Below are 72,089 nucleotides of genomic sequence, written 5' to 3' on the forward strand. Positions count from 1 at the left end.
AATCCTTTGTGGAGGTGAATGCAACACTGATCTTTAGGAGCGCAATCTGTATGTGACTGTGATGAGTGGGTTCTTTCTTGTCCTCTCCTGGTGAGGGCAGGTGAGAGCTGGTGAGAGCAGGTCAGGCCCTGCAGCCAATCCCTTTACATTAAAAAACCCCATAGAAATTCACTGAAAAAATAAAGGTTCCAGGGACGTTATATTTAGGAAACAGAATTTAAAAAAACATAGAAATTCACTTTTAAAAAAACAGGTTACATAGACGTTATAGTTATGATCTGAATTTACTCACACAAAACTATAGAAATTCAGCAGTTATAGTTATGGTTAGCTTAAGTAACTATAACTTGTGCCCAAGGTATCTATGACTAAATACCCCACTTTTAACATCACTCATGACATCTTTGATAACCTCATTGAAAATTTCTATGTCACATTTGCAGTAAAATTATTGAGAAGAAAACTGAGCATGGTGGGGGCATGAGTTACCATTACTTTAGTGCACAATTCAATGCCCCGGGTAGGTGTTGGTCCCCAGAGCTGTGGGGAAAGCCGATGGGCCTCACTCACACCCTTAAAGCAATTTGTCCCAGGGAGGTGGTTGTCCCTGGGAAACGAGGGAACCGCTGGCCAACCAGTATATATCATGAAAATTGCCCCAGGGAGGTGGTGATCCCTGGGGCACGGGGCCGTGCACACCCCGCTCATTTTGACTGGAGACCTGGGGAGGTGGCGGTCCCCAGGGCTGAGGGGAAGGCTGATGGGCCTCCCCAACACCCTAAAATACATTTACACCAGGGAAGTTATGATCCCCAGGGCAAATGGGAACTGTGGTGCCCCTTTGCACATAATTTCCATATTGGCCCAGGGAGGTGGTGGTCACCAGAGCTTTTAGGGGGCCAGGAGGCCCCCTGCACTAAAAAAAGATTGTCCCTGGAATTGGCCTACCTGGGTGCTTAATAAACACTGCAACTCTGGCTGTAAAATGAAAAATAAATGCTTTTTAGCCTGGCGTGGGGGGGGTGTGGGTCCCTTTTGGACCCCACCACCAGAGCTAAGGGATCAGGGTGTTCATACCCTGGTCCCTTTCCTTTATTTTGTTTCTGGTACTCGGCTGACGCCGAGTCCCAAAATGGCTGACAACACTTCAACGGCTTTCTTGTTGAAGTGTTGCCAGCCAATCGGATCTCAGCACAAGATTAGGAGGGGTCGCGAGTCCATCATGTCCCTTGATATACACATTTGTTTTCCCCTCAATTTCTCAAAAACTACTGAAAAGATTTACACCAAAACAAAAAAGGATTTCCTTCAGGACCAGGACCTATCTTTCTGCCAAATTTGGTGCACTACCTTACAATAGTTTTAGAGCTATCGCTGTTCAAATTCCCTATGGAAAAATTAATAGGGATAACGTGTTTTGAGACCCCCCTTTTTCTCATCCCCCCCCCCCCCCCCCGGACAGATCTCCCCAAAATTTTCCAGACCACAGATGACGTGGCTGCCTAATATTTTTGGGAAGATTTGTGTAGATTTGTCAAGCTGCCCAAAGATATAGGCAAGTAAAAAAACGCTTTTTATATAGAAACTAGGTCCTAACTATAACTACCTAGGTAATATATATATAACAGGCTTATACTTATTTATGACATACTTACATTTGCATTGTAAAAGCATACATGGTAAAGGAATACTCGTAAAAATCATTAACAGGCAAGTATAAACACATATTTATATATATATATATATATATATATATATATATATATATATATATATATATACATATATCCCCCATTTAACCACAACCACTAAACCCTAAAAATACCCTTGCCACCTAACAAAAACCTTAACCTTAAAAATTCCCTTGCCACTGAAAAAACCTATACCAACAATAATCCCTAAAAATTCCCTTCTCACCCATGATCCCATACCACTCTAAAATTACCCTTGCATCCCAAAACCTATACCCACCCTAAACTCTAAAAATACCCTCACCATACCATAACTTATACTCACCCTAAAAATACCCTTGTCACCCAAAAATCCATACCCACCCTACATCCTAAAATTATCCTTCGCATCCAAAAACCCGTGCCCAACCTAAATATACCATTACCATCCCAAAGCCTATACCCACCCTAAACCCTAAAAATACCCCTGCGGTTCTAAAACCTATTCCCGTCCTAAACCCTAAAATTACTGTTACCACCCAAAACCCAAATATATATATTTATATATACATAATTGCCTAGTGGTGGTCCTAGGACCTAGTATCTATAGCAAAAGCATTTTTTTATTTGCCTATATCTTTGGCGCCGCTTGATGAATCTTCACAAAATTTTCCCCAAAAAATTGGGACCCACTTCAGCTGCTATCTAGACAGTTTCAGGATAATCCCTCCATCGGGGGCCGAGATAAAGGGGGGTCCCAAAAAGCATTTTTCCAGATGGACAGACATGACTACAGCCCGAACTGCTGGATGGAATGACACCAGGTTTGGCAGAAAGGTAGTTCTTGGTCCAGAAAGAACCCTTTTTGTCATTTGGTGTAATTCTGTTCAGCAAGTTGGGAGATATTAAATAAAAAACATATTTGTATATATAGGGATGTGAAGGCTCTGTGAACCCTCCCATTCTCGTACTAAGATCTGATTGGCTGCTAACATTCAACCAGGAAGTGTTAGCAGCCATCTTGAGACTCAACTTCAGACAAGACTCAGAAAAAAACGTGAAAAAAGAAAAGGGGGCAGGGTAGGGATACCCTGATGCCTTAGATCTGGTGTAGGAGTTCCAGAGGGACCCCACTCAGGCAAAAAAGCATTTTTTTTAATTGTTCACTGAAAATCAAGATGGATCTGTGAATCCAGTGAAAATGAAAAAATAAATACATTGTTTTTTAAAAGTTTAGGATCCGGCGATTGTTTTGAATAGAGCCCACAGGTGGGCTGGGTCCTTGGGGTAATTTTTTCCAAAAAAGGAGGTTGGCACATAGGACCCCCTCCTCTGGCTCTTTGAGCCCCAGGGACCATCACTTCCCGGGGGCAATATTGAAATATTGAAAGGGGGCAGCATGGATCCCCCCACCTTGGGCTCAAATAAGCTCTTTGGACCACCACCTCACCAGGACTTTAATTACTAAATGGAGGGGGCTGTGCAAACCCCCTCCTGGGGCTGATTGAAGCCCCGGGGACCACCACCTTACTGGAGCTTTATGAAAAAAAGAGGAGTGGGCGCCCAGATACCTCTCCACGGGCTGCAAGACCCCTGGGTACCACCACCTCCCAGGGCTTTCTTTATTTTTTACAAGGAGGAGGGCCATACGATCCCTCTCCTGGACCGCTACCACCCCAGGGACTTCCACCTCCCCAGGGCAGGTCGTTGAAATTGAAAGAAGGGAGGCCATGCAGCCCCTCTCCTGGAGCTATATAATGCCCTAGGGACCACCACTCCCCAGAGCCAGCTCCTGCTATGTCCAGGGTGCCCACCACAGGACATAGCTGTTTGCTTTTACTTAGCGGGAGCTTTGACAGCTCCCATCAAGTCAGAGCAAACACAAACTCTGCTCCCAGGAAGTGTGAGCTGTCAAACCACTCTCACTTGGTGGGAGTGGGGTTTTCATCTGTTTCCCTGCCTGCAGAGATGTGTGCAGGAAAATAGATGAAACAATTGCTCTCACACACAGAGATCTTAGTGTTTAGCTGCCCCCTGTGTGTGAGAGCAATGCCGGCTCCCACAGAAATCGGGGAGCCAGCTGGGACCACAAGGGAATTCAGGCTCAACCCTGGTCCAAAACGCTGCTGACTGGGTGCTCTGGGGGTCACCCAGGAGACATGGCTAGGCCCCCAGAGGATGGGGCCCCCATGGCCCTCGTCTATTAAAATCTGAAATCCTTTGTGGAGGTGAATGCAACACTGATCTTTAGGAGCGCAATCTGTATGTGACTGTGATGAGTGGGTTCTTTCTTGTCCTCTCCTGGTGAGGGCAGGTGAGAGCTGGTGAGAGCAGGTCAGGCCCTGCAGCCAATCCCTTTACATTAAAAAACCCCATAGAAATTCACTGAAAAAATAAAGGTTCCAGGGACGTTATATTTAGGAAACAGAATTTAAAAAAACATAGAAATTCACTTTTAAAAAAACAGGTTACATAGACGTTATAGTTATGATCTGAATTTACTCACACAAAACTATAGAAATTCAGCAGTTATAGTTATGGTTAGCTTAAGTAACTATAACTTGTGCCCAAGGTATCTATGACTAAATACCCCACTTTTAACATCACTCATGACATCTTTGATAACCTCATTGAAAATTTCTATGTCACATTTGCAGTAAAATTATTGAGAAGAAAACTGAGCATGGTGGGGGCATGAGTTACCATTACTTTAGTGCACAATTCAATGCCCCGGGTAGGTGTTGGTCCCCAGAGCTGTGGGGAAAGCCGATGGGCCTCACTCACACCCTTAAAGCAATTTGTCCCAGGGAGGTGGTTGTCCCTGGGAAACGAGGGAACCGCTGGCCAACCTGTATATATCATGAAAATTGCCCCAGGGAGGTGGTGGTCCCCAGGGCTGCAGGGGCAGCAGGCAGCCCACCTCACTCATATAAAAAAATGCCCCTGGGACTTGGCCCACCTGGGGTTCTAAAAAACACAAAGCACATGTGCCTGCACTTCATTTAAAAAAAAAAGTTTTACTGGATACACCGTGAATCGTGCCCCCTTTCTTTTTACTTTTTTTCTGGGACTCAGCTGCTGAGTCCCAAGATGGCTGCCAACACTTCCTGGTTGAAGTGTTGACAGCCAATCAGATCTCAGCACGAGATCGGGAGGGGTCGCAAAGCCTTCGTGTCCCTATAGATTCCATTTTTTTCCTCTTCATTTTTCAAAAACTACTGAACGAATTTACACCAAAACAAAAAAGGATATCCTTCTAGACCAGGACCTTCCTTTCTGCCAAATTTGGTGTGATTCCATCCAGTAGCTTCTGTGTATTGCTGTCACTAAATCCCTATGGAAAAATGAATGGGGAAAAGTGTTTTGGCACACCCCTTTTTTTCTCAGCCCCGTCAGACAGATCACCCTGAAACTTTCCAGACATCAGCTGACATGACCGGCAAATGTTTTTGAAAAGTTTTGTGAACATTTGTCAAGCTGCATTTATGTAGAAACTAGGTCCTAACTATACCTATCTAGTGGCGACCGTCACTAGGTAATAAATATATATATATATATATATATATATATGCACACACCCTTAATACTTACCTGCAAAATACGTACAAATACATATATCATTAACATGCCTTTACCATTCATGCCTTTACAATGAAATTTGTTGTAAAAGCATCCGTAGTAAAGGTATACACGTTGTAAAATATTTTGTTGTTAAAACTGTCATTGTAAAAACTGTTTCATTGAAAGCCTTCTTTGTAACGGCTTTTGTAGTTTCAATTCCATTAATATTGCTGTTTCCAGTCCTAAAGTGTCCCTTAGCGTGTCTGTTTCTGTTAATCACAAATGGACCCCAGACATGGAGTTTCAGTGTAGGATCATCCACCTCAAGAATACGAAGGGAAGTGAGTCTCGTGGGGAGGGTGCTGAATAACAGCATAGATGGCCCATGTCAGGAAATCTGGGATAGTGACATAGATAGGTATACGTGGATCGAAGGGAAGGGGCAACCCCTAATTGTACGGAAACTCGCACTGAATTTCCTATGTTTCAGAGGCAAAGGAACAATTTTGCTGAGTATGAATGAAATCTGTGGCACAATCCTGCACATTCTGGACATCCACTGGGGCACCTCAATGCTGATGGACACTTACTGGCAATACAGCAAGTTTGCATACACCCAGCTTGTCCCCGGATGGCGTGGCCTCTGCTCCCTTGTCACTATACACAACTTGACCCTGGTCATTCCTGAAGAAGATCGGTCAGAGCTGTAGCAACACTCGCTAAGAAAGAAAATAACTCTGTTGCATCAGGCTCAAGAGAAAAGAACTGCTGATTATTTGGGCTCAGCTCGGTAAACGACATCCCAGAAGAATTCAGACTGTTCTCCAATGCACAGATATCAGCGGGTAGGTCCATCCCTTCTTAACCATACAGAAGAAAGTGTACGCCCACTGAGTACAGATAACCAGGTGGGAAATGATGATGAACAGCACTGAGCTCGGCCTTAATGTGATCAAGGAAGAAATGAAAGCCATTCGCCTCATGATGATGCAGCATCCGTAGAAGTTGGACTTGACGGCAATGGAGGGTGGGGTGTGTATGAAAATCAGTTCTCCTGGCTCCCCTGGTGGCTGACCAATCTGTGCATGTCATTGTTGCCCATTTTCATAATATTATTGTTTTTGTGTGGTTTCCTGCAAGTGGGGGATTCCTCCTCAAATTTGGTAGAATGCAAGTAACTAGGGAAGTAGTAGTAAGCAAAACTGAAGAACACGTAGCTCCCAATATTGTGACTGTCATGAAGTATGGGTTAGATGATGTAGTTGAAAATTCAACAAGAGTGAGGGATTGTTAGTATTAGAATATTCAATGTGCACAATGGTATTTCCACCTATAACAACAAAATCACATCTCCATTAGAAAATTCACCTGTCATGAACTCTCCATCAACCCTAATTCCAAAGTATGCGGTCAGACAGGCTCTGAGTCCCCTTTGCTGCTAGGTCTTTTTCCCCTGTGCTAAGCCTTTTTTTGGCTATTTGGGGTAGATTGTGCTTAGGCCTCCATAACTTTTTATCCACATAAGGTATCCACACCAAATTTGTGTCCCTTTTTTCCAACATCCTGGGGATTATAAAGGTACCCCAGGTTTTGTGGATTCCCCTGGGGGAATTGAGAAATTAGCAAATATAAAGCTAAAATAGTCCTGTAGTAAAATAGAGCATGTAGATGTGAAAACACATGGCAGCTACTCTTAGTAATGTAATTAAATAACAAATATATGTAAGAAAGTAGCACATTTGTAGAGCATGCGATTGCCCGCAGACGTCTTGGCACTACAACTCTCAGAAGAATCTACCAAAACGACAAGTCCTTATTTAAGAGTTAGAGAAAAGAACAAGATCTTTAGCAGTTTCCTAAACAAAGATAAACTAGCTAGAGATCTCGGATCCCAATGCAGGGAGTTACAGAGCATGGACACACAGTAGGTGAAGGGTCTGCGATCCCATCTGGCTTTATTGATTTTGGTGACCTCCATAAGTTTGGCAGAACTTGATCAGAGAAAATGACCTGGTGTGTACCATACAAAAGCTTTGCAGAAATATCCTGGGTCAGTCCTGTGCAAAGGTTTGTGTACAAGGCAGAACCCTTTAAATTTGATCCTTTCCCTCACTGGTAGCCAATAAATGTTGCTAATGGGCTGTGATACTGGTAAGAATTTTGGAATTTTCAACAATGTCCTAGTGGATGCATTTTGGAGCAGTTTAAGTTTTTTAGCAAATGCTTCCGAGTGCCCCCGTAGGGGGAATTACAGTAATCCATTTTCATGTTAACCAGTTCCACACTTATTGTTTTTTGTAGCTGTTGGGAAATGAAACAGAAAATATTTTCTTAGATTCTAAGGAGATAAATACAGGAAGAGGTCATCTGATTTATTTGTTCAGAAACGCTTATCATCAAAGATAACTCACAGATTTGTCACTTTATGTACTGGGCTGGGCACCAGGTTGGATGGCCACTAAGTAGTGTTCCAGAAAGATGCTTCCTTACCAAAGAGTAATACCTCAGTTTTATCACAGTTTAATTTCAAACAGTTTTTCTGCATCAAACTGACTATCGGTTCCATACATTCCTTAAAATGTTTGGCTACTTCTTCAGTCTTGGAAGATCATTGTACAACAATTTGTGTATCATCTGCCTAAGAAATAACCGAGAAACCATAACTACGAATTAGGCCGAGGGGGACATAAATGTTAAACAGGGTGGGGCTCAGTGAGGAGTCCTAAGGCACCCCTTGCAGGAGACACAATTATTTGGATACACAGTTGCCAAAGGTCACTGTTTGCTCTCTACCTTTTAAAAAATAGCTCAGCAAGGCAAGTTCATCATCCCTGAAGCCAATTGCTTCTAGCCTATTGACAAGAAGTGAATGGTCCACAGTATTGAAAGCAGTGGAGACATCTAAAAGAATCAACGCTGCCTTCCCACCACTGTCCACCATCTTTCTTATTTCCCCAGTAGCTACAGTGATTGGGTCTGAACCCATATTTCAATAAGTCCAAAAGCAGATTGTGATCTAGAGAATCCATAATTTCCTCATTCGTGGTATTTTCTAGTATGTTCGCAGGAAATGACAGATGTGAAATGGACCAGTAGCTTTCACATCTTGAGGGTCCAAGGAAGGTTTCTTTAGCAGAGGAAGGGCAGAGGCTGTCTTCCATACTGCTGGGAAATGCCCTGTTGTAAAGCTTGGTTTAGCACTTCTGTAAAATGAACTGATACTGTGTTAGCAACCGTGTGAAAAATGTGCGGGGGACATGGGCCAGAGGGCACCTCTGATTTGGTTGCCATATCAAGTTTAGCAACCTTCTCTACTGAAAGTGGAGTGCATTTTGTGAAGGTGTTATGAACAACCTGAGCATCAGTGCAAGAGCCAATAGAGTTCCAGGCCTCATCAAATGTGTTATTATGATTCTGGGTAAACTCTTGAAAAATTAAGTTCACCTTTCCATAAAGAAAAGTCTGCTAGTTTGTTACAGAATGAAACATTCTGAGTAATATTATTTCTCACTAAGTTAATTATAAAGAGCTGATTTTTTTTTCAGTAAAGTATTTAGATTTGACACAACTAACTAAGGCTTTAAATCACTTGAGAAGAGCTTTATATTTGGAGTTTTCATCTGACAATACTCCCTCCTCTACCTGTGTTCCTAATATCTGCATTTTTGTTTGAGAGTTTTGATCTCTTGGAAGTATCAATGTGCAAAGGGATTATTCCTATGACTAATGATTGTTTTTTCAGGTGCCAGCCATAAAGCTGTATCTTCAATCCATGTTGTATAATTAACAGAGGCTTTATCAGCATTCTTATCTAGTGTAGTCTTGGAGCTACAAAGAATGTTATCAAAGTCATTAGGGTTAGCCTTCTTCCAAGGCCTAATTTTAAATGTGTTGGGACTGTTAGAGCTGAAGAAGTTAAAAGGGGTATTTGAAAGTTAGAAAAACTGCCTTTTGGTCTGTCCATACTATGGGCAACATTTTATCCAAACAGCTCCCCGTATGGATAATACAAGCCTCCTTCTGGTGATGATCCTCGTAAGCTCTCCATTTTTACATTTCTCTCCCCCTGCACAAGTTCTGATCCTACTTAATCAAACTAAATATTGCTCTTCCCTTGATCCCTGCTCCCCTAAAATTATTATGGAACACATAACTGACATCTTTAATCAGATATTTAGCACAGGCTACTTCCTCATCAAGTAGAAATTAGCCTCAAGTCTCACTCTTCTGGAAAAGCCCAATCTTGACACTGTGGACCCCAACAACTATCGTCCCATTTCACGCCTCCGGTTTCCTGCAAAAATCATTGAAAAGCCCACGAATGTTGAATTAACTTCCTTTATCGAGAACTATGGACAACTTGACTCCAATCAGTTTGACTTCAGAAGCCATCATAGCATGGAATTTGCCCTCATTACAACATTACAGCAAATAGGACAGACTGTGCCAGCGTAGTGTTCCCACACAGAAATGTGAGGAAAATTTTATTTTATTTTTAGATTTGAGGTTTGCAGGGGATTCTGGGTAAGAAAACACTGAAGGATCAATGCAAGCCACAACTCCCTGGACTTCCCTGGGTGTCTAGTTTTCAGAAATGTCTGGGTTTAGTAGGTTTCCCTGGGTGGACGCCGAGTCAAGGACCAAAAACGCAGGTTACTTCCCTGCAAAACCAGGTTGTTTTGTGATAAATCATTCTGGTGTCTCCGTGATACATTTTGGGCTGTTTCCTGTTGCGGACACTAGGCCTACCCAAACAAGTGAGGTACCATTTTTATCAGGTGACCTGGGGGAATGCCAGGTGGAAAGAAATGTGTGGATCCCTGCAGATTATAGAAGTTTTCATCACAGAAATGAGGAAAATGTGTTTTTTAGTGAACATTTGAGGTTTGCAAGGGATTCTGTGTAAAAATGATATGATGTGAACCATGCAAGTCAGCCCACCCTGGATACCCCTAGGTGTCTAGTTTTCAAAAGTGTACAGGGTGACTAGGTTTCCTTAGGTGTTAGCTGAGCTTGGGTCCAAAATCTGAAGTTACCAACATTGGAAAAAAGGGTCAGTTATCAGTGGAAAACTGAGCTGCGTCCATGTTGCCTTTTGGGTCGTTTCCTATTGCGGGAACTACAACTACCCACACAAGTGAGGTACTATTTTTATCTGGAGGCTTGGAGGAATGCTAGGTGGAAGGAAGTTAGTGGCTCTCCTCAGATTCCAGAACTTTCCATCACAGAAATGTGAGGAAAATATGTTTTTTGACAAATTGTGAGGTCTGCAACGGATTCCGGGTAACAGAACTGGTGACAGCCACACAAGTCACTCGATACTGGATTCTGCTGGGTGTCTAGTTTTAAAAAATGTACAGTTTTGCTAGGTTTCCCAAGGTGCTAGTTGAGTTAGGGCCCAAAATCCACAGCTAGTCACACTGCAAAAAAAAAAAAGAGTCAGTTTACATTGGAAAAGTGCGAAGTGCCCTCGTTGAGTTTTTGGCCATTTCCTTTTGTTGGCCCTAGGCCTACCCACACAAGTGAGGTACCATTTTTATAGGGAGGCTTGAGGAAATGGTGGGTGAAAGGAAGTTTGTGGCTCCCCTCAGATTCCAGAACTTTCCATCACAGAAATGTGAGGAAAAAAAGGTTTGCAAGGGATTCTAACTAATAGACTAACAGAACCTGGTGAGAGCCACACAAGTCACCCTATACTGGATTCCCCTACATGTCTAGTTCAAAAATATGTACAGTTGTGCTAGGTTTCCCGCTGAGCTAGGGCCCAAAATCCACAGCTAGGTACATTGCAAAAAAAGGGTCAGTGTTTAGTGCAAAAATGTGATGTGCCCACATTGTGCTTTGGGCCATTTCCTGGCACAGGCACAAGGCCTACCCACACAAGTGAGGTACCACTTTTATCAGGAGACTTCGAGGAACACAGAATAGTAGAACAAGTGTTATTTCCAATTGTCTTTCTCTGCATTTGCACCTTCCAAATATAACACAGGATGTAAAAAAAGTCCTTTTGAGGAATGCTCTATAATTCACATGCTAGTATGGGTATCCAAAAATTCAGAGATGTGCAAATAACCGTTGTTCCAAACTTCATATCTTGTGCCCATTTCAGAAATACATAGGTTTCCTTGATATCTATTTTTCACTCCTTATATTTTACCAAATTAATTGCTATAAACCCGGTACACAATGAAAAAACATTGCAAGGTTTATTTCAACTGTCACTTTCTATAGAAAAACCTGGAAGTATCTATGCAAATGACCCCATGCTGAATTTAGAATTTTGTGTGCTGTTCAGAAATGTATAGCTTTCCGGGATCCATCATTGGTTTTATACTCATATATACTACTAACTGGAAGGAGGTTCAAAGCACAAAAAATAGGAAGAATGGATTATGTCCTAGTAAAATGCCAAAACTGTGTTGAAAATGTGGTTTTCTGACTCAAGTATGCCTGTTTCTGAAAGCTATGAAGATGGTGATTTTAGCACCACAAACACTTCATTGATGCTATTTTCAGGGCAAAAAACAGATGCTTTCTTCAACAGCACTTTTTAAAATAAATTTTCTGCAAAAAAACAAAGTTTAGCTGTATTTTGGCTTATTTCTCGATCCCCATCAGGGGAATCCACAAACCCTGGGTACCTATAGAATCCCCAGGTTGTTGGAAAAAAGGATCTCAAATTTGGTGTGGATACCTTATGTGGACAAAAAGTCATGGAGGCCTAAGCGTGAACTACCCCAAATAGCCAAAAACAGGCTTAGCACAAGGGGAAAAAGGCCTAGCAGTGAAGGGGACTTCGTGGCATTGGCCCACGACTATCTCAGGCACAGCTTTCAGTTGTATATTCCAGCTACACCACTGCGATCTGCCACAGCCTACAATCTTATAGTTCTTAAATTTAAAAAATCTTTTTGGGGTGGAATAAGCTTTGTCATTAGCACATCTAGACTCTGGAACTCCTTCCCCCAGAACTGAAAAGAAATCAGATCTGTTAGCCTTCAGAAAATCCCTCAAAACCTGACTTTTTACCCAATAAATCTTATCCTGCATCTTTTTCTTTGTTCAGCAGGTTCCCTTTCTCTGAGATCAAGTGCCTAGACACCCCCATGTATTATAGCGTTTTCTAAATTGTATTTTCATTTAATTATTAGTAGTAGTTCATCTGAGAAAGCTTGATTCAAAACAGTGGAGTGCCCAGGAATTTAAGCGAATTACTTAGTGCGCTATTCACAAGATCCTGGCAACATTGGGACATCAGGGATTTAATAACTTGCGCTGGACAAACCTTTGTATGCCAAAAAAAGGAGAATGTTCAGGGAAATGTAATTGCTCATGTGGACTTCTTCAGGACAAGTTGAAAAAATATTTTACAAATTGGCTACTGATGCAAAAAAAGTTCCAATCCGCATCTTGTTAAGGACAAGTAACACCAAAGTGACCATTTATTGCCCCCACACTTTCCTGCCTTATTAATTCTGTATGGCATAGTTATAAATTGTTTTTGGATATTCTGACAGTTATGTGACATTGTTGCTTTAAACTATGCTTCACTTAGGACTACATGTTCATACATTAATAATTTCTGCAATTTACAGTACTTTTTGCTCGTTTTCTGCTCTTGGTGGATTTAGGGGTTCTGTGTTGTGGTTTACACAATGGACATCCCCCTTACCTTAGCAAGATCTTGTTTATGTTTTCCCTTGAGCGTTACAGCAGAATTTACACTTTTCTCTTCACCTGGGAAGTAAGAACCTCTGCACCTTTTAATTGATGTTGTAATAGGAGAAAGCTACAAAACATGTCTGTCCTACATATTCTGTCTAATTCTATTTACTCCATTAAAAAACTCAGTAAAATCAGTGCTCAGTGCTGAGAAAACATGTGGTTTTCCATCTAGAAAAGGGTGGTGGTAACCCTGCAACCATAGCTGCGTGCTGTTCTGGTTTCATTGACTGAAAACTTAAAATTAAAAAGTCAAATCCATGGATAACATTTTGCCTGCCAATCGCATTGTCTGCTTCTCAGCTACTCCTCCTTTAGCCAGCGCCACCGGTGTATTGCATTTTGATACGCAAAATGCAACACAACAGCAGTGCTGGCCACCCACCCCACTCTGCTCCATCCGGAGGCATGGAGAACAATGAAAGAGCCTGAAAAAGAGAAGAGGTGCATGGGCGGTGCCTAATCGGAGATGGGACCACTGGTACTCATTTTTGGGCACCGGAACTTATTTTTCCTCATCAGACACGGATTGAGAACAAAAGAGGGAAAAACAAAGGGGAAAGAAGGATAAAAGAAAACAAAACTGTCACAAAGAAAGAAAGCGGCAGGCTGTAAGAGTGATGTAAAGGGGTAGGGTGAGTCTGGTAGTGGATTACAGAGTTATAATGAGGTTTCAGTGCCACACAGCCTTGGTATTTGCCACACCAACATTTAATAGCACCAGCCACGGGCTGCTGAGCAGAGTTTTAGGCGCCAGCACTCATTACATTACACATTAAGCAGAGTGCATGGGAGGCAGTGGTTGCAAGAAAGGGTGTCTCTTTTTTGAGCCCAGAATTCTACAGGACCCAAGGCTGAGCCAGAGCCACACATCTGGCACACATCAGGCCCAGTTGTAGCAAACAGGAACACATGAACAGGAACTGGGGCGAAATTAGCACTGATTAGTTCGTTGGGTACGCATCGTTGCAGAGATAGTCGAACTAGCTGCAGGGGCATACTGCGTTCTCCTTTCCGTTGAACTGTCTGTATGAGATAATACTTAATCAGAGGTGCTTTAGATACTCCTTTTACAACACGATCCACAATATCAGCCTCGTTTTCTCTCGGTCACCTGACGCGGATGCTCCACATCCACAGTCGTGACTTAGACCCACTTTGGTCACACTCATACCCTCTTTGCTTGCTGTATGTGCTCCCACTGGCCCTTTCCCCAATGAACAAGCAATCCTGTGCAGAATGTCAAGATTCCCAAATGTAGGCCTCAAGTTTGTTTTGTGCCTAGTCCGATTGTTGGCATTAATCCGACCCTGAGTCTGTATTATAACCTTTGAATTCACTCATATTACAAAGGACAGTGGTACCATTTACATAATATGGCCCAGTAATTTTCAGTACTGCCAACATTGCACTAGCAAAAGCTGTAAACATAAAACAAATTCCTATTATGCAACGTTGGTGTAGGTAAATTGTCACATTGCGTCAGTTCCTGCCGTGTGCCATTTGTACATCTAAATTAATTTCTTGTGAGCGCCTGATTGCCACTTTCTTGTTCAGCTATTATTTTTGGTCCCCACGCACCACTTTAGTTGAGAACCGCAGCCTTGTACCACCAAGAAGTGGGGCTTGCATTAGGCTGTCCTCATAAGTAAACATTCCGCAAGTTGTCCGAACTCGTCCAGTCGTAGCCAAGGGCCTAGTCAGTAAGAATGGGGCGAGGGAGGTGCGGGGATCTGAGCTTCAGATTGTTCGACTATCAGACACGCACTTAGGGCCAGATGTACTACCCAAAGTTTGCAACTCGCAATTTGTGACTCGTTTGCGAGTTGCAAATTGCGAGCCGCAAAACCTTATGTACAACTGGTTGCGATTCGCAATGGGGTCGCAAATGGCCTACCTCATGAATATTCATGAGGTAGGTAGCAATTTGCAACCCCATTGGGAATGGCCGCCCTCACAAGGATGGTGGCCTGCTGGAGACAGCAGACCACCATGTCTGTGACCGCTTTTAAATAAAGCAGTTTTTTTTTTAAAAATGCATCTCGTTTTCCTTAAAGGAAATGCATTTAAAAAAAACAAATGAAAAGTTTTCTTTTCATTTTTTCAGAGCAGGCAGTGGTCCATGGGACCACCGCCTGCTCTGAAAAAATATATTCGCTGCCATTCACAAAGGGGAAGGTGTCCCAAGGGAACCCCTTCCCGTTTGCGAATCACTTAGCACCAGTTTGAAACTGGTGCTAACTTTAATTGTTTTGTGACCGCATTCACGATCACAAAACAAAGCTACATCGCGATGCGACTCGCAATTAGGAAGGGAATGCCCCTTCCTAATTGTGACTCGCATACCTATTTTGTGATTTGGTAAATAGATTACTGAATCACAAAATAGGGTCTGTACATACCAAAACGTGTTTTTTCCTGTCTAAGCGATCCGATTCTACAAATCAGGCTGTTTGCGACAGGAAACATGGTACGTACATGTGGCCCATAATGTTTAGATGCATTATTTTATGACAAGCACCAGTGCATGAGAGGGGCCTATGAGACAGCAGAAAGAGAGGGGAATGCGGACTGGTAGGAGCAGTAAGAAAGAAAATACAATATTTTGTAAAATAACCAATTTTTTGAGGATTTCCAAAACAGTATATGTGCGTTTATGTCTGTGTGTATGCAACACCTGCTGGTGAAATACGACTGACATCTCACAATCCCCGGCTGAAAGCACCTGTACCCAAGGCTCTAGTCGAGGGTAGATGCCATCTAACCACTATTTTCAGAGGGTAGACACCCTCAACCATGCTGCAAATATGACACCTTTCAGCAGAGTAAATTCACAGAAATATGCTGAACTCCTCCAGGTGTCATTTTCTGACAGCAGGACACTTTCAGCAGCACCTGCATGTGGTCTGCTTTTGTTCTGACAAGCAACGTGCAGGCTGGGAGGGGGCTCATCAGATTCCAGCTTGGACCATAACAAAAGCCAAACTTAAGGGGCCATAGGGCCTCTTTTTGTTGGAAGTAGAAGCCTCACACCTAGATGCAATGGAGGGAAAACAAAGGCTCACATCTTATCACGTCACAGGTACATAAGAGGAAAATGGTTTTGACTTTGTTCAGACCCTGTATATAAGAGATATGCACAGGAATGTCAGATGTGTTGACCGCTGCAATATTTACATAAATAATTTAAATACCACTATTTTGGTTTATTTCTTTTAAAGTGCTTTAGTACTACAATAGTGCTAAAGGGCTACAAAAGAAATAAAACAAAATAGAGGTATTTAAGTTGTTATTTGTGTACATGTTATGTAAAGCACTCTGACACCCTGCAATGGGGAGAGTAGTGTCACAACTCATTCCAATGCAGGGTGTGTCAGAGCGCTTTACATCACATGTACAGATTATACATTTACCATAAATCATATGTGTTCACATCAATATAAAAGTATGTAATACATAAAACAGTGAGGGTTACAAGGTGTAGGAGCCCAATGTCCTTATTCTAGAAGGATTACAATTGATAAACTGAAAGTAACAAAAGGATCTCTGTTTTAGAAGCAATAACCCTCTTACCCATTTACATAAAATAAAAATCTGTCGTGTGTATTACATAATGTGCTGTGCAGAAGACATGTTAACTCTCTATGCTACTTTGATTCAAAACTAGGACTATACAAAACACAGATCTCTTCAGCAAATACATTCTCCTCCAGAGTTATCTTACCATAATTATTATTCCCTTAGATTCAGCTGGCAAACAAAGGTTTCTTCACCCCATAAGATATCTTAAAATACTGACTTTACAAACAATTAATCAGAACAGATTAACTGACAAGTTTCTCCTTGCTGCCAATTTCTTTGTGGCAGGGTTTAAAAGAAATAAACATCTAACATGATGCCCACATTTTGCGCCGGGTTTGCATCAATATTTTGGCACAACCCCAGAGCAAAATCTAATTTGTTAAATATTGTAAAGCACTCAAATGTATTCATGATAGACCTGCTAAACATATGTGAGGTCTTAAGATCTAAGGTCACTTCCTCTGAGGTCATGAGTTGTGATGACTCTTCCTGTGATGCCACGTGTGATGTCATGCGCTGTGATATCACTTGCATACTGCCTAGCTTGGTTATTCTCCCCACTCCTTTAAAAAACATTTTTTTTAGGACTTGTGCCCGAAGAGGAAACATTGATTTGTGTGTGTTGAAAACCTCATAAAAAAATACAAACAACTAACCCTAACTTAAACTACTACCATAACCGATAATCACCACATAACTAGTTCTCCAAGGAAACTAACCATCCTCTGCTACCAGAAACTGTAAGCCCGCCTGGTCCTTAGTAAGTAAACTTACAAGGGGACAAGTATAGGCCGATGAACCTTTTGAATCGCAATGAGTATCCTAGCTATGCAGTGACTATTGTAATGGCAGCTAACATCAATAATCAAGAAACATTCTATGAAAAACAACTTTAAACCATGATACTCAAGAATAACACTACTCAGGAAGGAGTTAACAATTTTTATTCCCTATTGATTACAATTCTAATCATCCGATAATTTAATCTTTATTAATCAATCTTTATTAATCCGTTAATAGAAGAACATTATTCTCAAAGAAACATATGCAACAATGCAATACCATGAGCTATGAATACCAGCACTAAAAATGTAATTCAGCATTTAAGTTCGTCAGGCATATGGCTCTCCAGTCAGTGCCTCTATTGTTCAAGTCATTGGAAAGTATATTTAGCCTACAATACACATAATTGTATCAAATTGTCTTCATCATCTCCTGTCCGTCTGTAAATTGCAGAATGTTCTAGCTAAGCAACTTGAACTCTGTGCGGTTAAAGGTCTCTGTCCCCGGTTACCAGTCCTTTGCAAGGCGTATGAATTCTCCATGTTCAGAGGGAGCAAGGCCCAGTGGAACTAGGCCTCTGGTTCAGCTAACTTAACAATACAAAACAGAGGTTATACATTTTATTATGAAATATTACTACATTTTTCTCATATATTTTCATTATTTTGCATATTTTAGTCACTTTATGACATATGGTGATCACTCCCCGAGGGCACATTTTCAAATGTGCACATTATATTCTGCTTTTAATTTCTCTACGCATTTTCTCATTAGTAAACACACATATGTCATTAATAATTTCTTAATTAACATATCTGCTACAACAGTCCCTCCTCTGATGACTAAATATGTCATCACACCTTTTCTTGACAACACTTTACAATTCTGCTTCAGATGTACTTTGCCTTCTCCTTGAATTTTCTCTGTAAATTCTTCTCCGAGGTGGCTCTTCCCTCCTCTGATCATTCTTAGATTGCCTTAATTTTATTTTTTGCCATAATTTGCATGTACCCCATAATCCTAACATGGAAACAATCACAATATTCCCTGGACAATTTTCCACAATACCCCATTCCAAATTAGACTAAACCAATTACCCACAGAAGCAAATCCATTTCCAACTTTTTCCCAAACTCCTGGCTCCTTCAATTCCTTCAAATTCTTACTAGAATTAGTTAAGTTAGTAAGTTAGGGCCAGATGTAGGTAGCTAAAAAATTGCAAGTCGGAAATTGCGAGTCGTTGTGACTCGCAATTTCCAAATCGCAAAATGGTATCCAACAAGAAAAAGCGACTTCATTTTGCGACTCGCAAATGAAGTCGCACAGCTGATTGCGAGTCCGCTGTTTGCGAGGTCGCTTTTTGCGACCTCGCTAAAAACGGACACGCAAACTGCGAGTGCGTGTCGCAAATTGTGACTGTGCCGCAAATTGCATGCAGGTGCAGCTGAACAGTTTGGAAAACACTTCCTGGCTGATGACATCACAGCCAGGAAGTTAACAAATACACCTGGGAGGAGGGAGGACCACACCCTTTTCTAACTGAGCAGCCACCTGGAGGAACAGCAGCAAGAATGGAAGACTCTGGCAGGAAGAGAAAACTGAAGTTTTCAGAAAAGGAACTTGAGGTGCTGACAGACGAATGCTGCCAGCACCTTGACCAGCTATTCGGAAGGGCTGCCCTGAGTGTGCCAGAGACGGAAAAAAAGAGGATCTGGAATGACATCCAGGAGGGGGTCAACACCATAGGGGTGAGCCACAGGAGTATAGAGGAGAAAAAAAAGAGATGGTATGACCTGCGCTCCAGGACCAAGGAGAGGGTGGCAGAGCACCTTCGGTAGATGAGGGGCACAGGAGGAGGCCCATCCACCGTCCCACCACCCACACCCATGGAGGAACTTGTAGAACAGACCCTTGAGCCTGAGGCAGTGGCTGGAATGGGAGTGCTGGACACGTCAGCGCCAGGGACATCAACAAGTGAGTACCATGAAACATGCATGTACACCCATATCTCCCACACCCCCACCCACCCAGTACACAGTAGCATGCACAACCAAACTAGCTCCATTCCAGACTTGCAACCACCAGAATGGTGCATTATGGGCAATGTAGTTCAGTAGTCAGCTGATAGGCAACAGTTTATTAGGAAGCATACAACAGATGTTAGATACTGACAGTGTGTTCCCTATGTCCCACAGGTCTCCCACAAGACACCCCCACCAGCCAGTCCATCCAGGGTGCAGAGGGCAGCCAACAGGCAGCACAGGAGTCCGAAGCAGCCACTACAGGGCCCAGCACCACCCAACCACAGTCCCCTCCAGCTGCACCAATGGACATTGTGGAAATCGACACAGCACCTGGTCCCGCCCATAGTGTCATACAGCAGGACCCTGAAGCTCCACCACGTCGAAGACGCAGAGTACATGTCCCAGCAGTGTCCCAGGAGGATTTAGGTGACACATCTATGTCCGCCGCGGAGGCAGCCCTCATAACTGGTCAGCGCCTGCAAACAAGGCAGATGAGAGTAATATCAGGGGCAATGCAACGAATGGAGCGTAATTTCACCACAGGGCTGACACAGGTGAACACACAGTTCACACGTCTGAGCGAGAATGTCGTGACCTTGCACTCTACATCCGTCAACTCGTAACAGAACTAGTGTCAGAGAGAGAGAGTGCAAGGCGCCGTGAGCGTCAACTCGTCCACCGGTTGGACCGCATGGCTGCATCCATCGTCCGCCTGGCAGTCAAAACGACAGGGCTGTCACACCGTACAGTTAGTTTGCAGGTGGGCTTGGGCCACTTTGCAGGGGATGTGGCTCGGGGACTGGGTCGGATTAGCCACGCTGTGGACATGATGGAGGCCAGACAGGTGGCTAGGGGCACGGCAGAGACACCTGAGGATAGTGAGGAGGCGTCCACCGTCAGCAGCGCATCTGCCACGGACACATGAGTCTTGAGGAGTGGCAGTGCACGTCAGGGGTCTGCTGACACACCGAGCACTAGCCATGCTGGGCGTCCCAGGCGGAGGTGTTGAGCCTATGCACTGCAGGCCACTTGAGGCACATGAGGTGAATGTGTCCTCTTTGCAGGTGGACATTTACAGCCCCTTCACAAAAGTTCAGTTCATGTCAAAGCCCAGCTCACCTGAGTCCTTGTTCAGTTCTGATGGAGGTTGAAGACAATCCGACCCCACCCTGAAACTGCTTGTTCCAGCACACTAGTTTTTAAAACAGTGCACTAAGAACAGAAGCTCAAGGGAAGGGGGGAAGTGGATAAAATAAAATAAAGAGACAACAGCGTTCTTGCGTTTCCACTGTTGAAGTGCTGCACAAATCTGCGGCCCTCTCTGACTTCTGTAGAAACTGGTGCCTAATGAAACATAAACAAAGAACAGATAAGTACATCCTATTCCTAACTGGGTTCCTGACTATCCCTTTATTTATTAGAAATTTTCTTCTAAAAGTACCTCTTGGATCCTGGTCTCTAGTTTCCAGGTTTGGAATGTGTTACTGCTCTGGGATGTGCTTTCTATTACTCTAAAGCTTCTAAAACATTAAACAAATACCGTTATCAGAATTATCAATATCAAACATTCATCTTAATATAACTAAAGCCTAAATTGCCAATAGCAGACTCACTTTTCCCATATTTCAAGAATCTTTTATAAAACAAATACTGTACTTTTACGTCAAAATACAGCATGTAATTTGTGCAAGTCCTTGATTTACTGTTTGCCTTGCTGTTAATGGTTTCCACGGTTCGATTCTTAAAAGTTCCATAAAAAAATGTTTGCTTCACAAAGTTCTGCAAAGTATTGTTGTAACAAAGAGTTTGAATCACAATGTTCGTGGAATGTATCTTGTTTCAAATTGTCTATACACGAATCCAGAAATTGTAGTCAAAGTTCTTTCAGGTAATAAAAGTTTTGCACTTACTTGTTGCTGGCAAGAGATACTGATCAGTCTAACCTTGTCTTCTTTCTCTTTTGCAGGTTGCTTGTAGGAGAGAGGCTGAGGCAAGGAGGAACCGGAAACCGGAAGAAGGAAGAGCCAGCACCTGCGCCCATTGAAGCCAATGAAAGTCTGTAGAGAGCAGGAGTGCCAGCGCCGAGGGATCTGTCCTCAGGTAAGCGGGAGGTAGACGAGCACAAGCACTGGGCGAGGCTCGGGGGCTGCCTTTTATAGACAGGGCTGGGTGTGGTCCTCACATGCTGCACATGTTCTTGAAAGGTGTGCAGAGCTGGGTGTGGTTTGAAGAGCTGGGTGTGGTCCTCACATGCTGCACATGTTCTTGAAAGGTGTGCAGAGTTTAATTTATTATGCAAATGAGTTAAATTAACACATGGCCTAGAGAGGAGTGTTTTAAAGAAGCCTTGGTAAAAGCAAGGCCCAATGTGTAAACAAAACAGCACATTAAACAACATACACAGAAGCCTGGGGGGGGAAGGTGAGATAACAAGAAAGGCTTTCAATAGTAAGTTTAAAAGGGAGCTATTACAGAACCCACTAGTGCAGTGAGAGGGGACATGCTCTTTGCTGTGCACAAACCCTAACAGTTGCCCCCCTCAAAGGCCCTCCTACAGGACGGGTTTTCCTGAATTTTTTAAATAAAACCGTCTAATCAGCTGTGGGGCATGTACATATGATGCTGGTTCCCATGAATTCTCAGATTCATCATATCCTTTCCATTCTACTAAATAAAACAGACGTCCACTAATTCTTTTTGAGTCTTTTATGCTTTTCACTTCATATTCTAGATTTCCCTTAATTGGTATGGGTGGAGGTGGTGGTTCAGGTCGGGTTTTTGGATTGTACGGCTTAAGCAAGGACACATGGAATGTAGTATGTACTGGATATTCTTTTGGTAAATCTAATTTTACTGTTACCAGGTTTACTATGGCAGTTATACTAAAGGGTCCAATGAAACGTGGTTGCAGCTTTCGGGATCCCTCTATGTTTAGGTTCTTTGTGGAGAGCCATACCTTGTCACCGATTTTATACATTGGGGCCTCAGATCTGTGTTTGTCTGCTTGTCTTTTCATGCTTTCCTTGTACTTTAATAAATGTTTCCTGGCTTTGTCTTGTATGTCACCTAACCTTGTTAGTCTATCCGTTACTGTAGGTAACAGAGAATCTTCTAACAAAATGGGTATAGCTCTTGGATGATACCCCTGCAAGAAATAGAATGGTGAGCAAAGTAGAGCTGAATGCTCAGTATTATTATAAACAAACTCCGCTACAGGGAGAGCTTCCAACCATTCACTAGAATAATCAGCCAATAAACAACGTAGCGTTTGAAGTAAGGTTTGGTTCAGTCGTTCAGTCTGTCCATCTGTCTCTGGGTGGAAAGCAGTGGATAATGCCACATCTATTTTCAGTTGTTTACATAATTTTTTCCAAAATTTAGAGTTGAACTGGCTCCCTCGGTCTGACACCACTTTGCTTGGTAAACCATGTAAACGCACAATTTCCCTTATAAAAATATCGGCAAATTCTGCCGCCGTGGGTAATTTCCGTAATGGTACAAAATGTGCCATTTTAGATAAAAAATCCACTATAACCAACACTGTTGTGAAAGATTTTACAGGTGGTAAACCTACAATAAAGTCTACGCTCACAGTGTGCCAAGGTTGCTTGGGTGTTGGCATTGGTATTAACAAACCGTCAGGGGCCTTATGAGAAGATTTATGTCTTGCACAAATTGGACAGGTAGTGACAAATTGCTTAATGTCCTTTCTTATAGTGTCCCACCAAAAGTGTTTTTGCACATTTTCCAGGGTTTTTACCCAACCAGGATGACCTGCCAACGGTGAGGCGTGATGCCAAATTATCACCTGTGTTTGTAATTCAGAGGTGGGCACTAACAGCATGTTGTCGTGATACAATAAACCTCGTTGTATTGTGTTATGGGAATCCTTTAACCAATCCTGAGGTGCTATTTGCATGTGTGCATTATATAGATCTGTGATGAAATCCTTCTGTTGTACTGGTGCCAAAAACTTTTGGGGAGGAATAATGGGTTCTCCTATTTTATCTTGTTTCATGTCTGAAGTATGTCCGTATCTAGATAACACATCAGATTGAATTTGTTGTGCACCTGGTCTATAGGTTATTACAAAGTCAAATGTGCTAAAAAAAATTAACCAGCGCATCTGACGTTGTGTTAGTGCTTTAAGTGATCCAAAAAACTGTAGGTTCCTATGGTCAGAAAAGATTGTAACTGGGTACTTGGCTCCCATTAAATGGTGCCTCCATTCTGAAAAGGCTACTTTGATAGCTAGTAGTTCCCTTTCAGCCACAGTGTAATTTTGTTCAGCTGGTAATAATTTTTTGGAATAGAAGGCTATAGGATGTAACTGGCCATCTACTGCATCTCGTTGAGAGAGAACTCCTCCTAAAGCTACTTGTGAAGCATCCGCTTCAACAAAAAAAGGCAAGTCAGGATCAGGATGTTTCAGAATTGGGGCTGAAGTGAACTTTTGTTTTAGGAATTGAAAGGCGTGTGCCGCCTCATCAGTCCAAAGAAATCGTTGCCCTTTCCGCAACAAGGTAGTTATTGGGGCCGCAATGTCTGCAAAATGTGCAATAAACCTCCTGTAAAAATTGGCGAAACCCAGAAATTTCTGAATATCTTTTACAGAGGATGGTTCTGGCCAATCAGCAATAGCACTGATTTTCTTTACATCCATAGTGATTCCTTGAGGTGACAGGCAGTATCCTAAAAAGTCCACCTTGCTGACATTAAAAGTACACTTTTCTAACTTAGCAAAAAGATGATTTTCTTTTAACTTTGATAATACTGCACGAACATGTTGGGTATGTTCTTCTGAGTTCTTAGAGTAAATGAGGATGTCGTCTATGTATACTATGACACAAACGTCCAGGAATTCATGTAGGACCTCATTTATAAAGAACTGAAAGGCCGCAGGGGCATTACATAACCCAAAGGGCATTACTGTGTACTCAAATAAACCAAACTTTGTCTTGAAAGCTGTCTTCCACTCATCCCCCTCTTTTACTCGGACCAGGTGGTAAGCTCCCCGCAGATCTAGTTTAGTGTATACAGTAGAATGTCTTAACTGATCCAACAACACAGGTATTAGAGGACGAGGATATTTATTCTTTATTGTAGCCTTATTTAGTCCTCTATAATCGATACACGCGCGCAGGGATTTATCCGGCTTCGGGATAAAAAAGAGTGGAGATGACACCGGAGATGTGGAATGACGGATGAACCCAGACTGTAGTAGGTCATCTAGGTAGGTTCTTAAGTATTTGGTTTCTTCGTCAGTCAAAGCATATACTCTGTTATTAGGTAAAGGGGCCCCTGGGACAAGATCTATACGACAGTCATAAGACCTATGTGGGGGCAGCACACTAGCCTTTACTGGATCAAAGACGTCTTTAAAGTCAGAATATTCAGGAGGGAGACTTGGTTCATCTTGTATAACACTAGCACAGTGTAATACTGTGCTCTGTTCTGTACCTGCTTCTTGATAGCAATTGGTTCTACAGAAAGAGGAATCCAAAGTAACATTTCTATTCACCCAATCAATTTTTGGGTTATGAGTTGTTAACCAGGGTACCCCGAGAATCAAACCAAAATTAGGAGTATCTATCAGATCAAAGCTAATCACCTCTGTGTGCCCGTTCTGACAGACCATAACAAGTGGACTTGTTTGTTTTGTGATTAATCCAGAGGTCAATTCTGACCCATCCACTGCACATACTGCTTCTGGACAAGGCTTTAGGCACATAGGAAGTCCTAAGTTTTCAGCTAACTTATTATCCACAAAATTTCCTGTCGTGCCTGAGTCCAGTAGGACAGGGAGAGAATGCCTCACTTGGGTAGTAACAATTAAAACGACCTGAATTATGAAATGTCTAGGTATGTGCGGTACCATGAAGGCTGCAGCATTAGAGGTTTGATTAAGATGTTTTCTCGAACAAGTAACCTCTCCCCTTGTCGAGCTTAATAGTTTCCCGATTCAGTTGAGGAGGTGGAGGAAACAGCACCCTTTCGTGGATTTTTAGGCTTTACTGGACATTCTCTGGCAAAGTGACCTGCCCTTCCACAATATAAACATAATTGAAGTTTTCTCCTTCTTTCTTTTTCCTCTGATGTGAGTGAACCTCTGAGTGTCCCTATTTGCATAGGCTCAGGTTCAGGGAGTTTATTATCTGGGTCTTTCTTCTCGTGTCTAATAAAAGTTAACCGTGATTCCAGTTTGTATTTATCTCCCTTTCTTTCTCCTAGTCTATGTTCTAATTTCACAACTAAATCTACAAAGTCCGAATAGTCTTCTGGCAAATCAACGATATGAGCCAGCGCGTCTTTTAACTCGTCTCTCAAACCTTTATAGAAAAGGGAGACACGCTTTTCTTCTGGCCAGTGTGTCTCGGTGAGTAAACGATTAAAACTAGTGAGATAGGTCAATAAATCCTTGTTACCTTGTTTAAGATTTAAAAGCTCATTATCACTTGCCTGCATGAAAGTGTGTTTTGCAAAAAGGCTGGTCATGGTACGTTTAAATTGATTCCAATTATGGAGGATGGGATCATCTCTCTCCACGAAAGGAATTGACCAATTGGCTGCTGTGCCACCCAAATAAGACAAGACGAATGCCACTTTCGTAGCATCAGTAGGGAAATGTTGTGGCTTACAAACGAAGTGTAATTGACATTGATTGATAAAAACATGGAATTTGTTACTATCTCCATGAAAACGTTCAGGTGCTGCTAAGGGCACAGCATTAGGAACATTAACAGTGACCTCAACTGGGGGAGGCAAAGTTGTATGTTTTGATGGCGCCCCTGTCTCTGAGGAGGTTTTAAACAAAGGCGTAAAAGCTGTGTTCCACTGAGATACCCTCAATTTATACCTGCTTAAATCCTGTTTTAAAGAGGTATTCTCCATCTTTAATCTCTCTATTTCCTCTTGCATATGTTGCAAGATGCCAGACACTGCTTCATTATGAGCCAAGTCCTCATTTAGGGCCTGCGCCATATCCGTGATGTCAATGCCCTCTATTTCTTCCCCGATATTCATCGTCCACCAGAACTGAATTTTTTTTTTTTATTGAAGGCTTGTGCTTCTGTCAAAGCCCAGCTCACCTGAGTCCTTGTTCAGTTCTGATGGAGGTTGAAGACAATCCGACCCCACCCTGAAACTGCTTGTTCCAGCACACTAGTTTTTAAAACAGTGCACTAAGAACAGAAGCTCAAGGGAAGGGGGGAAGTGGATAAAATAAAATAAAGAGACAACAGCGTTCTTGCGTTTCCACTGTTGAAGTGCTGCACAAATCTGCGGCCCTCTCTGACTTCTGTAGAAACTGGTGCCTAATGAAACATAAACAAAGAACAGATAAGTACATCCTATTCCTAACTGGGTTCCTGACTATCCCTTTATTTATTAGAAATTTTCTTCTAAAAGTACCTCTTGGATCCTGGTCTCTAGTTTCCAGGTTTGGAATGTGTTACTGCTCTGGGATGTGCTTTCTATTACTTTAAAGCTTCTAAAACATTAAACAAATACCGTTATCAGAATTATCAATATCAAACATTCATCTTAATATAACTAAAGCCTAAATTGCCAATAGCAGACTCACTTTTCCCATATTTCAAGAATCTTTTATAAAACAAATACTGTACTTTTACGTCAAAATACAGCATGTAATTTGTGCAAGTCCTTGATTTACTGTTTGCCTTGCTGTTAATGGTTTCCACGGTTCGATTCTTAAAAGTTCCATAAAAAAATGTTTGCTTCACAAAGTTCCGCAAAGTATTGTTGTAACAAAGAGTTTGAATCACAATGTTCGTGGAAGGTATCTTGTTTCAAATTGTCTATACACGAATCCAGAAATTGTAGTCAAAGTTCTTTCAGGTAATAAAAGTTTTGCACTTACTTGTTGCTGGCAAGAGATACTGATCAGTCTAACCTTGTCTTCTTTCTCTTTTGCAGGTTGCTTGTAGGAGAGAGGCTGAGGCAAGGAGGAACCGGAAACCGGAAGAAGGAAGAGCCAGCACCTGCGCCCATTAAAGCCAATGAAAGTCTGTAGAGAGCAGGAGTGCCAGCGCCGAGGGATCTGTCCTCAGGTAAGCGGGAGGTAGACGAGCACAAGCACTGGGCGAGGCTCGGGGGCTGCCTTTTATAGACAGGGCTGGGTGTGGTCCTCACATGCTGCACATGTTCTTGAAAGGTGTGCAGAGCTGGGTGTGGTTTGAAGAGCTGGGTGTGGTCCTCACATGCTGCACATGTTCTTGAAAGGTGTGCAGAGTTTCAGTTATTATGCAAATGAGTTAAATTAACACATGGCCTAGAGAGGAGTGTTTTAAAGAAGCCTTGGTAAAAGCAAGGCCCAATGTGTAAACAAAACAGCACATTAAACAACATACACAGAAGCCTAGGGGGGGGGAAGGTGAGATAACAAGAAAGGCTTTCAATAGTAAGTTTAAAAGGGAGCTATTACAGAACCCACTAGTGCAGTGAGAGGGGACATGCTCTTTGCTGTGCACAAACCCTAACAGTTCATCATTACTTAGGTTCACTTAATAAAAGTTCTTGTTTGTTCCACTTCACAACTGGGCTCTTTGTGTGTGACATTAGTGTGTGTGGTTGTTGAAGTAAGCCTCAGCAAGGCCTACTAGTGCAAGGGGTTCACCTTTCTCTGCACAAAGTCCTCAGACCATGTAGGAAGAAGTTGGCACAGAAACTGGAATAAAAGACAAAAGTTTATTAACCTCATGAGGTGGTACTACAGTTCAAACAGCACCCTAGGGTAATGTCTGAAGTAGCACACTGAACTGAGATAGCATGGTCCTTTTATACCCACGCAGGGGCTAAAAGGAGATGGTACAATTATGGAAACAATACTTGTATACATGTAAGGTCATGTGGAAAATGCACAGTCGACAGGTAGGAGGAGCTAACAGTTTCCAAGGACTAACAGCTGCAGACCTTACTGAGCATGTGCGAAAGTCAGAGATTCTAAATATAACTTGTCACTAGGCAGATTTCAAGAGCAGTTAACAGAAAGGTAGGACAGAGCACATGGTGAGCACATGGCAGCATGTAGCAGAGAAAATGGCTGCCATGAATACAAAATGGATTCCGCAAAATGTTCATAATAGTTACTAAAGACAAGATGTCTTCTGCTAATGCTTAATCTAATCACTGCTAAATTAGCATTAGCTGAAGACATTCGTCTTTCTGGGATAATCTAAATATTCATCCTGTATATTTAGGCTCATCATTTCAGCTATTTCCTTATCTAACATATGTTGTGCCTTCATTTCTGTAATGTTTCTTTTGGTAGGCATACAAGCAGTAATACACATAGAGCAGAACATTGGACCACACTGAATACAGATACAGCATGTAAAAAATATTGCAATTATTACACACAGGATAGTCAGTAGTTTCCAGCCCCAGGCGCAAACAAGAGCCCAAAACCATCCAGAAAAAGTCCAAGTACCAGTCTCTGTATGGATTTTTGCAGCAATTTTATGCAATTTAGATATTGCATCATATACTGAAGGTGAGTGATCTGGGATAAAAACACAACAACTACTACCGATGATTCGACATGCACCACCTCGATCAGCTAATATCACATCTAGTACCATACGATTTTGGAGCGCTACAATCCTCGCAACTTGGAGCTCCTCAGTAATATTCCCAAGTGCCAGAGCTGCCTGATTGGTAACAGCTTCCACAACCCTAGTCAATTGTCTCACTTTCCTACTGTTTAATGCAACACCTACAAAGGGGAACAGTCCTAAATTAAAATCAACATATTGTTGCAGGCTAGTATCCGTTTGGTCTACCTCATTTGTAATTATTTTCCTTTTATATCTATTGTTAATGATGTCATTGAACAGTTGTAAATCTCGGTGATATGATGCAGGAGCCAAAAACACAGGGGACAATAGAAAAGATACATAACACACACCTGACCACCCAACAGGTAATTGGTAATATCCATGGTTACCACAAACAAAATATGTATTATGTGAGGCTGTGAAACTACTATTATTTACACCCTCAATAGTTAAAATCAAGGTACAATCGCTTATCCCTACTGGAATTCGTCCAATGCTTCGTATACATAAATCTGCTTTAGTTTTTGTAATAGAAATCACAAATTGTTCTTTCTTGTCAGAGTCTCGTATATTTGTGAAGACATATGGTATTGAAACATTGTCCGGTTGATACTCTTCCGATTCCCATTTAGTTCCTTTAGCTTGGGGATACCCATCTTTGTCTTGGTAGCACACTTTATTAAGGCGAAAAAGAAGTCCGCCCTCCGTACGTTTTCTAGATGCAAACAAAAGCATGTACCAGGCTTGAGAAGAACCATTGTGTGAAAAAGGAAGAGGAATGAAAGGTGTTCCTCCTTTCTTTTGCTGCGCAGGTATCATTCCACATACCCAACAGTTAGTAGTATTTGTAGCATTATGAGTATGATGCAACATCTGAATGAAAGTATTATTGAAGTACGATTGACGGTGCTTCTGCTCCTGATAGGGAAGCGTAAAGTAATAGTTATCCTCTGGTACTGGAGTAGTGGCAACAAAAAACTCACGAGCAGGAGACTTCTTTTCAATAAACTAGGTGATTGTTGCTGTAACCACCAAAACAACAACAAACCCCATAATACTAATAATCAATTTGTTATTCATTTTAGCAACAGTGATAATCGACCCTTTCAGAAATGAATTAAAAACAATCGTTGGAGCTCTTATCCCTGGGCAGCCGCTGATTTCTTCACCACGGGCCAAGACGGGTGTCACTACTCTAATGCACGGCTGATCCACCCCCCTTGCCACATTGGCTCTCCGTTTCACTAACCCACGGCGGTAGCTCAACCAGTCTTTTCAAAACAATTTTCAGATTCTTTCCTTGGTCTCAAATTATATCGCAACACTCCAGAAGTCGTATGGTCCGGGAAGGCCTCTGCAGATTCGTCAGGTGATATAGCACGGCCTTTCTCCGTAGTCAAGATCTCTCGATGATCGGTCAGCACAGCAGGTTCCACCAAGGTAGGTAGCACTCTCTTGCAGTGAGTACTATGGACCCAATTCTTTCGGTTCGTCACTCGAACTGCTGTCCTTGTCGCAAGGAGCACCTGTTCTGGGCCTCGCCACCTTGGTTCCAAGCTGCTTGATCTTTCAAAAGACTTAATCATCACCTGGTCACCAGGTCGGAGTTCATGGCCTTCACCTGTAGATCTGTCAGGAAGTGCTTCTCGAACCTGTTGATGAATAGAAACCAAATTGTTGGTTAACTGTGCCAAATAAACATTCATCAGGACACAAGGTACATCATATACAGATTTTGGTTTAGGAACTCCCCAAATATTCATTGGTCTCCCAAACACTACTTCATAGGGGCTATGGCCAAGTCGGGAGTGTGGCACTCCCGACAATAATGCCAATGGTAATGCATCCGGCCAAGTTAAGGATGTGGAAGCCTGTATCTTCGCTAATTTCAGCTTCAATGTAGCATTATACCTTTCCACCAACCCTGCTGATTGTGGGTGGAAAACCGCATGGAACTTCTGTTTGATCCCTAATCCTTTCAGGACATACTTAATAACTTCCCCAACAAAATGAGGTCCGTTATCACTCCATAAAAGTCTGCAAACACCAAACCTAGGGAAAAATTATTTCAAAAGCACCTTCGCTGTAGTAATGTCAGTATTATCCTTTGTGGGGTACGCCTCTATCCATTTACTGAAGGCACAAACCACCACCAAGACATACTTTAAATTGTTGCAGCGTTCAAGCTGAATATAATCCATTTGTAGAACTTCAAAAGGTGCAGTTGGTGTAGCAAACCCTCCTGCAGGAGTACGTGTCCCTTTTCCAGGATTGTATTGTAAGCAGATCAAACAAGACTGTACTACTCTCTTAGCTGTACTGGAAATTTCTGGATGCTCCCAAACTTGCGTAAGCAACTTCGTTATTGTTGAAGCTCCAACATGTGCCAGCCCATGTGCCATCTGAACCATAGGTTGTACAAAAGCTATAGGCAATTTCCATTTATCCATCTGCTTATTCCGCCAACAGCCCTCATCATCCAATTCTCCATCTTTAGACCATTGCTCACGTTCTTTCACAGAAGCAGATTTCTGTATATCTAATACGTCTTGTCTTGCATTATGCCAGCGTTCAGCTTGTGACTTCACTACATACATAGAAGTAGTACTTCGCTGCATCGCCGTCTCACGTGCTACACGGTCTGCAAGAGCATTACCTTGCCCTATCTTATCGGTCACTTTCTTATGTGCACTACATTTCACAATAGCTAGTTTATTTGGATATGTCAATGCAGTCAAGAGGTTATGCACTAATTCTCCGTGCATTATCTGCATCCCGTGGGATGTGAGAAAACCTCTCTCCTTCCAAAGCAAACCAAAATCATGAGCCACTCCAAAAGCATAGCGGCTGTCTGTGTAAATGTTCACACTTAAATCAGTACTAAGCTCACATGCTCGTGTCAAAGCTATTAGTTCAGCTACTTGAGCTGACTTCTGTGGTATACGAGCTGTCTCCACTACCGTGTGTATTGTGGTGATTGCATATGCAGCTGAGGTTGTACCATCTGGCAACTTCAAACAAGACCCATCAACCCACAGTTCCCCGTCTACATCTAAAAGGGGCGTATCTTGTAAATCAACACGACCCTTTGTCTGTTCTTCGGTAAGGAATATACAATCATGTGTTTCTTGTGACTGAGGCTGAGTCACCGGATATGGCAACAAAGTAGCTGGATTTAGTGTCGTACATCTCTTCAGTGTAATGTGAGGAGCCAACAATGTCAACTCATAACCTGTCATACGGGCGCTAGTTAAATGTTGTGTCTTTGTTTGATTTAAAAGAGCATCAACCGCATGGGGTACTAGCACCAACAGCTTATGTGACAAAACTATCCCTTCACTCTGACGTATTGAGACAGCTGTTGCGGCAACTGAACGAAAACACCCGGGCAACACTCGAGCGACAGGATCAAGTACTGCTGAAAAATATGCACAGGGACGCTGCTTATCGCCATGTGTCTGTATAAAACTGACAATGCACATCCATCTTTCTCATGTACGTAAAGTACAAAAGGCTTCATGTAATCTGGAGTACCTCACACTGGTGCAGAACAAAGGGCTTGTCGCAGCTGCCGGAAAGCAGTCTCACATTCATCTGTCCATGGGAGGGGCATTGGAGTATCTTTAGTCAAAAGTGCTAGCAAAGGTTTGGCAATGTGTGAAAACCCTAATATCCATTGTCTACAAAAAGAAGTAAGACCAAGGAATGCACGAACATCTTTCTGAGTAGAGGGTACTGGTGTGTCTAAAATTGCTTGAATACGATCTGATGTAAGTGCACGGCCCTCCTTAGACAAAAGGTGACCTAAATAGGTTACCTTTGGTCTACAATATTGCAATTTCTTTCGTGACACTTTATGATGGTGTAAAGCAAGAAAAGAAAGTAAGGACAAAGTGCACTTTTCACATTGCTCCGGGGTATCAGCTGCCAACAAAATATCATCGACATATTGTATGAGAGCCTCACCTTCAGGCAAAACAAAAGAATCAAGTTGTCGTTTTAATGCCTGACTATAAATACTTGGGCTCTCCGTATAGCCTTGAGGAACTCTGCAAAATCTACATGATCGTTTATTCAAAGTAAAACCAAACAAATATCAGCTGTCAGGATGAATAGGGATGGAAAAGAAAGCATTCTTCAAGTCTATCACAGAGAACGTAGTTGCTGTCGGGGGAACCAAAGTAAGGAGTGTTGTGATGTCAGATACCACAGGATATTGTGGTATCACAATCTTATTGACTTCTCGTAAATCAATAATGAATCGGCAAATCCTAGTATCAGTATCCTTTTTCAGAATGGGAAGAATCGGACTGTTACAAACATTATACAGAACTTCCTCGACAACTCCATCTGCGATAAGATCATGCACAATTCATGTGAGTGCTTCTTCGCCCTCCTGTGAAATTTTGTATTGAGGCAAACGTGGCAATACAGCTCCCTCCTTGACACTAATATGTACCGGTGGAATAATCATTTGTCCCACATCAGTATCTGAAGTAGCCCACAAAGTACTAGGGAGTGAAGCTAATGCAATATCCTCCTTAACAAGACAAACTCTTTCCATCACAGGATGATTATCATTTAAAATAACATGCACCCCTTCAGAAGAACATCGTATTGTAGCCCTGAAATACTTGAGCATATCAAGACCCACAATATTGTCTGGTGTATTTGGAGAAAGCAAAAATGGACATGGAGCAGTAAATTTATCAACATGGAATGCAAGTGGTTGTGACAATGGGCTAGGGGAAGGTGTTCCATCGAAACCTACCGATGTAATGGTTAAGCCAGACAGGGGAGCCCTCGGAATCAATTGTTTAGACAAGGCGCTACGAGTAGCTCCTGTATCAACCAGAAACTGATCAGTAAGACCCAAAACATGTGCTGTAACATAGGGACCCCTCTGATCTACTGGAACTTCAACTGATTCCTTACCCCATCCTAGGCAATCCTATGCATAAACAGAATCTTGGAAATCAGGCTGCACATGATCAGACATCTGGTATTGGTTCCGTCTATCAAAAGCGTTAAACCCATCCTGCCCTCGTGTATTAGCATCAACCCTAGCATGATCATTCGTGCTTCTTCTAAATCCTGAATATCCTGAGCGATTTCTCATTTGTCCTCGACCACGTGAACACTGCTGAACACGTAGTGCTGGACAATCGGCAGCCCAATGCCCAAATTTTTTACAATACGCACACTGATCAACAGACAAATTCGAACGAGTGTAAGAAAAACCATAAGATCCACGTCCACCTCTATCACTTCCTCTAAAAGGCGGACCATAAGCTTGAGCCAACATAACCTTCGTCTTTAATTCTTTAATCTTTTTCTCTCGCTACCTTTTGCTTCTAATTCCTGACGTTCATAATACTGAGCCATAGTCAAAAGAGAAACTGGAGTAGAGGTAGTCCATGAACTTTCACTAGCTTTTAGATGACTAGCTATTCCTGGTAACAGATTTGTGACATATTTATCGACAAACAAATGTCTGCCCGTATCATCTGACAATGACTGACCGCTAAAATCATGAAATGCTTCTTCAAAGCGTGTAAAGAAATCAGAGACCGATTGATCTGCCTTTTGTTTACAAGACGCTAAAACAGTCCAATCTATCTTTTTAGGGGGAATAATCGTTTTCAACTTAACTAATATGGCTGCAGGAAGATCTAGAATCAACTGATATGGCTTTTTCGCAGGTTCCCTATCTCCGTCCATCTGTTCTATTTCTTTCCATGATGCCCCAAAAACTGTACGATCATCAATTTTACGAACAGTTCTCCACATATCTGGCGGTAATATCAATCCGAAAAATAAATCAATGTCAGCCAAAGTCATAGTACAAGAACTAATTGCTCCCTCAACTTCCTCATAAAAGGCTGCTGGATTTTCCGCGGGTCAGGTAATGCTGTTTTAAGTGCCATTACATCTGCCCTATTCCAAGGAGTATACACCCAATTATAAATAAAATAACCCTTAGCATCAACAGAAGTTTTATCATCATTTGTACCCAATCCTTTAGGAGGAACATACAAAGGCGCGGCCTCCCGGATTGGTTTCGCGTGAACTATCATAGTCTTATCTGTTTCAAAGATGGAAGCTTGCGCCCCTTCGGTCTGAGATGCTCGTGCAACTGCGTCCGCAGCCCTTTTCTCTTCTTGCAAACGGACTGCCACAATACGTAATTTCATTAAACGCCTGATTGCATCAGTTACCTGGGAGAAAACAAAAAGACCATCACGCATTTGCTTATGATCAGCTGCTACATCATCGGGCTCTAACTCATCAGAATATTTCCGATATAGTTCAATAACTTCTGAGCCAAATGCCTCAGTAAAATATAGCTGCTCCTTTTCCGTCCACCCTTTCATGTTGTCTAAAAGTTCAGAAGCAGAAACAGCACTACGAATTGTTTTACGAGCAATCGATCTAAGCTCAGACGCATGGTCAGCAGGCAGCATAGAGCGACTGTCCCGCATCTTCTGTTGCTCCGAACTGGAGACTTTAGGTAACTCATGAGGGGCAGAAGGGACGACATACGGAGGTGGAGGGCGATCTAGTAACAATAAATCATCATGTGGTTTATTAAGAATAGGATAGAGAGATTGCCTAACAGTGTATTGGCCAGTTACCTGTAGCTTACGTTCTTTCTCTTCTAGCTCCTTTAAGTCATTTATTTCTTTCTTTCTCATTTCCAATGCTTTCACATATTCATTCTTCCGCTGCTCTTTCTCAAGCAAGGCTTGCTCACGCTTCACTCGTCCACGCGCTTCTTTCTCCCACATTCGTACACAGTCAAACATATCTTGCCTAGACTTTCGCTTACACATACATTGTTCCACATACTCAATCTTTCGCAAATCAAATGACCCATGCATAGGCCAACGTAACTCAGGATCCGAGCGGGTGTATTTATTCCATAATGTGCTGTACATTATAGAAGAAAGACCATGTTTAACATACATATCTCTATTTGGCGTCCCCTCTGGGGGTGCCGGTTGCGATTCTTCCAGTCTCAAATTGGTACCTTTACAAAAGCAACGCATCCTACGAAGTGCGCTAAAAACAGGCATGCCAAAAATAGTGCAGAATATGCAATATTATAATCAAAGTAGCACTTAAGGTGCCGTTCAAATCAAAATCAAATTGGAGAAAATTCTCCTCATTACCTGCCTATATAAATTGCAATTTATATATCAAATCCAAAGAATACAAATTGACTAGTCACCCAAATCACAAAAGCCACAGTAAGTAGTGCTAAACTACATTACCAAACACAGGCATCAAAACCCACAGCAAGTGCCGTAAAACGGCTCTTACCAATCACAGGGTGTCCAGGTTCCAACTGCCAAGTTCTAAAATCGACCAAATGGTCACTGCATGACGAATGAACAAAAAGGATCTCAGTCGAGGACCGGCGCCACCTGGATGGTCAAATCAGAAAGAAGGGAAAAACGCCGTGGTTGCCAAGACTCGGGTCTCCTCAGGCATTGATCGTCCGCAGCGAGATTCCAATCCTTCGTCGCAACCAATCCGTTGGGCACCCGAGTCGCCGATGAGTCCCTGTTCGGGCGCCAATTTGTTGAAGTAAGCCTCAGCAAGGCCTACTAGTGCAAGGGGTTCACCTTTCTCTGCACAAAGTCCTCAGACCATGTAGGAAGAAGTTGGCACAGAAACTGGAATAAAAGACAAAAGTTTATTAACCTCATGAGGGGGTACTACAGTTCAAACAGCACCCTAGGGTAATGTCTGAAGTAGCACACTGAACTGAGAGAGCATGGTCCTTTTATACCCACGCAGGGGCTAAAAGGAGATGGTACAATTATGGAAACAAGACTTGTATACATGTAAGGTCATGTGGAAAATGCACAGTCGACAGGTAGGAGGAGCTAACAGTTTCCAAGGACTAACAGCTGCAGACCTTACTGAGCATGTGCGAAAGTAAGAGATGCTAAATATAACTTGTCACTAGGCAGATTTCAAGAGCAGTTAACAGAAAGGTAGGACAGAGCACATGGTGAGCACATGGCAGCATGTAGCAGAGAAAATGGCTGCCATGAATACAAAATGGATTCCGCAAAATGTTCATAATAGTTACTAAAGACAAGATGTCTTCTGCTAATGCTTAATCTAATCACTGCTAAATTACAACATGGTGACAGTCAGCACGTACCTTCCAAAGTATTGGTTTGTAATGTGGTCCCGTCTCTGTCTACCTTGATTTGCAATGCTTCAATCCCCAGGATGGCGATGTGGTTGCTCTTGTTCGTCATCCTCCGAATCTGGGTCTTCAGGGGTGAGATGTAGCCCACGTCTGGTGGCAATGTTGTGCAGTATAGCGCATGCGCCAACTATCTTGAATGCTGTTATTAGGGCATACTGGAGCGCACCTCCACTTCTGTGGAGGCATCGGAATCTTGCCTTTAACAGTCCAAAGGTCCTCTCTATGACATTTCTGGTCCTCCTACGTGCACTGTTATATCGCCTCTCATTCTCATTGCTGGGTGTTAGGTACGGGGTAAGTATCCATGGTCGTAGCGCATATGCCCTGTCACCTGTTTGGCATAAATGGACAATGTTAGCAGGGCATGGATGGTTTCTACAGTGACCTGTATGTATGGCTTCAGGGTGTATTCAGCAATACCTAAGAGAGATCCGTATCCAAACTCCCCACGTTCTAGGCATTGGTGTATCCCACTGTGCCTGAAAATGTAAGAGTCATGTGTACTCCCTGGAAATTTGGCTACCATGTCAGTGATAACATAATGGGTGTCACATACCACCTGGATGTTCAGTGAGTGGGTACACTTCCGGTTGCGGAACAGATATTCCAGATTTGCAGGAGTGCATATTTGTATATGTGTCCCGCCTACACACTCTATTACATGAGGGAAGTTGGCAATCCTGTAGAATTCCAACTAGGTGGTGTTGATTTCTGCCTCATTCCTGGGTAGGTATATGTATCTGGACATGTGTGTGAGTATGGCATCTAGGAAACATCTGAAGAACCATGAGAGTGCACTTTGGGATACCCCATCTGCCACAGCAATGACACCCTGATAGCTACCCGAGGCCAAGAGGTGCAGTGAGCATAGCACTTGCACATGTGTGGGGATGGCACTGCCACGCACAGTCTGGCGTTGCAACTGCGGATTGAGTAGATCTATTAATTCTAATATTGCTGCACTGCTGAGTCTGTATTTATCATATATCTCCTCCTCTGTTTGTTGGAAAAGTGTCTGCCTGGTTCTGTATATCCTCTCCTGTCTCTGGCTCCTCTTCCTCCTCTGCTGTGCTGCGTGGACTCTCCTCCTCCATGCTATCACATATATCTCCGCCATCTTGAGTAACCCAGATGCCTTCTGGGTCTCCTTTTATACTTTGGTTCTGGTTACCACCTGCTCTGAGTTAGTGGTAAATTGGGTGTGCAAAATGGGCTTTTTGCGACTAGTCGCAATTTGCGAGTGGCTTTTTCATATGTTTTGCGACTCACAAATTGTGACTTCCTATTTGCGGGTCGCACAATGGGGTCGCAAATTTTGCGAGTCGGTAATGGCTTGCGTCGCAATTTGCGATTCGGAATTGGGGTTTTTGCATCCCATTTCCGATTTTGCAGGGTCGCAAATTGCGATTCGGGCCATTTGCGACTCGCAACATTTTGCTACATCTGGCCCTAAGTCTCTTATCTCCTTCTAACTATCTGGTATGTAAGAACAACAATGCCTGGCACTAATAATTTTGCTGACTCCACCATCTTTCGCCAAAATTATGTCTAAAGCAAGCCTATTTTGAAGCACCATAGATCTATCTGCAGCCAGTTCAGTATCTAACAGGAGTATCGCCCCTGTAAAGTTCGTCAGCTTGTTATCCACAATAGTAGACAACTTTTGTATCTTGATTGCATTCAGAATAACTCCTACCGAAGGAATTAATGCACCAAAAATATCTCCCACAATTGCAGAAGAGGTTTCCTCCTCTGACGCTCATGATGTAATTCAGTCACTTTCGTGAATTTCTTTAAATCATCTATCTGATAGACTTTAGGGAAAACTATCCCCAAATAGCATGTCCCATACCATCCTCTAGGAAGACGGTAATAAGCATTAAGTCCACAAATATAGTAGATTCCAGGAATCGCAGGGTCCTGACCATTCAGCATAAAAGTCCATTTACTCTGAAACAAAAACACATGCATACATTCACTCGTTCTTACAAAAAAAGTGTCAGTGCGTGATTTCAGCCTATATATACAAAGCTTCCCTACATGTAATGCATCTAAAGCTAATTTCCCTTGTGTTTTATTAGCAGTGTAAGCATAATCATTTTTATAAGTCATTTTTCTCCAACCCTTTCTCCAACTTCTCTTTCAATGCCTTTCTTCTGTCATCAGCATGTCCTATGAAGCTCTTCTCTAATGGTGATAGTAAGCAGGTTAAATTATTCCTGTGAGCATAAGCGGTGCCAAACTTTAACGTTGGTTCAAAAAAGCCTCTAACTAATACTATAGCATGCTCTTTAGCTACTTTACTCAAATATCTAATAATAGGAACGAAGGAAAACACAAGATCATAATTAGAATAAAAATATTGGATATACTCTTGGTTATAGAATTTGGTTAGTAGCAGACCACAAGTTATGCCATAAGTTAAGGGCAAGCTATGGTATGTAACCCCTTCTTCCACAGAGGAAGGAATTTGCGTACACAGAAGACAATTCCTTGCATCCATCGTTTCAACATACTCACTCAACAGCTGATAGAACACATTAGAAGAAAGCTCTCCTTGAGCATTAGTATAGTCATGCAAATATTTGTCATCTAATTTAAACCTCTCTAAAGCTGTTAGTGTAGTAGTCTCAGGAATAGAACCAATAGTAGCCTCCTTCATTTCATGAACAGACATACCCACAATCATTATTCTAAACATTATTCCACACATGATTGCTATTCCAACACTCAAATACCTACAATATCTAATATTTCTAACGCGGTCATTTAATTCAGCCATGATCTGTAAAGAATCAGAAAGTATAATCAACTCTTAGATAAAGTGCAACAGGAAAAATAAAAAATGAATCAAGGAAAAAATGTCTTTCTCACAGTTCAGTTTCACACGCAAGAACCCTTTTCTCCATTGTCAAAATCAGTTAGCAGCTTGTCACATCCGAGTTTTCAATTTGTCACATCAGGTTATCAAATGTCTTTTCCGGTTTTATTTCAACAGTCTCTTTCTAGGTTTCTTCAGATTAGATCAACAACTCAGTCTATTCATTCCCTTCAGGTTGCATCAAAGTACTGATTCTGAACTTCTCTGTTAAAACAAAAGGACATGAACTTGTTCTGCCACTCATGTGTTGCAGCATATGCCCACTCAGGACCTGCGTATCTTCAACTTGCCACTCTTTTTCTTTTCAATCTTCGTTCTCCACTTAATTCTCCTTCACTCAGTTCCTCTTTTATCGTAGCATCCACTTCTTCCTCTATTGGTTCATTTAATAACCAACTCCTTCTTCTTCCCAATTCGTGATTCAGGTCAATTATCTCCTTTTCTTGCTCCTTCAGTCAATATTCTCCTCAGAATTGGACTCTTTTTATTTTTCTGTGGTGTTTTCTCTTGATGGACCTGCAATGGGTTCAGGAGGAATCGGACCACTTTGACTTTGATCCGCCTCAGCTCTTTCACCCTCTAGATCTGGCACGTGCTCTGTTTGTCTTTCAGCACCATCTGCTTCTGGGAGAACCCCTGCTGTACTCGTTTCTCCTGCTGTATCCGCTGAGTTAGACTCTTGCTCACCCTCCTGTAATTCTGCACTCTCGTCTCTTACAGGGGTGATTGACCCATCTTCCACCAGCTCAGGATCAATCTCAGGTTCGACTTGTTCTTGTTCTGGCTCAGGTACAGCCACCTGTTTTGCTGCTGTTGGTGCTCTCAACAACACTTCTTCATGTTCTTGTGCACTCACCACTCTCTTTGTATGACTTGCATGTATCCAATTTGGCAGTCCTGCACACTTCACAGTTGTTAGCACTACCTGGTATGGACCCTTGCAACGCGGCTCTAAACAAGTCTTTCAAACATGCTTTTTGATGACGACCCAATCTCCAGATCTCAGATTGTGACCTGGGTCGTGGATGGGTGGCAGGGTGACAGCCTGCACCTGCTGAGAAAAAGATCGAACCACATCAGACAGACCCTTGCAGTAGTCCAACATCATATCATCTGTAATATTGACAAGAGCATTGGCTGGAATTGCTGGCAACCTTATTGCTCTACCCCTGAGGATCTCATGGCGTGGCAGTCCTGTCTTCCTGTCAGGTATATTTCACATTGACTTCATTATCAAAGGTAATGTGTCTGGCCATTTCAGATTTGTTGTGGCACACATCTTGGCAATTCTTGATTTAAATGCACCATTCATTTGCTCCACCAGCCCTGATGCTTCAGGACGATAACTGCAATGTAACTTCTGCTCAATGTTTAATGCTGGACACAAGAGTTTGATCACTTCGTTATTGAAGTGTGTTTCCCTATCTGATTCTAAAGAGATGGGAAATCCGAACCGTGGTATTAGCTCTCTGAGCAACAGCTTTGCTACTGGGAGACTATCATTCCTTTGTGTGGGGTATGCTTGAATCCAATTGCTGAACACACACACAATCACCAACACGTACTTCAATCCACCACATGCAGGCATCTCAATGAAGTCCAACTGCATTCTGCTGAATGGTCCTCCTCCACTTCCAATGTGGCTCAAATTCACCACTGTTCCTTTTCCCACATTTAGTTGCTGACAAATTACACACCAATGACATACTGCCTCTGCTGCCTGTCTGAACTTCGGATTGAACCAATCAACCTTGAACAGTCTAACTGAGGCATCTCTTCCAATATGTGCTTGTCCATGGTAGTACCTGGCCATCTGAGTCAACAAACTATTTGACAACACCATCTGACCCTCCTCAGAAACCCAAACTTCATCAGGTCCTTGAATACGTTTATATCTAATCCAACTTCGTTTTTCTTCCTTATCTGCATTCTCTTGCAATGTTTTCAATTCTTCCAATGTGTCAATTACTTTTAATGCAAAACCTGCACAATTATTTTCTTCTTCAGGCATTAGTTCCCACTTGTCTTTAAACGATATACAGTTCAATGCGCAAAACCTTGCGAGTTGATCTGCATATTCATTTCCCATTGAAATGTAATCCTGTGTCTTTTGGTGTGCACTGCATTTCACCACAGCAATTTCTTCAGCTAACTGTACTGCTTACAACAACTCTCTTATTCGGTCACCATTTCTCACTGGCGTTCCAGTAGGGGTCATAAAACCTTGCTGCGACCACAATTGGCCAAAATAATGAACAATTCCAAATCCGTATTGACTATCAGTATAGATTGTGACTCTTAATCTTGCAGAGACATAGCAGCTCTAGTAAGAGCTACTAATTCTGCCACTTGTGCAGAGTATACACCTGGAAGCCATGAAGCTTCTAATGTGCCTGTAATTGTGCACACGGCATATCCTGCCCTCAGTGTGCCTGTTCCATCTCTGAGACACGAACCATGAACAAAGACAATTTGGTCATTTTCTTCTAAGCACGTGTCTCTAATATCAGGCCTTGGTTTTGTACACAGCTCAGTCACCTCAAGACAATCATGCTCAATATCTTCCTCTTTTTCAATTTCAGCAGTATCACTTGAAAAAGCAAAGTCGCTGGATTCAACACTGTACATCTTTTCAATGTTACATTCGGAGCACCCAATTTGTTCGTCTCATACCTTGTCAGTCTTGCACCCGTCAAAAATTACGTTTTCGTCTTTCTCAGTAAAATTTCAACAGAGTGTGGTACCATTACCGCCAAAGGGTATCCCATGACTACCCCATCGCATTGGGAAAGACTTTGACCAACTGCGACTACTGCGCGCAGGCAACCTGGTAAAGCTGCTGCGACCGGGTCCAAAGTAGCTGAAAAATAGGCTAGTGGGCGATAAGCACCTCCATGGACCTGTGTCAAAACAGACAAAGAACAAACATCACGTTTATGACAAAACAATGTGAAAGGCTTTGTGTAATCAGGCATTCCCAACGCTGGAGCTCTGCATAAACTCTCTCTCAATTCAGTGAATGCTTTCATCTGATCTTGATCTTGGGTAATGGGATCTGTAACTTCCTTATGTGTCAACTGCTGTAGCGGCTTAGCAATTTCAGCAAAATTCAGAATCCACTGTCCACAGTACCCCACCATTCCCAGAAACATTCTGACATCTCTGTGTGAAGTCGGGGGACTTCTCTGCAGAATCATGGTAATTCTCTCCCTGGAAATTCTCCTCAATTCCTTCTCAATCTGGTGTCCCAGATACTTTACTGATTTCTGGCAATACTGCAGTTTCACAGGTGAAACTTTATGTCCCAATTCTCCCAAATGATTCAACAGGGCAATCGAATCATGTTTACACTCGTCCCTTGTTCTGGATGCAATCACCAAATCATCAATATACTGCACTAGAGTCGATTGGTATGGCAATTCTAATGACTCCAGATTCCTTTTCAAGATCTGATTAAACAGAGATGGTGACTCCGTATACCCTTGCGGAAGCCTGCACCACCTGTAGACTCTGTCTAGGAATTGGAAATGAAAAAGAACTGACTATCCTCATGAAGTGGCACAGAAAAGAAAGCTTGTGACAGATCTGCCACTGTGAACCACTCTGCATTGTAAGGAATCTGAAACAGTATCACTGCTGGATTGGGCACTACCGGACAATATTTAACCACCATGTTGTTCACTTTTCGCAAGTCCTGCACAACACGCACTTTCCCACATGGCTTCTTCAAGCCCATTATTGGTGAATTACATGGGCTGCTTAACACAACCTTCAGAACTCCTTGTTTTAAAAAGTCTCCAATTATTTGCGCCACCTTCATCAAAACATCTTGTGGCATGTTATACTGTGGAAGCTGCGGGTACACTGCATTGGGATTCAGAATGATTTTAATCGGCTCTACCCCCTTAATGAGACCTATTTCTTTCCCTGTCAAGTCCCAGACTTCTTCATTCACTGTTCCCTGCAAGTCTGCATGCAATTCTTTCACAGTAAACATTGGGAAAAATTCAATCAACGGGTATTCTCCATAGGCATTGTTAACCATCATTTCAGTCACCTGTTCTTCCTCATCATCACTATTTATCTGGACTTCTATCCCAGTGTCCGAACAATTAATGGAGCATTTTGTCTTACACAGTAAATCTCTTCCCAGTAGGACTTGAATCGCACACCACAAATCTATGAAGTCCTTGGTAATTTCCAATTTCAACCATCACTGGTTCTGTGATTGGGTTTGTCAACTGTCTATTCTCCAAACCCACAACTTGAACAGTCCTGCCTGAAAGAGGTAAATTCGGAACGTCTATGCTCCTCACTGTAGAGCGCGTAGTTCCTGTATCCAATAAGAATGAGACCTTGTAGCCCATCACTTTTCCCTTCACAAAAGGTCCTCTCTGATCTACTTCTAGGGAAGCGGCAAGCACACAAGCTCCTTCATCCGAACTGTCACTCATCCATTCTTCATTTATTTCACCCTCACTGTAAAATGGAAACTGATGCACTGTGTTATTACTACTGTCCTGTCTCTGACCTGTGACCTGCTGTGTAAGCATCACCTGTTGCTGCTCCATCAGGGCTTGAGGTATCTGCATTTGCTGTCTAGGTACCATGGGGACCTGCTGCTGTACTGGTTGCAATTGGGTAAATTGTGCACGTGGCACCTGCATTTGCTGCACCAGTAGGAAATTCTGTCCTCGATCCTGAACATTAGGAATAAATCCTTTAATTCTTGGGACTTTCACAGCTTGAAATGTACTGACGTCACCTTGCTGAACAACACCATCCTGCACCATCGACGGACATTCCTGCTTCCAGTGTCCCACGTTTCCACACAAATGACACAGCAACATCTTTTTCATCCCCTGCATGTCATTCTGAACAACCACAGTCCCCAAGTCCGGACCACGCATCATGTCAATTCCATGTCCTCTACCCCTCACTTGAGGCTGAAACATAACAGCTCGCTGTTGTGGCGGTTTAGGCGGTACTATAGCTCCCTGAACTCCTGTTTTAGCTGCTTTTATTTGCATCACCATTGCTTTTTCTTTCAACTTTTTCTGCTTTAATTCAATCTCATCACTACAGTATTTTGCATGTTGCAACACCTCATCGATTGGCTTTGCCTGCCAGCAAATTAAATGACTCTTAATAATCTGCCCTAACTCTGGTCTCAAACCTTCGACAAATCTGAACACAAAATACAACATGTCTTTCGACTCAATTGCTTCCTTGCCACTGTACTTCTTGAATGCTTTTAACAATCTTTCAGAAAAGGTATTTATTGACTCTTTACACTCCTGGACCATTCTATCAGTTCTCTGCCAATCAATATTTTGGGGAGAAATTCTTGTCTTCAGGAACTCAATCACCTTATAATAGTTCTTCATTACCTCAGGCGAAGGTGCACCTGTTACTCTGTCCCTTTCTGGTTCACTCGTTGGCCAGTCCATGGTCTCTTACACTCAACCCACAAGTCAGCTGGTACCACTATCTCCAATAGCGTGTTTAAGTCTTCCCACAGACATTTAGAAAGTTTCACAGATCTCTCTGTTGTTGATACCACTCAACCGGTTTCTCTCTCAATTTTGGGTAATCACTTGTAAAGGAGAATATATCACTCCTGTGCCATGGAACATGAACAAACTGCCCTCCTGGAATCTCTCTCATCAGAAGCATCCTTACTGATTCCCTTTCCTTCTGAGCATATTCAGACTCCTCTTGTGAATCCCGTTTTAGTCTATCATTTTTCTTTGTCCATCTACCTTCCCACTTCTCTAATGCTCCTCAAATCTAAGCACTCTGCAGCAATTCTCTCAAATGTGCCTTCATTCCTGCTGATCTCATGTGTTCAAAATCCTTTGCCTCAAAATCTAATCTGTAACTGTGTTTCAAATGCGTTGTTTTCTCAATGTCAATATCATGCTTCTCGGCTAACTCTGCCAATTTCTGATGTATTTTACTCACTTCTCTTGTTATCTTTGGGCACAAATACCTCAGCTCTTCTTCTTGTTAAGATTCCAATCTGTTCACACCCATTGTTCCCTCAACTAGCTCCGTTGCTTCTATATTCAGCCTTACACAATATATCTGAACTTCACCCTTGGATGCATTTTGAGGAGTGTTTAAACTATCTAACTATTCACTCAGTTGTTGGGCTGACAATCCCTATAATGAAATGTTACTTGCATTTGGCACTGGTATCTGTTGCGCCACTGCACCTGAAACTTGCGGTGTCAAAAGTTTCAAACCCTGACTCACATTTGGGCTGTTCAATGCATCTGGAAGCGCTACAAGTGGACTATGATCCATTAAAGGTCTAGATCCACTGAAAGTCTGACTTGCGGATTACATCATCTGCACAGGATCACTCACTCCCCTTCTCACAATGCTCTGTGACATCTCATTCTGCTCTACTGCATTTGGTTTCTTTTGCGCAAATAAGGGTACCGCTGGACCAACAGTAATTGGTAGCGATATTGCATCTGGAGCTGCCTTAACACTTGCACCCTGTGGAAATGTTACCCCCATTGCCTGATTCATAACTAGTGTAACATGTGACTGTGTTCCTGTCATTGGTGTAAACTTCGGCAAACCCTGCACCTGTGCTGAAGGCAATAACATTGGTGTCGGATCTGTCTGAACCAGCATTGGCTTCGGAAGCACTTGCTCCCTTGGCACCATTATGTTCGAGACTGTCTCAAGAACTGGTACATCTGGACAAATTCTCTGCACTGAAGGATGCATCTGCGCTTGGACTACAGTAGTTGTCGCTGCATTAGATGTACTCTGTACTACCCCTGGTATTTGTCCACCATCTGTCTGAACTGCTCCCTCAGTTCCCTGCACTTGTGATGGAGCTGTTGTAGCGGCACTAGTACTTGGACCCCTTGCATATGTCGTTAAAGGTGGAGGTCGATCTCTTAACAACTGCGTAATGAGGTCCTCAACATCAGAATCCTCATCATCAACATAAGACTTTCTCTTTTTCTTTCTTCCTGCACTTTCGTCCTCTTTAGCACTATCTTCCTTCTCTGCCTCATCTCCCTCCGTAATGACAGGAAACAACTTGACACTCTGTAGCGTCTCTGCTCTCCATCTTTTCTGTTCTCAATCCCATCGAGCTTCAGCTAAAGATTTCTCTACTTGTTTCCTCCTTTTGAACTTCATCTATTGTTGCTGTCTGGCCACTAGCTCCCAAACCGCTAAATCCTCAAACTGTGCTAGTCTTGGTAACGGCTTCATGTCATATAATGCCATTTGCAATTGATCCAACTTTTTCAAATTAAACGTTCCATGCTCCGGAAACGCTAAAGACCCTTGCTTCTTAGTTAGCTTCCACCATTGCTTCAACCACAAACACAGTGCTACACCTCGCGCCACCATTAAAATGTAAGCAGGAGAATGTTCCAGTGGTGTCGGCCCCCCCACTGACACTTTAATATAAGTATCACCACTCATCGTACTCTTAAACGCCTTGAAATACTTCATTTTGCCTGTTTTGTTTACTTCTATTCAATAATGAAATGACTTTTACTCCCAAGATTCCCTTCACCCGCTTACTCAACCAATTGCCTCTTGCGGACGGCTGGCAATCCGCTCGTGACTCTTCTCACTAACCAACCTATCCCAGCACGGATCACCCTGACATCACACTCACACACTGCAGCTGACAAAGTCTTGCGGCTCGTCCTCCTACTTTGACTCACACAACTAATGCAACTTATTGCTAGCACCTTTAACCAAATAATAACTAAAACAAACCCGCTGGTTTACTACAGGAAGCTCATGTAGCTATTCCTCTTTCTCAGTTTCCCACATTTGCAAGCAAAATTTGACCCACAAATTTTACTCTCAACTGATCAATGGGTCTGTCCTGGTGCACATAGGACTCGCCAAATCTCAGTCTAAATTTCTACTCAATTATCACACACACTGACTTGTTGACCACGCCCGATCAACCTACTAAACCAGACAGATTACAACATATAACCAAGTGTCTCCTACACTTATCAATATACTCCGGAGTCTTAGACCATGCAGAGTCCGTAAATCACCAACAACCACGTGGATAATTTTTTAGCACAAAACGCCACACACATGTGAAGTTCAACGACTTCCCTACTCTCATACTACGGAGTACGCACACTCCTACTAACCTCAACTGGAGTATGCAGACTCCCTACTTTACCTCACATACATCACAATCCACCTGCGGTTTGCTTAAGCCTGTGCAAGCGCAACCTACCACTTTCGCACTATCACAAAACACGCCGAGAACATACCCAACTTTACTAGCAGGACCCTGGATCTGGGAAAGTCATTTTTGGGCTTAAGTGGACATCATCTTTGTTACCATTGCCATTTCAGAAAAACAAAATTCAAACCTCATAAAAAAATACAAACAACTAACCCTAAAGTAAACTACTACCGTAACCGATAATCACAACATAACTAGTTCTCCAAGGAAACTAGCCATCTTCTGCTACCAAAAACTGTAAGCGCGCCTGGTCCTTAGTAAGTAAACTTTCAAGGGGACACGTATAGGCCGATGAACCTTTTGAATCGCATGGAGTATCCTAGCCATGCAGTGACTATTGTAATGGTACCTAACATCAATAATCAAGAAACATTCTAAGAAAAACAACTTTAATCCATGATACTCAGGAATACCACTACTCAGGAAGGAGTTAACCATTTTTATTCCCTATTGATTACAATTCTAATCATCCGTTAATTTAATCTTTAATAATCAATCTTTATTAATCCGTTAATAGAAGAACATTATTCTCAAAGAAAACATATGCGACAATGCAATACCATGAGCTATGAATACCAGTACTAAAAATGTAATTCAGCAATTAAGTTCGTCAGTCATTTGTCACCGTCAACGTCACCCCTAACAGCCTACCTAACCAAGATTGGCATTAGCATGTGGGTCATCATGCGAAAACAATTTAGAGAAAACATTAATTTAGAAAAATTCAACCTAAGTGAGAATCTCTATCAAACAGCGCAGAAGAAAAGGCACAAATATCATCATTCACATTATCATAGCTACCTATCCAGGTGGATCAGCAACAAGTCAGTCTTCATCTTCAGGTCATCAATCAGTCAGCTCCGGATCAGGCTCACAGAGTATGAACCCAATATCAGCGACTTGGACAGCGTCTCCTGACGTCATCAATTTCACCCCAAATTCTCCTAAATTCTGAAGTCTTAGCCCCTTGTCATGACTTTTTATTAGAGTCTCCCAGTCCATCCCACTAATTGCTAATTGGTCAATCAGTCGGCAGCTATGACTCTAACCTATAGTTTTGGTTTATCAAATCTCTTAATTTGCGTACAGTTCAATTCACAGAAAGCTGATTGGTTCTTCTTGCGATGAGGACATCATCCGGCTCTTCAGGTATCAAAGTTGTTGCATATGGCTCTCCAATCAGTGCCTCTATTGTTCAAGTCCTGGGAAAGTACATTTAGCCTACACCAGTGGTTCCCAATCTGTGGCCTCCTCAGGGGGTCCACGACTGCTTAGAAAATTAAATATTATTAACAGATTAGGTCCCCAGCTCTCAGTAATGACTCAGTGGCTGGTCCCCGGGCTCCAGTAATGATAAAGTGGGGGTCCACAGAAGTCAAAAAGTTGGGAACCACTGGCCTATACTACACATAATTGCATCAAATTGTCTTCATCATCTCCTGTCCGTCAGTACATTGCAGAATGTTCTAGCTAAGCAACTTGAGCGGTTCAAGGTCTCTGTCCCGGGTTACCAGTCCTTTGCAAGGCGTTTGAATTCTCCATGTTCAGAGCGAACAAGGCCCATTGGAACTAGGCCTCTAGTTCAGCTAACTCAACAATACAAAACAGAGGTTATACATTTCATTATGATATATTACTACATTTTTCTCATATATTTTCATTATTTTGCATATTTTAGGCACTTTAGTACACATGGTGATCACTCCCCGAGGGCACATTTTCAAACGCACACATTATTTTCTGCTATTAATTTCTCTACGCATTTTCTCATTAGTAAACACACATATAAGTCATTAATAATTTCTTAATTAACATACCTGCTCCAACAGTAACATTCTCAGTCAGCGCAGAGCCGCTTTGTATGAAGTGTGACTGAAGCATTTAAAAGAACAGCTTTGTCACACACATTTTCACACTAACCTGCCTCCGTTATTCACCTGCATTTGCAGAAGCTTCTATGCACAGTTCTCAGGTTAATGGTAAACTGTTCACACAGAGCTATAGCATGATGCAATGAACCATTTTAAAATTCTCTACTTTGCTGGCAATGGAACCCATGATCTGTTATGCATGAAAGTGTTGCGGGTTTAACACATTGGGCTAATCATCCATCACCGTGTGAAATTCTATTCATGTCTATCCCCTTTGCGTAAAATACACATAGAGGTAAAATGCCTTACTGAGCTAAAGAAATTGGGAGTCTGACTCCAAGCTACTTGAAAATCTTGATAGGCAGGTAATTCTCCAAAAACCAATCCAAGCGCCATAACTTGTTCCTTCAATTGCACAAAATGCTACCGTTATGCACATGTTTTGCAAGTTTTAAAACTTAAGGTGAAGTAGAATTTCCTGGAATGAGTGACAGCCTGTTGCCCACTTGATCATGACTAAGGCCCTCATTATGAACACGGCGGTTAACACCGCCTTGTTCATGCTGGCGGTCTTTCTATAGACCGCCAGCCCCCCTGGGACCCTGCCGGCTGTATAATATACATTCTGCTGGGACATTGCCGGCGGGCGGAAACATTGTTTCCGCCCGCCGGCCCAGCAGAATGCCTGGCTGGGACATTGCTGGCGGCTCCACATGGATCTGCCGTCAATGCCTCTGTGCGGCGGGTGCAGCCGCACCTGTTGCACAGATCACTGCCTGTAAATCAGGCAGCGACCTTGCGATGGGGCACTGCACATGGGCCCCTGCACTGCCTATGCCAAGTGCATAGGAAGTGCAGGGGCCCCCAGGTTTGCCCCGGAGCACCGCTTTCACCAGCCTTTCCCTGGCGGGTTATCCTGCCAGGGAAAGGCTGGAGGAAATGGGATCAATATCCGACAGGGCAGCAGCATTGCCCTGTCGGATAATGATGCCGTCCACCGTCAGGCAGCCTGGCGGTGGAGGAGGGCAGACTATGGCAGCCCTCCCTGTCATCATTATGTGGCGGTCTGGACCACCATGCCGGATGGCTGTATTTACTTCCACCGCCGGCATGGCAGCCCAGACCACCAACATCATAATGAGGGCCTAAGTCATGTGGATATGAAAGGGGTTCCTTCCAGAGGCGTGTTACAATTGGTGTAGCAGCACCAGAACCCAAAGCCCTGAATGGCCCATTGATACTTGATAATTGCTGTACTGCACTACCAAACAGTCCAAGAGACAATTTCCTTGGCTTGCACCATGGCATCCTTGGCATGCTACTTTGTATTGCTCTATTGTCCGGCTCCGCCTGCAACATAGCTACCAAGTTTCCCAGGTCTATGCCTGATGTGCTGGTCCAGTCCAGGTTTTGTCTTTGAATTCTGTGACTTGCAGTCCTGTTTTATACTGGAATGTCGATTCTCATAGGTTTACTTATAAAGAATTCTGATTTTATTTAAGACAAGGAGCATTATACATTATCCTTTTATTCACCACTTATGCGCAGCACTCAGAAGTTCCTAATAGAATCCAACATGAGTTCACAAACCAAACAGAATCTTAACAGTGCATATAAGTACCAAGGACAGCATTCTCTTCCTCAGTAGTTCTGTTTTCATCCTTTCTTTCTTCACAAAATACTTCCAGATGTCCACATGAATAAATCCTGTTCGGCTCACTGTGGTTCTGCGAAATATTCCAAACATAGATATGTACCCATGTCACTTTTATTTTTTTTATTTTTATGAACAAGTTTAAAACCTCATTATTCTGTATTCAGTTGATTTACATTCCTATCATATTGTAATTAAACTTCCTCTCCCTAGGGTGGAAGGGAGGTTTAATGCTGGCCTCCTTGTCTTTCATAAAATCATGATTCTCTATAAAGTAAACCTATGTGAATCAACATTTTTTGGCAAGACAGGAGGCTAGGGTTATGCATGTTAAATCCTAAAATGCTAAAACAGACACATGTTCAACTAGTTTAAAATAAAATTTCCTAAACACATAGGCCCTCATTACAACCCTGCCGAAAAATCCCGCTTATCGCCGTGCAGAAGACCGCCAACATACCGTTGCAGCAGCGGAATTCCACTACAGGTATTACGACCCAAAACTCAGAATCCGCCACAATACAGACACCCACACAAGTCCGCCACACGAAAGGTCAGTGATAAACTGGCAATAACAAAACCGACATGGACACGCCAACAGGAATACGGCCACACTATCATGCCCCACGAATCAACGCGGCGGTCTTTAAACCACTGTAAACCATTGGCAGTACACTCTGCTGCGCTCAAAATACACACACATATACAAAACACAACCACATTGGACAATTCGAAATACACACACCTGATACACACACCGCACCCACACACTCACACCACTATAAAACACACAACCACATCACCCACAAACCCTTACTAACAGAATTTTGAAACCATGCCAGAGAGAGACACTACCAAAAACAACACCAGCATCCACAGAAACACAACACCATCACTTACACAACATCCACACACCTCAAACAACACACACCAACACATCCCCTCACACATCACAACAGACACCACCTCACACATCACCCACACCACATCATGGCACCTCAACGACACCCCAGGTTGTCTGATGAGGAGCTCAGGGTCACGGTGGAGGAAATCAGCTGGGTAGAGCCACAGCTATTTGGATCACAGGTGCAGCAGACATCCATTGCAAGGAAGATGGAGCTATGGCGCAGAATCGTCGACAGGGTAAAGGCAGTGGGACAGCATCCAAGAACACAGGATGACATCAGGAAGAGGTGGAACGACCTACGGGGGAAGGTGTGTTCCATGGTCACCAGACACCAGATTGCTGTACAGAGGACTGGCGGTGGACCCGGCGGCTGCAGGAGGAACACTACCTTGGGATCAGGGAGGACTTGAAGTCCATTAACACCACCCTGGTCACCATTGCAGGGGTGCTGGCAGACCTCGCCAACACCAGGAGAGACACAGTGGCACAAAAAGGGGCCCCTGACACTAGCCTGACGATGAACAGCCCTCCACCTCCGCCGGCGCCAGTGGACAAGAGGCACCGCCACAGGAACAACGGGACACCAGCACCTCACCCCCTGCAGATGGAGAACCACCCCGCAAATGGTCCACGAACAAGACAGAGAACAATGCCAAGACCCCCGCCAGGAAATGAGACCCCCCTGAATGTCACCCTTCTGTCCCACTATGTCACCCTGTCCATCCTTAAACTGCCATTGCTCCACTTCCTATGCCCCTTTGTACAATGCACCTGTGAAACAAATAGACTAGACTCTGCCATGGACATTCCTCCACCATCCCCCCAGCCCATTTTACAACCCCCTCCACTTATTTGCACAGGAATAAACACACTTCAACCACAAAACAATCTGGCATCAGTTTGTGCATTCACAAATGTGTAATTGCAACAAGTATGGGATATAGCAATGTCAATTCACTTGTTCACATACCAATGTAACACACCTGTAGGCCACCAGTATACATAGCAGAGGGCACAAAGTGGGACCCAAATCTGTGAAATGGAAAGTCAAAGTGACAAGTCAGGGTCTATACACTAAATGAAAATGACACATGACACGCTTATGCTAGGTCCAACAGTAGAATGAGATGTGGGAAGCAGTGGCATCTTTTTACCTATGTCTCACTGGAAGTATTGTATGATGATGTTGTTTCGGTTGTCGATATCCTCTTCTTCTCCCTCCTCTTCTTCACTGTCCACAGGCTCCACAGCTGCCACAAGACCACCATTTGGCCCATCTTCCTGCAGAAAAGGCACATGGCGTCGCAAAGCCAGGTTGTGCAGCATACAGCAGGCCACGATTATCTGGCACACCTTCTTCGGTGAGTAGTAGAGGGATCCACCTGTCAGATGGAGGCACCAAAATATGGCCTTCAGGAGGCCAAAGGTGCACTCAATCACCCTCCTAGTTCGCCCATGTGCCTCATTGTAGCATTCCTCTGCCCTTGTCCTGGGATTCCTCACTGGGGTCAGTAGCCATGACAGGTTGGGGTAACCAGAGTCAACTGCAAATGACGAGGGACAACTGTTAGACACACACTAACCCTTAGGGACAGCCACATACCAAGACACCTATGTCAACTGTATTGGGACCTTGACCTCACCTATTAGCCACACACGGTGCTCTGGAGTTGCCCCATCACATAAGGGATGTTGCTATTCCTCAAAATGTGAGCGTCATGCACAGAGCCAGGATACTTGTCATTGGCATGGGAGATGTACTGGTCTGCCAAACACACCATCTGCACATTCATCGAATGGTAGCTCTTCCGGTTTCTGTACACCTGTTCATTCCTTCGGGGGGGGGACAAATGCCACATGTGTCCCATCAATGGCACCAATGATGTTGGGGATATGTCCCAGAGCATAGAAGTCACTTTTCACTGTGGGCAAATCCTCCACCTGAGGGAAAACGATGTAGCTGCACATGTGTTTCAGCAGGGCAGATAAAACTCTGGACAACACATTAGAGAACATTGGCTGGGACATCCCTGGTGCCATGGCCACTGTTGTTTGAAAAGACCCACTGGCCAGGAAATGGAGTACAGACAGGACCTGCACTAGAGGGGGGATTTCTGTGGGATGGCGGATAGCTGACATCAGGTCCGGCTCCAACTAGGCACACAGTTCCAGGATTGTTGCACGATCAAGTCTTTATGTGGCCAGGATGTGTCTCTCTTCCATTGTTGACAGGTCCACCAGGGGTCTGTACACCGGAGGATGCCGCCATCTCATCACCTGCCCCACCGGACGTGCCCTATGGAGGAGAATAGCGAGCTGAGAGTCATCCAACACTGAGGTATCACAATGTTTAATTTTCAGAAACATAATAAATCCGCAATGTGCCGGTATCTGACTATATTCCCGGCCTAGATAGGTGTGACGCAGTTAACATCCATCCCATGTGGCCTCCTGAAATGGCATCTGCCTGACCTGTAAGGTGGGACAAGGGGATATGAGGTAACTGCACTGCCGTTCTACACAGTGGCGGTGGGCGGTCAAAGACCGCAGCGCAATTCAGCATTTGTTAACATTGGGCCTATGGGTCCCAGGAGCCAATGACGATGTACGCCGGGGATGACGGCCATTTTCTGTCTGTTCACTCACTTGATACCTGACCTTCAACAGAAGAGAACCTACACTGCAAGTGCTGCTGAGACCTCAGTCTGGAAGCGACGATGGCTCATGTGTCTGGGGAAAGGGCCCCTGCCTTCACTTCAGAGGAGTTGGAGAAACTAGTGGATGGGGTCCTCCCCCAGTACACGCAACTGTACGGTCCTCCAGGCAAACAGGTGAGTACACTGTGAGTATGCTGCATGGGCAATGCCTGTTTTGAGTGGTGTGGATGGAAGATACATGGGGGGGGCTGAGGCCTGCATGTGCGGATAGGGAGTGTATGTGCGTCAGGGCAAGGGTGGGAACTGGGGGGCAATGAGTATGACGGTCCGGACGGGTAAGTAATTTCCATTTCCCCCTGTACCATTCCTCTAGGTCAGCGCCCACCAGAAGAAGGGTCTTTGGCGTTCCATCGCCAAGGATGTCCAGACCCTTGGGTTCTACCACAGATGGAGCGCCCACTGCCGTAAAAGATGGGAGGACCAGTGCCGCTGGAGCAAGAAGACGGTGGAGGCCCGGCTGGGGATGGCCTCTCAACGTGGGAGGGGTGCCCGTCACACCATGACCCCCCTGATGTTCCGGATCCTGGTGGTGGCGCATCCGGAGTTGGATGGGCGCTTGAGGGCATCACAGCAGCCAGAAGGGGGTGAGTAAACTTTCATTCAGCTGACTCTGCTCGCATTACGAGGTGTCTTGGTGGGGGAGGTGGGCAGTGGGTTCTCCTAGGCAAGGGCGAAGTTTGTAGGCAAGGTCTCTTGTGAGGCAGGCTATGTGGCACCCCAACTCCAACAGTGGTAAGAGCCAGCTACATCTAGTCAGGCTCCCGTGACTTCCAGGTGTGCAGCAATTGGTGTTAGGTCTCGTACCCCATGGTCCGGTGAAATTTGTAGGAACTGTTAGTGCATGGCGTAGTGCAGAGGGCTGCTCCCTGTGTGTTGTGCCCGCCAACGGTAGTGGTGTTGCATGCACTGAACATGTCTTTCTTCTGTCTTTACCCCCCTTTTTTGTGGTCTCCCTCTTCTTGTGTGCAATAGCATCATCAGGCAGAGGAGCATTGGCACCAGAGCAGGAGGGAGCTGCAACCCACTTGGCCCTCTAGGGCGAAACAACGGAGTCTGAAGCCACCAGTGGGACGGAGGGCAAGGGGAGCTCCACAGCAGGGACAGGAGCAGACAGCAGTGACAGTGACTCCTCCTCTGATGGGAGCTCCCTTGTGGTGGTGGGCACCTCTGTGCCCACCGCATCAACAGGTACAGCCGCCACCCCCTCTACCAGCACCGCCCTCCCAGCAGCCCCTCAGCGTATGTCCCATGCTCCCTCACCCAGGAGGGTGGGCATTTCCTTCGCCCCAGCCACCTCAGGCCCTGCCCCAGTCAGCCCTGCTGCCCTCAGTGAGGAGGCTATTGACCTCCTGAGATCCCTCACTGTTGGGCAATCTACCATTGTGAATGCCATCCAGGGTGTCGAGAGGCATTTGGAACAAACAAATGCATACCTGGAGGGCATTCATCCTCCAACTTCCTCCACCCAGACCCAATCTCCTGTACCTCAGCCTATCCCAAGCACACCATCAGACCAGCATGCAGACTCATCAACACACAAGAGTAGCTCAGGCAAACATAAGCACCACACATCCCACAGGCACTCACACAAGCACCATCCCCATGCAGACACAGCAACATCCACAGCCTCCACTGTGTCCCCCTCCTCCACGTCCTCCTCCTCCCTACTTGTCTTGTCTCCACTCACACCTGCATGCACTACATCCTCAGCCACTGCCTCCATCACTAGCATGCCCATTACCACACACTGCACTCACTACCCCCACTACCATGCACACATCCCCAATGTCCTTTACCAGTGTGTCTGTGAGCCCTCCTCCCAAAGTACACAAAAGCAGGCACACACCCACCCAACAGCCATCCACCTCACAACAGCTCACAACAGCTTCCGGCCCATGCACCTTCACCCAAATTCAGCAGACGTACACCTCCTACAACCACTACCTCTGCCTCCACTCCCAAACCCCCTCCATCTTCCCGTTCCAGTGTGTCTAAGAAACTCTTCCTGACTAACATTGACCTCTTCCCTACACCTCCCCCCGTCCTTCCCCTAGGGCCAGGCTTTCCAGGTCCCAGCCCAGCACCTCAGCCACCAAATCCCCAGGCACAGTGGTGCCAGCAACTGCGGGGTCATGGAGTACGCCACCCATCAGGGCTGCCAGTGTGCCACGTAGGGAGGGCAAGGACATTCCGCCACCTGCCAAGGTGAAAAAGGTGCCCACATCCCAGAGGGAGAAGCCTAAAGTACCAGCCACCAAGGGCTCAGCAAAAACCAAAGGGGATAGTGGCAAGACAACTGCGGCACCATCAAAGCTGGGGAAGGGCCAAAAGCTGAAGAGCAGGTCAGGAGAGGGAATGGTGGCACCGACTGAGGAACCAGTGTCACACTTTCTGTCCACGACCACGCCAACCTGTACGGCAGCGAATACCGCTAGCTGCCCCGCCACCACAACTGCCACCTGCACCGTCACCTGCACTGTCACCTGCACCGCTCCCGGCATGTCTACAGCCTCAGCGACAGTCCCCAGCCTCTTCCCCAGTGGGCAGCTGCCTGAGGCTGCAGGAAACATCCTGCTGTGTCCCTCTGCAGGTGCTGACCCTTGCACTGCCGCAAGCACTGCCGCAAGCACCGCCGCAAGCACCGCCACCGGGCCCGCAGCATCCTCGGACACAGGCACCACCGCTGACATGGCTACCATCCCCCATGGTCAGTTGTCTGAGGCTGGAGGAGAGTTCCTGGACCCTGGGCAGCTTCCATGAGGCATTTCTTCCATCACTGTTTACACCTGCAGGTGGAAGGCGCAGCCGCATCAGTGTGGGGTATGTCGTTGCCTCCATGGCGTATCATGCTACCTGAACCTCGCCAATCTTGTGGCACGCACACACTGGTGAGGGAATTGTACCGGCCACACTGCACGTGGAGCACTCTGGGCATCAAGCCCCCTCCAGAACCAGTGGAGAGATACATCCACTACCTCTGTCCTTGGCAGGATGAAGCACTCTGGGCACCAGGCCCCCTCCAGAGCCAGTGGAGAAAGACATCTACTACTTCTGTCCTTGGCACGATGAAGCACTCTGGCACCAGGCCCCCTCCAGAACCAGTGGAGAAAGACATCCACTACCTCTGTCCTTGGCAGGATGAAGCACTCTGGGCACCAGGCCGCCTCCAGAACCAGTGGAGAATGACATCCACTTGAGAGACTGTGGCTTTGCACTCCCGAGGATAAAGCAGTGGGCAAACTACCCACTGGAAAGACTCGAGAGACTGTGGCTTTGCACTCCCCAGGATAAAGCAGTGGGCAAACCACCCACTAGAGAGACTTGAGAGACTGTAGCTTTGCACTCCCCAGGATAAAGCAGTGGGCAAACCACCCACCGGAAAGAATTGAGACTGTGGCTTAGCACTCCCCAGGATAAAGCAGTGGGCAAACCACCCACTGGAAAGACTTGAGAGACTGTGGCTTTGCACTCCCCAGGATACATCAATGGGCATGGAGCCCCCTCGTGCAGCAGTGGCGTTGTGCGTTCATCCGGCTGAGGTGCCCCCTATTCCCCTCCCCCTGAGGCGCCTGTATATTTTCGATCTGATGCCCCAGCAATGTTCTCTCCATTTCAAGTCAGGTATCATGTGTGGGCCTCGCCCATGCATTTTGGGTCCAGTGGTCCACGGACAATGATTAGTACACTATCCGGACTTGTGTAGTTGCTGTACATGTTTGTATATACTGATTTTTATTGATTACAATTGTTACAATCATTTCCTTTTGTCCTTGCGTTCATCCAGGGGGTGACGGGGTGTATATGTAATGTTGCTGCATGTATTTGTGTGTATGGTGCTGTGGGTGAGGGTGGGGGTGGGGGTATTGCGTGTTGCGTGTGTGTCACTCTTTTTTCCCTCCCGCCCTCCCCTGTGTTGTAGGTGCAGTACTCACCGTGGTCATCGACGGCGTCTTTTCTACTTCTGATACAAGAGGAGGAAGACCAGCATTGGTAACACCTATAGTTCGGGCTCCTTGGCGTCCTGGTTCCGCGTTGGGTGTCGAGAGGTGAGTGTTTTCCCTTCTGTGTACTGTTTCTGCCGTGCTTTTGATTGCGTGGTTTCCGCCCCGGAAAAGGTGGCGGATAGGCCTCTTGTAATAGGGTGGGTGGTACTTTCTCTCCCGCCTGTCTGTTGGTGGTGACCGCCGCGCTGTTTGTTTCTTCCGCCGAGGCAGTCGATGTGTTAAAGTGGCTGTCTATATTGGTGGTTTCCGCCACGGTTGTAATCCCATTTTGTTTCCGCCAGCCTGTTTGTGGTATTACCGCTGCTTTAACACCAACCGCCAGGGTTGTGATGAGGGCCATAATCACCAGACCAATCAGCTATGTTAAAAATGTCTTTCAGTCTTCCTCCCTTAGTAAAACCTTTAGTCGCCATTGCCCCCTTTATTGAATGAGCTTTGAACAAATCCATATGCACACCTACTTCACTCATTGTTCTTCTTACCCACTCTGCAATTGTAGCGGAATGCAAAGCTGCATAAGGCTTTAAATACCAAATCAATAACTGATCTGTCCCAACACTCCTGTGCCCACTATGGCCCTCATTATGAAAACAGCGGTCTTTGTTAAAGACTGCCGATGCCACGGGTGCCACAATACCGCCAGTGCTGGCACCCGATTATGACCTTTCCACTGGCCCTGCGGAAAAGTCACAACAACATTGAAGCAGCAAGGTTGATGTGCAGCAGATTCAGCAGCACCCGTCGCACATTTCACTGCCCGTAATTCGGGCAGTGAAATGCGCAATAGGGCTGTGCCTGGGGGCCCCTGCACTGCCCATGCCAAGAACATGGGCAGTGCAGGGGCCCCCAGGGGCACCCCAAGTCCCCCTTACCGCCAACCTTTCCATGGTGCTGTTTACCGCCATGGACAGGCTGGCAGATGGGAACTCATGATCCCCAGGGCAGCGCTGCTGGCGGATTACGACCGCCAGGCTGGTGATACCGGCGGTATGACCGTGGCGCATGCGCCACAGTCATAATACGGCTGGTTGGCACCTCCAGCCTGTTGGCGGTACTACCACCACCGCCGGCAGGGCGGTCCAGGACTGCCGGGGTCGTAATGACCCCCTTAGTCTCCCTTCATACTCTTTTGTCCATCTCATCACACATAGCTTAGGATGGTCATCGAACCTAGGATAAAAACAGAATCCATCATAGTTTTTGTTCTTTTCTGTATTTCAAACAAAACCCTATGTGGTAGCTAAATCTATTTGTCAGGTCCAATGCCTTGATATCTGAAACCCATTTAAAGAAATCATACATAATAATATTGCTAGCTTCCATGACAAATGCTTTGATGTTAAATATCTGTTCCCCGGGCCATTAATCAAAGCATTATACCTTGCAGTAGAGGGTTTCTTAATCCGTATCCCTTTCACCAGTCTATATATCAATGTTCTCTGTCCCATTGGAAAACCATCTACCATACAATGTCCACCAGCAATTGCCAATTTGTAGCAATTTTTAGCTCTGTAACGCAAACCCTTCTTGTACAATTGTGCTAGAAAATTAGCTACCATAATTCCACCCACTTCCATGGGATCCATGCACCATCATACCCATACATTCCATGCACCTCTGTATCTTTTCCTTGTTTCTGGAGCCCAAGATTCATGTAGTAAATCTGTAGCCTATCCTGACAACTCCTTGAAATGTTGAGATCTCCTGAAATTATCCATACTAGAAGGTTGAGCACCCCTGACTCGACCAATGAATGCTCTCTTCCTTTCACATCATTTAAAAAGCCCTCGCATGTTTGGATTATCAAAGGATCCTCTGCTGCTAACTCTATCACTGAAGGATACCATACCTGTGTTGTTCAAAATCGTATCACTAGAACTAACTGACAGTCCCTTTGACCAGCCGCCCCATAATCTGTTTAGGTAGGTTACAGCCAAAATATTGTCCGTCCTCAACAAAACCTAACATCCATGTAACTGCCTCCTGAAACTGCGAGTTGCTAGTTCTCCTGCTCTTTAACTCCAAACAATTGATATGGTCCTGCCTTTCTTCTAGTCCCCACTACCCTCCTGTCAACTGAGAGTTCTACACTTCTCACCTAGCTGAGTTGCTTGCATCTGTCTTTAACACATAAACTGGCGAGAAACTAAATATTGCATGGCCATTCCAGGCTTGAAGATTTCCTAACCACCATTTCAATTTCTGTAGTGCATTCTTTGAGATTTTGATCTTGTCTCCACACCACAAACCCTTTGCCAAACCTAATCCTTTAAGATGTTGTAGAGCCCTGTAATTCAGTGGCCCTGGAAAAATCATCTCAATCTAAGAAGAAAGGAGACCAATCACCTTTCTAGTTCTCTCAAGGTTACATTTTCCTTCTTCATTACACTCTTTATATCTTTCTTGATTAAAGATATTTTTCTCTCTGGTAGTTGTAATTGCATGTTTACTGTCTCCATTATGAGGCCCAAAAATTCCATCCTCTCTGAAAGTTGAAGAATAGATTTCTTCTGATTGATCACAAAACCGAACCTGTGCAAAGTTTCTAATGTTATTTGAATATGTAAGGTCAGCTCTAACACATCCTGATTCATCATCAATATATCATTTAAGTAAATAATCAGTCTGATTCCTCTCTCTCTGAGATAGCCAACCACTGGTCTCATCACTTTTGAAAAACTCCACGGAGCTGATGACACCCCAAAAGGCAGACGTTTGAATTGGAAAAGCCGTCCTTCCCAACTGAAGTGCAGATATTGCTTACTTACCTGAGCTATTGGAATAATAAAATACATATCTTCTACATCTATTTTTCCTACCCAATCCTGTCCTTGAAGAATATCCCTTAACAGATGTATACCCTTCATTTTAAATTGTCTGTACACCACATAGTAATTTAATATCTTCAAATCTATTGTTGACCGCCAACTATTGTCTTTGTTCTCTACACAAAGATTGTACTTACAAACCCTTTGTGTTCTTATCCTATAGTTTACATGGTTCCCTTCTGTGACATTCCATTTATCTCCTCTCTTACAATCTCTCTCTGACTTCTTTGTGAAAATAAATTTCTTTCGGTTCTCTCTCTATTACATAATCTTGGACTGTCTCCAAAATGCAGGACCCTCCTATTATCTTCTCCTATTCATTCATGAAAAATCTCAGTCTCCCTGCAATTTGTATGTAGGTAAAACAAGAACCAATCCTTATACTCACCTTGTCCGGATTGAAAACTGGGGGTTAGAACCCTGTGATCTTCCACGTGCAGATCTGCCTCGTCCCCCTCTTCCTTTTTGTTGATACAAGTTCCTGGAGGTGTAACCTCCTCTATAGGCAGCTCTTCCTTGTCCATATGGGCCTCTGTAATATGCACGGTCGAAAGATTGGCCCCTTCCTCTGGCACCTACCATCCCGAAAACTTTGCACGTAGAATTATATGCCTTCTATAGCACCGTAAAGTCTGGACATATTTACCTAGTGTCTTAATCATACCTGCTCCAAAGAGAAGTCCCTTTGTTTCTTCACAAGACTCTCTTTTTGCTAAATCACCTAACTTAGGGCTAATCCTCAATAGAACAGCTCTGCACCTTTCTACTATTAAGCTTGCATTCACATTACTTAAGAAACAGATGGCCCTCTGACTCCATCCTCCTAGCAAATTAAAATCCAAATCTGTACCCTTAACAAAGGACTTCTCCACCATGTCAAAAATTCTGGCCAAAGGACCCAGAATATCCAGCAATGTATCCTTACACACTGTTTCGAGGATCTCTCAAGACCCTTTTTTGGATCACAGTCAAGTTTGAATAAACATGTAATTAAATACGTATCCAAATTAGGAGTAATAGCCTCCTTATCATCAACCACAGGGCGTGAGCATTCAGCCCTCATTACATTTCTTTCTGCCCTTTCCAAGGGCTTCCTAATTCTGTGCTTATATAATCTGCTACATGGCTCATAGGCCACCATTCTGTAATGCATGGATGTTTAACATCCAATGGATCAAATAAACTTTGACCCAATGGATCCTTCACTTCTTTCTTCATTAGTTTTGTTGTTTCTTCTGAACTAGTAAAGTCAGCTAACTCTTCATCATATCCCAAATCTAGGACGTACTCATCAATGTCTGCATTTAATTATTGATCATTCCAGTCAGGTTTAAAGCCCATTTCCTTCGCTGGGATATTCTCCCTTTCCTTTGTGCCATTTTGAACACCAGAACGCGTACCTGAACAGCCATTCCCCACATTGTGGTCTTTCCTGTATTTTGTCTTTTTGAGACATTTCCCTCCAGGGCCTCTGTTCGCAGGCTCTACCTCCAAAATTCTACCTTTTCATTTATTATCTTTTAGCATTTTCCTCAGAGCTTCCTGCACTGTTTCCCATATTTCTGACTGATCATTTTACTGATAAGCTCTTCTTGAACCTCCTTATTAGAAATAACTGGTTATTTTGACATTGTAGTATATATACATATATATTGTTAAATGTTAAATGTTAAATGTACCTTATAAGAAATGTTAAGGAATTACCCATATGTCAACCAAATTTCAAAACCTATTCCATTCCTAATTATCACTATTTTCCTTATACTATATACCACTCTTTATTCTTTTATTTTAAAATGTGTTGAACACAATTCTCCCCTTATCTTGTCAATTCGGTAGCCCTCTAAATAACTGTGTCAGCTGTTACTGACAGTTCCTCAATGATCACGCTGTTGCTTAACACTGTTGCCTAGAAACATACAATGTCTGTCAGATTGCCCTGCACGCCAGAGGCATGTCTCTAATTCCCATAGAAAGAGATGTGTCTCGAAACGTGCTACAGAAACAAGGGCAATTTCCTTTAGAAAGTTGCCTCAAGCTGAAAGACCTCTTTCTCCCCTCGACCGACGTCAGGCATGATGGCCAACTCGAGAACGCAGAAGACTACGGCTGTGTGAAGACAGCCCGCACAGCTGTCCAAACATACACTGAGTCCCGTGCGCAACAGTAAAATCTTTCCTGAATTATTTAAGCCTACTATTTCACTATTTACTGAATCTCTTTTCTTTTACTAAATCATTAATGTTATTTACCAAAAGTATATTTATTCAATAAATCAAACTTCTACCCTTTTACAGTTTAAATGGGCCTACTAAAATGAAAAAAATACCCCAAAATTGGGCTCAGTTATCAATCTTAGCAAAACACAAACGCACACTTTTTAAACACATTCAATAATGAATCAATCATAATACAAATCTAACTTCTAAAAACACAAAAGAATATGCATCTGTCCACAAAGAAGCAGCAAACAAAAGAGGAAGAGAATGCTGTTCTTGGGTTCTATATGCACTGTTAAGAATCTATTTGGTTTATGATCTCATGTTGGATTCTACCAGGAACTTTAAAGTGCTGCATAGAAGTAGTGACTAAAAGGATAATGCGCCCATTACTTACCGATAATGGCATTACTCCGAGACCTACTCCCTCACCTTCTGAGGTTCCCTTGCCTCCAATAGTCCCCTCTCTCTTCTAAATAAAAAGACCCCTAACTCCTCTTCATCCTGTACATAACCAAGTCAATCTAGCCGCTCAGTTGTACTGTACCGGGAGGAAGAGAACAGGAAGGAAGGTGAGGGAGCAGGACTAGGACTAATGCCATTATTGGTAACTAATGGACGCATTACTTCCAGTCCCTCCTCCACCTTCCTTCTTAACCAATGAGACATAGCATGTAAAACAGAAACGGACAACTGAGTCGGCAACACCCAACTCAAAAAGAGAGTGTCAAAAACCCAGACAGAAGTACCCCTATGCCCCCATAGAGGACAAAATATGTGCCCCGAAACCAGACGGTCCCACAAAGAAAACCGAAAAGGAATGCACAAAAAATGAAGGGGCAGCCCAAAATGCAGCCCAACAAAGCCCCAACCCTGAGGCAAGGCAGCCACACTAGCGACCACACGAAAACAAGGATGCAAAGCCACGAGCATCCAAACAAGCGGCCCAAACGGAAGGCAAGGAAAGGCCACCAACTGTAAATGTCAAGCAGGAAAAGAACACATCCTACCAGGAAATAAATGCAACAACCATAGGAAAAACCCAGGCAGCAGCCCAACCACATCACCCAGCATACGCCAAGAGCTACAAAACACTAGAAACCCTGCCCAGTAGGCCCACCAAGTACGGACTGACAGACCGATACAAGCCACAACCTGCAAGAACTGCAAACACAGAAAATGAATGCTCAAATTTGGAGCCACTGGCCACCCAGAACATCAGACCAAAAAAGACGTGCAATGCCTAGCAAAAGAATGCAATCAATCAATCAGTTAATTTATAAAGCGCGCTACTCACCCGTTAGGGTCTCAAGGCGCTGGGGGAGGGGGGGTGCTACTGGTCGAAAAGCCATGTTTTGAGGCGTTTCCTGAACGTCAGGAGGTCCTGGATCTGGCGTAACTGGAGCGGTAGCAAGTTCCATGTCTTGGTGGCGAGGTGAGAGAAGGATCTTCCTCCGGCAGTGGTGTGTTGGATGCAGGGGATGGTAGCGGAGCGGAGATGGCGTGTGGGGGCGTGGAAGGTGAGGACTTTGTGTGCGTGGGTCAGGAGCTTGAAGGTGATCCTCTTTGGTATGGGTAGCCAGTGCAGGTCTTTGAGGTGGGGGGAGATGTACGTCGAGGTGGTACGTCGGTGTGGTACGTCGAGGATGAGGCGGGGGAGAAGAACACCCCGAAGCCTGAAAAGGCAGAGTCAAACCACACCGTGACCCATGGACCAGCAAAAACTCAATGTCCCATCACCCGGCCACCAAGGGTAAGCACCGAAACAATCTCTGGAAGAGGAAGAGCCAGAAAGAACAGAGGAAACAGAATAAAAAGAAGAGCCCACTCGAGACTGCATCCCAGAATGCCAAAAGGGGGAAACAAGGCACTCGGGGCTACAGTGGAGCAACGAAAATCACCAAACCCCCCCACACATCTGCCCCCAGTCAAGCAGAATAACGGGAACAGCAGCCAAGCCGGGAAAATGCCACCCATAGCTCTTCTCCCAGTGGGAATTCAACAACGAAGTCCCCCCATGCCACCCCATGAAGGGAGAGAGAGGGTAAGTCAATCGGGAAACAAAAAGAACAGGATCAGGACAGGGTGGGGGTGTTTTTTTTAGATGAGGGATGAGTCTATTTAAGGCAAGGAACTCATTGGTTAAGAAGGAAGGCGAGGGAGGGACGGGAGGTAATGCATAATGCTAGCCTTCTATCTTGCCATAAAATAAACAAGACTACAAGTCCCAGGATTAAAAAAAACCATTAAACTGGAACAGCACATGCATGGACCTGGGAAACTTCACAGGGCTGCGGTGAGGACTCACTAGAGATAAAAGAAGCAGTTAGCAAGGGCAGACATTCTTCGTACCACCACCTCTGTAAGATGGTCCAGCAACATGCCTGCATGATGGTGTCCAGACCCTACTTTGGAGTTACAATATTGGTCTCCATTTGGTTTGCTTTGGGCTAGAGAGTGTTCTAAAAATCTGGCAAAACCGTAAGGGAGTTTGTAGTGTTTTGGAACTGTTTTTAAAGGACTCCCATAGCATGCACTGTGACATAAAGCTTGTTGATGTCCCATCTCATCAGCCTTGTATGCCCCCACACACCCACCATGTACCATAATTATTAAATGTCCCTCCTTAGCCAAATATAAAAGCTCTTAGAGTGGAGGACCAGTGGGTACCAGGAGGGTCAGGGATATTTAACCTCCTGGGAGCCCGTACAAGCTGGTCTCGTCCTTGGCCACGGTTCCCGTGTGCCGGGGAGGAGACCAGCTCGTCCTGCACCCGGCCCACACCCCCTTCAGGGATAGAAGGGAAATCATTTCCCCTTCCATCCTGCCCCCGCCACCCGCAGTGATGTCTGATGACATCAGCGCGTAATCGCGCACTGACCTCATTAGAGGTCACCTCGGATCAGAAGAGAAATGCAAAGCATTTCTCTTCCGATCACAGGCTGGGGGTGGGAGAGGCATCAAAGGAAAGGCCTTTCCTTTCCTTGGATGTCTCTCTGAGCATTTCAGGCTGCAGAAATGCCCACTGGACACCATGGAGTTTTTTTTTATACTTATGCATAAGGAGAATGGCCCCTTTGGAAAGAGCTGCTCCCCAGGGGGACAGTTTTTTATAAGGCCTTTTCTGCCCTCCCGTGGGGGCAGATCAGCCTACTGTAATTAGGTTGATCTTCCCCCCGGGGGGGGGGGCAGAAACCTCTAGACGCCCGAGATTGTTTATTTTTATTTTACATTTTTTACAGAAGGGGAGTGACCCCTAAGGCAAACTACCCTTTATGCTCCCCTGGGGGCAAATTGTTTTTTGGCCATTTCTGCCCCCCTTGGGGGAAGATCCACCTATTCTTTAGGCCAATCTGTTCCAAGGGGGGCAGAAACCACTAGACACCAGGGAATAAAAAAAAAAATCAGTTTCATGCAAGGGGAACGGCCCCTTAGGCAAGGGTCGCTCCCCTGAGAGGCAAAATGTTAGGCCATTTATGCCCCCCAGGGGCAGATCAGCTTATTTTATCTAGGGCAGAAACCACTAGGCACCAGGGATTTTTTTTATTTATTTTTTTACTGACGGGGAGTGACCCCTTAGGCAAGGGTCGCTTCCCTGGAGGGCAATTTTATTTTAGGCTATTTCTGCCCAACTTGTGGGCAGATCGGCCTATTTTTCTTAGGCCAATCTGGCCCCCTTGGATTGTGGGAACAAACCACTTAGGCACCAGGGTTGGTGTGTGTGTGTATGTGTGTTTTGTTTGGTGGGGCAGCCCCTTGGGCAAGGGTCGCTCCCCATAGGGGCTCATTACTGTTGGCCATTTATGCCAGCAGATCAGCCTATTGCCAGAAAGCCCACCAGAGACCAGGGAAGATTTTTTTTTTTTAAAGAGGGTGGGGATATGGCCATACCCCCACTCCAAATAAATGGGGACAAAGTTGCGTTGCCCACCAGTGGACCAATGGGGCAATTACCCCTGGTCCACTCCCCGGGGTGGGGGCAGAAAGCCTACTAGCTGCCAGGGAGTTAAAAAACAAAAATTGTGGATGGTGGCTACCAACCAGTATGGGCATGGTTATGCCCCCACCCCAACTGAAAGGGGTAATAGCTTTTCAGCTCTCCCCCACACACTAAAACATCTTATCCCACGGCAAGCAAGAGGACATTTGATTATTTTGGGTTTTGGTTTTACATTTGGGCCATGAAAGCTTGTCTAACTCTCAAAATCAGCACACTTGGAATGGTGAGGGTTTTACTTTTTGGACTTTGGAATGTTGCCATGTAGAAAAATCGAAGAGACCTAGACACATCTGAAAACTAAACATCTGGGTGAGTCCAGCGTGGTATGCTTCACATGCATCCCACACCATTTTCTTACCCACAATGCCCTTAAAACATTCAACTTTGCTTGAAATCACACATTTTTTCCCACATATTTGTGATGGAGCCATCCGTAATCTGCAGGAATCCACAAAATTCCTACCACCCAGCATTGTTGCATCTATACCGATAAAAATTCTGCCCCACTTGTCAGCCTAAAAACGTTTTTTCCAAACTGCCCTTTTGGACCCGCTTTGGTTCCCCTCATTTTCAACATGGTTTTGGTTCTTCCCTGTTACAGGCACTTGGCCCACCTACACAAGTACTGTATAATTTTTACCGGGAGACTGAGGGGAACGTTGGGTGGTAGGAAATTTGTGCCAGTGTGGTGAGCCCACACGGAAATGTGGGAAAAATTTGATTATTTAGCTAAAAGTGAGGTACACTGGGGGATCCACGCAAGTCACACCTCCCTGGACTCCCTCAGATGTCTAGTTTTCAGAAATGTTTGGGTTTGGTAGGTTTCCTTAGATGGCTGCTGAGCCCAGGACCAAAAATGCAGGTGCTCCCCCACCCCTCACAACAAAAACAGGTAGTTTTGTGTTGATAATTTTGATGTGTCCACGTAGAGTTTAGGGAATTTCCTGTTGCAGGCACTAGGCCTATCCACACAAGTGAGGTACCATTTTTAGAGGGAGATGTGGCGGAATGCTGGGTAGAAGGAAGTATGTGGCTTCCCTCAGATTCCAGAACTTTGCAGCACTGAAATGTGAGGAAAATTTGTTTTTTTTTCTCCAAATTTTGAGGTTTGCAAAGGATTCTGGGTAACAGAACCTGATGAGAGCTCCACAAGTTAGCCCATCCTGGGTTCCCCTACGTGTCTAGTTTTAAAAAATGTCCAGGTTTCCTAGGTTTTCCTAGGCGCCGGATGAACTACAGGCCAAAATCCACAGCTAGCCACTTTCCAAAAAACATGTCAGTTGTCAATGTTAAAATGTGATGTGTCCATGTTGCATTTTGGGGTGTTTCCTGTCGCGGGCACTATGCCTACCCACACAAGTGAGGTACCATTGTTATCGGGAGACTTGGGGAAATGCTGGGTGGAAGGAAATTTGTGGCTCCTCTCAGATTCCAGAACTTTCTATCACCGAAATGTGAGGAAAAAGTGTTTTTTTGCCAAATTGGAGGTTTGCAAAGGATTCTGGGTAACAGAACCTGGTGGGAGCCCCACAAGACACCTTATTCTGGATTCCCCTAGGTGTCTACTTTTCAAAAATGCACTGGTTTGGTAGGTTTCCCTAGGTGCCGGCTGAGCTAGAGGCTAAAATCCACACCTAGGCACTTTCCAAAAAACACATCAGATTTCAATGGAAAAATGTGATGTGTCCATGTTGAGTTTGCTGTCACGGGCAATAGGCCTACCCACGCAACTGAGGTACCATTTTTAGCAGGAGACTTGAGGGAACACAGAATATAAGAACAAGTGTTATTGCCCCTTGTCTTTCTCTCCATTTTTTCCTTCCAACTGTAAGTGTGTAAATAAGACATCTATTTGAGAAATGCCCTGTGATTCACATGCTAGTATGGGGACCCGGGAATGCAGAGATGTGCAAATAAACACTGCTTCTCAACACCTTATCTTGTGCCCATTTTGCCCATTTTGGAAATACAAAGGTTTCCTTGATACCTATTTTTCACTCTTTATATTTCACCAAATGAATTGCTGTATGCCCGGTATACAATGAAAGCCTGTTGCAAGGTGCAGGTCCTTTATTGGCTCTGGGTACCTTGGATTCTTGATGAACCTACAAGCCCTATATATCCCCGCAACCAGAAGAGTCCAGCAGACGTAACAGTATATTGCTTTTGAAAATCTGACATCAGAGGAAAAGTTACAGGGTAAAATGTGAAGAAAAATGGCTGTTTTTTCACCTCAATTTCTTTTTATTTTAGCTGTCATTTTCTGTGAGAAAACCTTGTAGGATCTACACAAAAGACCCCATGCTGAATTTAGAATTTCCTATCCTTTTCAGAAATGTTTAGTTGTCCAGGATCCAGTATTGGTTTGACACCCATTCCTGTCACTAACTGGAAGGAGGCTGAAAGCATAAAAAATAGTAAAAATGGGGTATGTCCCAGTAAAATGCCACAATTGTGTTGAAAATGTGGTTTTCTGATTCAAGTCTGCCTGTTCCTGAAAGCTGGGAAGATGGTGATTTTTACACTACAAACCCTTTGTTGATGCCATTTTCAGGGGAAAAAAACACAAGCCTTCTTCTGCAGGTTTATTCCCATTTTTTCGAAAAAAATTAAATGTTCGCTGTATTTTGTGTAATTTCTTGGCCTCTTCCAGGTGAATCCACAAACTCTGGGTAGCTCTAGAATCCCCAGGATGTTGGGAAAAAAGGAAGCATTTTTGGTGGGGGTAGCTTATGTGGACAAAAAGTAATGAGGGCCTAAGTTCAAACTGTCTCAAATAGCCAACAAAAAGGCCTGGCACCTGAGGGGGAAAAGGCATGGCAGCGAAGGAGTTAAACAGCAGTTAGAGTGTGGGTGGAGGTTTGGTGTTCTTTCTGCACTTCCTGCACATGATACTAAATAGGATTGTAAACAAAATTGTATGTATTCTGTTGTAAGATATCTTTTCTGTCTTTGTTAACTCTAATTAGTAGCCATAGATCATTACAAAAGCTCTGGAACATATTTAAAAGTGTTTGTATTTATATTTGCTGTTTGAACAACATACAGACAAAGGCTATAAATACCTGCTTTATATGATTTTGCTTACTTGTTGATGTTGCCCACAACTTTATTATATGTGGAAATGCTTTTCATGTTTTCTTTTATTACTGTTGCTCACAGAAGTGTAAGGTGTGGGGTTAAAGTTCAAGGAACTATGTACTTAAGGACTCTGCTCCTCAGGTTACTTCATGCATGTCCTTCATGTAACATTCAAACTAACAGCTGCAGAAACACCATCCTGTCAGTTCCCTCACACAAATTCATAAGAGTAATTTTGAGAGTGAATACTTTGCAGCAGTTAATAGACAAATTGCACTAAGGGTTTGTTTACTGTCATGTGCTTGCCAGGTGGATCATGGCAAAGGCATGCCGCTTACATGTAGCCTTCTTGAGTAAGGAATGGGATGAGGATGAGGAATTAATGGTTGATTACTTACTGGTAATCGTCAGCACTCCAATTCTCACTCCTTCATCCCGGTACTTATGTGAACACCCTTCCACCTGTAATTGTCTCACTACGTGGGCATGTGCTATGATGCTAGCTCTCCAATCTATTTTCATTATT

This window comes from Pleurodeles waltl, chromosome 1_2 (assembly GCF_031143425.1).
Source record: "Pleurodeles waltl isolate 20211129_DDA chromosome 1_2, aPleWal1.hap1.20221129, whole genome shotgun sequence".
NCBI lineage: Eukaryota > Metazoa > Chordata > Amphibia > Caudata > Salamandridae > Pleurodeles > Pleurodeles waltl.